This window comes from Echiichthys vipera (assembly GCF_963691815.1).
Source record: "Echiichthys vipera genome assembly, chromosome: 4".
In the NCBI taxonomy this organism is placed as follows: domain Eukaryota; kingdom Metazoa; phylum Chordata; class Actinopteri; order Perciformes; family Trachinidae; genus Echiichthys; species Echiichthys vipera.
In genome coordinates, this window is record NC_139829.1 from 1752896 (window position 1) to 1819290 (window position 66395).

General features: G+C 43.0%; 1 protein-coding gene across 1 annotated transcript; it reads right to left on the bottom strand.

The window, feature by feature from the left end:
• Positions 1-5068: 5068 nt before the first annotated feature.
• LOC310946196 (dual specificity testis-specific protein kinase 1) lies at positions 5069-60121 on the bottom strand. Its single transcript, XM_083912575.1, has 10 exons — positions 60021-60121; positions 58461-58533; positions 28243-28445; positions 26371-26492; positions 19173-19221; positions 17848-17997; positions 9494-9667; positions 9071-9154; positions 7409-7495; positions 5069-5544 (listed from the first exon to the last, which is right to left on the bottom strand). Exons 2-10 carry the CDS (start codon positions 58489-58491, stop codon positions 5461-5463), a joined length of 984 nt encoding a protein of 327 aa, XP_083768701.1. The 5' UTR covers positions 58492-58533; positions 60021-60121; the 3' UTR covers positions 5069-5460.
• Positions 60122-66395: the final 6274 nt, after the last annotated feature.

The window sequence follows — 66395 nt, forward strand, 5'->3', positions numbered from 1 at the left end:
CAGAAGGGCCCCAGCCGGGATTCAAACCAGGAAACCTCTTGCTGTGAGGCGACAGTGCTCATTAATAAAAGATTGAAACATTGAAGTACATAAATCATTACAGATGAAATTCATTACACATGTCTTTGGTTTTCACAGCTTTACAGTTGGTGCAGTACTTTAATTCAATTCAATTCAATTCAATTTTATTTATAGTGTCAAATCATAACCAAAGTTATCTCAGGACACTTTACAGAGTAGGTAAAGACCCAACAATTCCCCCATAGAGTACGGTGGCAACGAAAACCTTCCCTATAACAGGCAGGAACGTCGGACAGACCCAGCTCTGTGGAGGACGGTCATCTGTCTTGACCGGTTGGGGAGGAAGAAAAGGAGAGAGAAAGAGAGAAACACAAAGATAGACAAAAGACAGAGAGACTGACACACTTCCAGAGATGCAAGCAGCCAGCGAGTAACAGTAACTATAACAATATCTATAGTAATGTGAACATGACCCACATGTTATGGCAGTCTGCATAGCAGAACAGCAGGAACACGCACATCCAAGGTGACAGAACATGAAAATGAAAATAATTATGACAAAATGATGAGTAGGGGCAATAGCAGCTACGATACAGCAAGACATACCACTGATGGTGTTTTTATGGCTACAGATTTTATAATTTATAAAAGTAGTGACAGAATAAATGACTAATAGTTATTGAAGTAGCAGGAAGCGTCAGTAGGCACCACCACGATCAGCAGAGACCTGCACACAGGACCAGGGCAGCAGGCATCACCACCATCAGCAGGGACCAGCACACAGGACCACGGCAGCAAGCACCACCACGATCAGCAGAGACCAACAATCAGGTCCACAGCAGCAGGCACTAACACCATCGGCAGAGACCTTCATACAGGACCACAGGACCACAGCAACAGGCATCACCACCATCAGCCGAGACGTGCGCGCAGGAACAGGGCAGCAGGCAGCACCCCCATCAGCAGGAACCTGATACACAGGACCAAGGCAGCAGGCACTACCACTGTCAGCAGAGACCTACACACAGGACCAGGGCAGCAGGCACCACCAGCACCAGCAGAGACTAGCGCACAGGACCACGGCAGCAGGCACCACCCCCATCAGCAGGGGCCTGATATACAGGACCAAGGCAGCAGGCTCTACCAAAATCAGCAGTGACCCACAGGACTACGGCAGTAGGCACCACCACGATCAGCAGAGACCTCGGAGATGACAAAGCACAAACAACTCCGGGGAAGAAGTTGAATTAATAACATGCATTGATGAGACATGAATAACATAGAGAGGAGAGAATCTCAGAGTATTAGGAAAGGTAATATTTCCCCTTGCAGACTAGGCTTATAGCAGCATCATTAAACTGAACGGACGCAGCTTTAAGAATAACAACAGCAACACAGCTGAGAGCTCGTAAGCCCTAGCTGTAAGCTTTATCAAAAAGGAAAGTTTTAAGTTTACTCTTAAATATGGGGACAGTGTCTGCCTCCCGAATAACACTTGGGAGTTGGTTCCACAAGAGAGGAGCTTGGTAGCTGAAGGCTCTGCCTCCCCTTCTATTTTTGGAGACTCTAGGAACGACAAGTAGCCCTGCATCCTCAGAGCGCAGTGATCGAGTTGGGTGATACGGTACTATGAGCTCTTTAAGATACGACGGAGCCTGACCAATAAGAGCTTTGTACGTAAGGAGAAGGATTTTAAAGTCTATTCTAGATTTTACAGGTAGCCAGTGCTACCTGTAAAATCTAGTGTGTCCAGGTAGGAGTAAAAGTAAAACATGAAAACAATAAAATTAAGCTTCTGGTTTGCAAATGTGGTGGTGTGGTGGAATTTAGCTAATAATAAGAAAAGATTAAAAACCTACAACTTTTTAACAGGAAATATATTTTCAAAAATACCAACGAAAAAAAGAGAATCCATTTTGAGTTTGAGTCGTGTACCTTATTTCATGCCAGAGTGTCTGACTAAAAGAGCATTCCCTAAAAAGATGTTGTGTTGTTTCATCTGTCCCCTTTTCCCCTTTTCTATCAATCTTGAGCCTTCATGTTCAATAAAGGCAAAAATCCCACAAAGGTAGTTGTTTCTAGTTGCCACTTTGATGTAAGCTGTAACTGCAGGCGATCCTCTGGGACCTCATCTCCCAGAGTTCCTTTGGAAACCGATCAGTGTCGACTGTGTGATGTCAGTAGTTTGGCAGCTCTCACCGCCGTGGTGCAGCGCGGTGCAGCTGACCAGCTCCACCTGGCAGACCAACCCCATCAGTTAGCCTTACTTAGTGTATTGTTAAACCACACAGTGTGACTGAGGTGTATTACAGTGAAAGAGTGCGGGGAGGCATCTTCATTATGGTTTGTATTATTTTATTTCTGATGAGAAAGAAGACCATGCCACTTATCTGCCAGACATTATAAAGAGATACATAACAAACCTCCATCATAACTTTGCTCAAATTAGTGAAAGGACGGCTTTCTGTACACAAATACAGTGCATGCTGGGAAATAATATTTCTAAACAACTTCAGTTGATGATTGTATAAGTTGTGAAATACAACTGAAGAACACGTTATTATGAATCACAGAGATAGAAGCTATCAAGACTCAACCCAACCAACAGTTTGACTTTAATGCTGATCATTTATATTTCTAAGACTTTACTGCTTGTAGTACTTATTTATGCAAAATAATATACGTTGCTATTTTTACAGTGCTGAATTTACTGTGGCAGATGCTGATGACAAATGCACATTCTTTCATTTCCTAGAGCCCCTCTTCAGTGGCCCCCACAGCTTGCTTATTGATGTCAGTTAAGTGAATGAAGTCTCACAATAAATGACGCAGGTATTTATGTGAAATTGGACTAAAACTTTATTTTTCTTTTAAGGTGCAATGTGTAAAATTAGCCAGATTTTCTGTTGTGTGAAACATTCAAATAATGAACTAACCTAATTAACAGAGTGTGAAGAAGACTTGTGATGTAAAGTCAAAGACGTCTATATTGTGTTGCAGAGATATCTACTGAAATTAGCATGCTAATCAGCTAGCTGCGTACGATTTTGGCTTGTAAAACCACTTGAGAGTCACTGTAGTTTGCCAACATGAGAGGAAAAGGAAAATAAAGCTGCCCCGTACACCCAAACTGAGATCCTGGGTTTAAGTATTCTGGCTTACCAGATGTACAGTGCTGGGATAAAGCCTAACGGCTTAGTCTGGAATTGTTTCGTGCAGCCAGGTCTCCGCTAATTTTGGAACCCATGGGCTTCCTCTCAACAGCTAATATTCCAGGCTTTATGGTGTAGTCAGCGGATATAGATCTACGAATGTAGATAAATAACGACAGAAAGCAAATGAAAAGCTAAATCGTCATCATACAATTAGCCGGTGAGTTCTGTGAAAAGAGTGAGCATTTGTGAGAAAGACGCTGGGTACAGAAGTTTTATGTGGAGCTGCTCTTATGGTGGTGAAGCAGCAAATCCAGCATGGGCTGGTGGGCAGTGCTGAAAGCAGGTTACATTCAAAGGAATGACGTTTATTGGATAGACGGACTGCGAGTTGAGTAGAGTTGGGTTTTGGCTCGACTGTTTTCAACAAGTCACCTGGGCCACAAACTCTCCTTCTTACAGCGGGACACTAAAATATGACCCATTTAAGGTGAGAAAGAGACAATACAGTAACAGAATTTTGATTCATATTTGATCAGCACTGCCTAGTTTCACATCTGAATTTCATGACCCTTGCATTGCGATGCGTGGATCTCATTTGCGAGTGGGGGTGGGGTATATTTACTAACTGTTTTATCACACAGGATAAAACATTATCATCTCTTAATCCTGTGTTAACCACAGACCTTATTTAAGGCACCTAACCAAAAATCCATTCAAAAAACCAACTATGTTCGAGGATGAGAGAACCAGGAGTGCAAAAATGTTGACTCACTTCCAGGTTTTAGGACTCATCTCTGCAGTTTTAGAATGTGTTTAACTGTACACAATCTAGAACAGTCTCATCTAAATCATGTAATTCTTGCACAAGGTGAAATGCTGCCCTCCGTTTTGTTGGAGCATGTGGCCATAAACAACACAATGCACCTTTAAGGATGTTAAATTAAATTGGGTCCATCAGTTTCCATGAAGGAATGTGCAAAGTGAATAAATAATCATACTGAGCAGCTAATCTAACTTAAGTTGAGTAATTGGTAAATTAAGTTATAGCTTATTTTTATGTCTTCTCATTGGTGAGTCTGTTTCAGTTTTATTTCTGTATGGAAAAGCTTGCTCAAGTCTGTGTTTCACCTGAATTTCATTGTTCTATTTTGTATTTTTTCACTATTTTATGTCATATTTATGTTTATGTGCAATTAAACTAAACCTGCATCTCAGAACTTTGCGAACAAACTAAAATCAATTAAATAGGAAATAACCCAAATGGGACCAAAAAGGCTACACTGCCTGAAATATCCCTAAGAGGCACACAAACCAGAAAGTGGTAAATATTGGTAAACTTAAAGGAATGTGGACTCCCAAAATAGGTGACAGAATTAAAAAAGATGTGAACAAAAGAAAGAAAGCTTGAATATTTACATGCACATGTTCAAAGTAACTTCTAACTCTGAAAAACAACACCAAAATATGACAAAGCAAAAAGAGATGTAGACATTAAATTGTGCATATCGCTATAGAAAACAACCACTTTTTGTGTTTTCATTGTTGAGAAATGCAAAATCCACTGAATAACTCAAAAATTCCTCTGACTAAATGCCTGAAAGATGTTTTCTATTTTCCTGAAATGCTGGCACATTCAAGGTCTCCAGTATTATTCCATAGAAAAATAACTTTCTAGAAATAATAAATAGTTTAAAATGAGAGCAAGATTAAATATAACCATGAATATGAACAGTGAACATGAACACAAAGCAAATTTGACCTCAAAGTCGACTGTAAAAGACTACTTGAACTCTCTTCAACTGTCTAGTCATGTACTTCCTATGTCCCATATTATATGAAGTGATGTTTGTTACAGTCCCAGCAGAGAGGAGACGAGATGGACGGGTAGATAAGAGGCAGAAAACACATCATCAGATTGATCATCTGCGTTGCTGGTTACAAACACACCGCTCACACAGAACAGAAGGAACCAAGGAAGAGAGAGAAGATAAGAACTTTTAGTCCTATGAGTCAAACTACTATTCATCTGTTCATAAAATGTGTCAAAGCAAAGTGTCCATAAAAAGTCAGGAGTTTCCTCTACCCTCCCAAAAAACATGTATATCTGCACCATCTCAGTTAAGACAAGTTGAGCCACGGTCGTGTGCTGTGCAGTGGAGAGTGATGCCACAGAGGACTCAGGGTCAGTGCGGCTTCCTGTCCAGACAGTGACCAAAACTCGCAGACACTCGGGTTGGTAGGTTGGGGTTCCTAGACGGACGACTCAGCTTGTGGTCAGATCAGATTATGGTGGCGGCTCCAGACTCTCAGCGACTTCTCCCAACTCATCCAGCAATTCTGTGAACGCTGGCCGTCTGAAGGAGTCCATCTTAGATTAGAGGACAGGAAAGTGGCTCTGTATTCATCAGTATCAGTACAACTTTTCTGTTTTAACTTTTCATTATGAAGTAAATGTTGATTGCACAATGTTAGGCTATAGAATAATGATACCACCAGTGTTTAGATTGGTTCCCTATAAGCCTCCCTTTCCCTATTAACTCCTGTCTGCCACCAGCCATATTATTAGATTTTGACATTGTAATTGTCACCTGTGCTTTCCCTTACACAAAGACATTTATACCACAAAGCGTTGCATAAAATCCACCAAAAGAAGGGAAATTAAGTGTTTGGTGCTCCAAAATTTCGACCTATCGCCAACAGCCGAAAGCAGCTTACACAGTTAGGTGAAGGCATTATAATGTTTTTTTTAACCACTATTACTGCTCAAAATAACACCAAACCTCTGCAGTAGCATGAGAAGAGTCCCTGCACAGAAAACTAAGCACCAACAACGTAGTTAGAGAACCCAGAGTTTATTAAAAGAGTGTTTTGAAAGACTTACCTACTGGCCCTTGTACCAGCTCCTCTCATAGTAAAGTCCATTCAAGTGGATTACCAAAGTCAATCCCAAAGGAAAGAGCCCATTGGTGCTTTGTTTTCTGTAAAGGGACTCTTCTCATGCTACTGTAGAGGTTTGCTGTTATTTTCAGCAGTATTAGTGGTCAAAAAAGACGTTTGAATGCCTTCACTGTACTGCCCCGAGCTGATCAGTGCTAGCCACATTTGGCTGTTAGCAACTGCTAGCGACTCTCCGGAATATCTCCGTTAATAGTTTAAAATAGTAGTTAAAAGTTAAAAATTTGTCTCAATGGCTTTTTTGATGAGTGTATTTGCCGAAAAAGACCCTGGGGTGAATTTATGCCGTAATTTCACTTTATGGTAGTAACATAATAACACAAGGGTGCCCATGGTTTGAACCAAGACAGTCAACAATTTTTTGCCTTCCACATAGTCAGCAGCCCCACATTACAGCTTCACTACTTCCGTTATTACCTTTCACAATAGAAGCCCTAGACATATTACTCTGCATCACTGCTTGCGCGGCAACTCAACAAAATAGCTTACAGTAGCTATCATCACGTAGTGTGAATGGACCACCATCAATGCTCATGCACGTAAATGTGCAATCATGCCACTCTCTACTGGGCTGCGGTCGGGAAGCGTGCCCTAGATCCGAGTGTAAATGGGGGTTGGCTCGACGCTCATGTGTCAGCACTTGAGCGCAATCTGTGAAGTGTTCAAAAACATGAACCGAGATGCTCGGTTGTGCCTCGCAGACACAATCCATTTATCTAACAGGCTAAATATCTGGAGCTGTCAGGGACTCCAAGAGCCAATGAGAGCACAAGACATGAGCTGCGGGGACTATCAAACCGCCACAGCACATCAGGTTGGAGGAGAAGCCACTGCGGCCGGGTGCGTTGTCATGGCCCTAGGTGTTTGATACCAACGTACAAGGCACCTTTGAACGTCGGTTTCAGACGCACCAGATTTCCAACTGTAATCCAGATGTGGAGCTGCAGATGCATTAGTAAAACTATCCCTTGTTTTGGGAGATTTACTTCCAAAACACTGGAGAATAGGAGAGAGGATATTTCAGCCTCTGCTGCTTTAATTGATTTTGTCTCTCATAACTCCCAAGTGGTGAGAAAAAGTGCAGCTCACACAGTGTAGGTACAGATATATTGTAGTTCACTTATCATTACAAGATAAAACATGTATTAAACTACCTGCAAATACATTATTACTTCATGTCTTCACTTGTCTCCCAAAATGAATACTGGTCCTAACATTAGCTGTGTGCTGTTTTGTTTTTTTATTGTATTTTTCTGTCGGCTCTTGTATCTACCTACCATACAGCAGCTGGCTGCTGACTCTAGGAGACGCTGAGGACAGTCAGTCACCAGCTCCCTGAATGCATTTACATCCAGCCCATAGTCCTGAAACACATCAACACTAACAGTCACTGCAGCACGAGCACACAATATGCACATTTCACTAGACTTACTGAAGATGTGTCAAGACACATCCATGGATGGACACCATGGTTTTCACAGCTTGATGAGTTGATAACATATTAACACAACCTATGCTGCTATTCACACACTGTTTGGAAGAGGAACACTCTTTTGTGTTGGCTCAGATATGATACATAAAGAGGGGTTTGACTCATAGCTGTTTTTAGACCAGCACTTGAAAATAAAAACTGATAAGGGCTGATACTTTATAACAATACTGAAAATGTCCTTAAATCAAGTCAAAATCAGTTTTCATGCAACGGGTTGACATTTTGAGTGAGATGACGAGATCAATACCACTCTCATGTATGTGTTTTAATCAGAGTTTAAGCGGTGTGTTAAGTAATGTGTGGAGCTAAAACGAGGAAATTACTAAAACTAACAACTAACTAACTAACCAGCCAATGAGAGACGAGGTCCAACTACTGTTGTTCATGTCAACTGAGTCTGGTGGCTTTGAAGACAGCAGATAGCAGTTGTAGTTCCCCTGGTGTAAACTTGTGATGAAACCACTCTAAATATGAACACTTAAATACGTTTAGCTGCTTTCCCCGTCCACAGCAACACACTGCTTAGCTTCTGACCTCCTGCCTGTTTCTCCAAACTGGGGGCGAGCTGACCGGCATCTACTGCAGGTAACACAGACTCTGGATGAGTACATCATACAACCACATGTTAAAAACTCTCAACTATCTCTTTAACACATTCGACATGAAGTGCCCTCCCACGGTGCTGGTGGTAGGCATCTCACATAAACTGATTGAGGTGAAACACTGATGAATGTAGACTTCAGTACCTGTTTACAGACAGACAGAGAAATAAATCCTGATATTTTTTAATACAAAACAATGAACTGAATATAACCAGTATCATAACCTTAAAGGTTGAATATGTAGAATCTTTATTAAAAGCTATATTTAAAAAAGAATAAAAATACACCCACAGGGCATTTTTAAGGGGGGAAAAGAATAAAAGTATTGCTTTTCCATAGAAAATATAATTAGTCTGAATTAATATTTTTGACGATGACTTCCTGTCCCGTTCTGTTTCCATTGTAGCAGCCAATAGTGTTGGGCATTGCTGGTTGCCAGGATTGTCTGTTGTTGCTACAGAAACAAGAATCATGTTGAGTTGAGAGCTAGCTAATGGATTCCACAGCACTCAAAGAAAGACTTCAAGCTGAAGACTGGCTAACATTAAATACTGTTGTCAAATTAATTGATTAATCCAGATTAGTGGTTCCCCTGAATGATTAACCACTGACATGGAGCAGGCTGAATGAATCTGGCAACCCGAATGCTGGGATTATTTTTTGTTGTTGCGACTACGATCTTGAGACACAAGATGGTGCTGTTCTGCTCATTCTTCGTATTCAACCTTTAATATCAGGTAAATACATGGCCAACCATTGATATGACATCCTCTTCAAATTGCTGTGTGTGATTGTTGCTGATGTGAGGTCCTTGCTGTGACTAAGTGTTTCTAGTGTTGCTCTACCTGTGTTCTGGGTAGTATCTCTGGGTCGGCAGGGATCCTGGCCAGGATTTCACAGAGCACGATGCCGTAGGAGAAAACATCAACCTGGAACAAGAAAGCCATGATGACTGAGGTTAATACCAAACAGTTTTTTTGAAAGTCAACAAGTCATATATATTTTCATACCTAAAAAGACATTCAGTGTTCAGGTTAGAGATGGAACAATTAGTAGAATGACAGAAAACTACAAATTTTTCAGACATCATTCAAAAAAATGTTCAGTCCAGCTCCTCACCTTAGGAAATCTAAAGCTATTTCTCACTATTTTGTTACAATTAATAAACCAAATGATACATAGATCATGAAAATAATCTTTAATAAAATCATTAAAATTAAATAATCATTAATTAAAAAGAGTGTGTAGCACAAGCGAGACTTTGTTACCTTGCGGTCATATGGCTCTCCTCTGAGCATCTCGGGGGCCATCCAAAAGGCTGAGCCCACCAGCGAGAGCTTCCTGCCGGGGTCCTTCACGGGCAGCTCCACCACTTCTCTGGCCAGGCCGAAGTCAGTCACCAGGGCCTCCCGACCTCGAGACGTCACCCGGATCAGGCAGTTCTGTGGAAACGCAAACAGGATAAGAGAATAGAATAATACAGTTGTAATTAGCATTAGTTAATACAAGTGCAGTGTTTCATTTTGCCAACAGGGGACAGTGTAAGGTGGATGTATGAAAAAGCAGGCAGCATCAACTGTTCCTTTTGTCCATAGTTAAGTATTGATCTTTGAATGAGCTGTCATTGAGTTAGCATGTGTTCTGTGTAAAGTGAACATCCAGCTGCTCTCTAGTCTCTCCACTTATCAGCGGACTCAATAGAATCTGCTGGCAGCACCTTTGCAGGACACTAAATAATTCAGTGTTCGCAGATCCAGCGAGAAAGGCGCTAATTAAAAGGGGCCACAACTTTTACAGGAGCTTAAACTCTGATTCAAGTGAATGTGCAGAGTTACTGAGGCATATTCACAATTATTGCATAGGTTCAGAGGGCTTTGGAATGTAATTTTCCTTTTGGATGGCGTCAGGAGCTTCACATGTCCGGTCACTTAACTGGATTTGTAGCGGTTGGCTTAATCCCAGTTAAACTTTACAGTACCCAGAAGGTTCACCCAACGTTTAGGCTGGGATAATCTGCCATGGTCTTTAAAAGTATTCTGTGTGCCCCTTGTTTGATCGATAACTTTATTTGTTGCTGTACATAATTTGAGTAAAGGCTATGGTGTTACTGTGACACATTTATGGAGTCAGAATTAGGTCAATAATAATGACTCTCGAGTGATGTATGTGATTTCACACGCACACATATTAACCATGGCGTGCAGATTTTTAATCCCCTTGAGCTCAACAGGAGGGGTATTTCTGCGCTTGTGGTGCACATTATACACTCTCGGGAAAGGCAGCTTCCACTAACCCGTGGAGTGCTTTCTACGCGCAGGGAAAGATTTTGACACTTTGGGGGCGGAGCCACTGGACTTTGATTGACAGCCTGTAAAACACAGTCAAGCTTTAGACTTTGTAGGCAGGGCTCCAGACTGCGACTAAATAGTAAAAAAATTCTCACCATATCAATATGTAAGAGGCTAAACAGCAACAGAGTGGTAACACAAACCTGTAACACGTGAGCCCCGCAGCTTCTCTAACATCATCCCAAAACTCGGGTGTGAGTTGATCCACTTAATAAAATGGAAACAAGACAAGCGAGTGACACCGCTTCTTATCTCACGCAGTGCCTGTATGTTGTCAGACGCAGGGGTTATACTTTAGGCTAAACCACAGCTAACACAAGTACTATGCAAAGACACCTGCAGCACCACAGCTCTCTGCTAAAATCAACCCCCCTGTAAAGAAAATACTGACATCTTAAAATAGTGTTAAAAGCCTGGTAGGGCAGTAAAGCAATTGGATGATTTCCTCTTATTAATACAGCATACTTCCTTCAAGGATATTGAACCCTTGTAGGCCTAGCCTTTAGTATTAGGCTGTATGTTTTAAATGTAGGACAGTAATCCTTATAGCCCAGGATGTCCTGAAAGAATATTGTCTTTAAAGCTTGACTCTGTATTACAGGATTGATGTTACACAAGTGTTATTAGATAATAAATCCGGGATGGAAGCCGAGTCAGCAAAAAGATTGCTAGGTTTTATACCTACCTCCTCATACTTCATAAATGAAGTTTGGATAAGCCACACAACGTCAACACAAGGTAAAAAATACAACTTTAATGATAGAGCTTAGCTAATGTGACGTTAGCAACACTCTCCCACAAAATATTTGAAGCTTGCTGGCAATAATATGACTATAGCTTGATATAGTTACGGTATATGTTACATGCTATGTGCTGCAACATTACATTACTTAGAATAAGATCCAGTTAATATTAAGGTTGTATTGTTTACCCTGCTGGTGGAGGTTGTGTGGCTAAACTTATAATAAGCGTACTTGAGCTATACAGTGGCATGGACGTGATACAACAAAACATTTTAAGGTTACAACAACACAACGTTTAACACACTCATAAAGTCATTTGTATGATTGTTTTGACCAGGAATAACATAATTCGCCACATAACATAGTTACAGGTGGTAGTTAACTCATCTAATGGTAACAGTAGCAAGTTAGCTATCTAGGACCCCCCCCCCCCCCCCCCATCCCTCCCTGCTGTTATTTAGCTTTTGCTCGGATGAGAGCTGACGGCAGGACAGGCTAGCTAGTAAGCTAATTCCACGATGCCTTCAAGATTTGAGATACCTTGTTTCTAGCGGCTTCTGTGGCAGTAAGATGTAATTGCAGGCGACAATACACACACACACACACACACACTACACTTCTGTCCTTACTGCAAGCCTGACTCGGAAGTTGGAAGTTCCTGATTTTCGATAACAAGTGACCGCAGCATAACCGGTGACGATCTGGGCCGACAGACCAACCGCTGTCAGCAGAGTCACTAACATGGAGGCGCATTGTCTCCACAGACACACAGATGTGAAAACCCAGCAAAGAAGCAACAAGTGCTTTCATTAGAGGATCACATGATCAATCACCAATGTTTTAACTCACTCTGTGAAAGATAGGAAAGACAATTAACGAGATGAAAATCTTACTGAGTACAACTTTAATGCTATACTGGTTAGTTGGTAGTGTACAGTGGTTCATCTCACAGCTGCCTGCTGCAGCAAGAAACTAGGTAAATGGGAGCTGTGAGACTGTGAGAGAGAGAGTGAAGAAAACAGGAAACTAAAATGCTGAAACAATGTAAAAGGGGTCTTTAGGTCCTGGCCACACGATCGAAAACAACCTTTTTCCCCCCCTCCGTTCTTGAAAAGTTTTCCATCCACACGTACTCGGCTCAAGAAATATCTGTGTCCACATGAAACCAGTGAAACCAGCTGAAAACGCTTTAATACACATGCCGGACCACATGCTACTAGCAACCAATTTAGCTAGCGTCTTATTCAGACTATCAGGGAAAAGGGAGAAATCTGTGATTCATTCGCATCCATGTGGCTCAGAGTCCAGTTCAGTCTATGGGTCTGTCTCTCTCCTCTCACGCAGCAGCGCTGTTGTTATGTCACGCCGCGGGGGTTAGAGGTCTGAGGTGTGGAGATGACGGCATCGTTAACAAAGTATGTGTTTTTTGCCATCCAGACGACAACGCCACGGGGGGCATTCTCAAAAATTCCCACTCTTGGACCTGGTTACAGTAAATACCGTTTTCAGGCTCCGATAACGCCGGCTGCGTGTGGATGGTCGGCCTAACCGGTATTAAAAATGTGCGTTTATAGGGAAACACGTTCTCGTGTGGCTTGGCCCTTAATGTTGAACCTCCGGAGAATCATCAGTTGAATCTGCCGCTCTGTCTGTCACTTTCAGTCACAGCAGGATTTTCAGATTTTTCCACAGGTCTATCTGATTAGTGCAGCTTCAACTGTACCCAAAACAGGTTAATTGATTCATTTATCACCATTCACCATGGATGGACCAATCCAGTTTCTGTAGGATGAGTGTGACGTAAATCAATTATGGCTCCCGTGTCAATAAAGTGATTTGGGTCAGAGCCAAATGAGTTGCCTCAGGGTCACGTGCATGGTGGGAGGCCCCCATTCTCACACAAATCCACAGTTATGTGTGTAGCAACAGCACTTAGTTAGCAACTATGTATTAACATGACAATAGAGTGGCTGTCATGTTGTCTCTTTGCATTTCTGACTGTTCCTTCTGTGAAACCTGGCAACCAGGGGAGCCAGACAGCACCTACACAGAACACGCGCACACACACACACACACACACACACGCACACACACACGCACGCACGCACGCACGCACGCACGCATGATGAGGATCTCCATTCACTGCATGATATTTTGTCTTGATTGTTAAAGGGCCTGTTTTCACCTGGTTTTAACATCCGTCCTGAGTGATCATATCACAAGTGGACAGCTCTCACGTCACCTGGCAGCAGCATGAGTCCCCACATGACCACTTGTGATCTGATTCCATTTCTCCGCTCTGTATTAAAATCAACGCATACATCATTCCGTTTACACATAAATAGCCTACATGTTTGAATGAAAAATCATTTTTGCCATTTTGTAAATTTCAGTTATTACTCTAACATAAATCGTTATTACAAAAACGTGAGATGACTCACGAAAAATAGATTTCCTACAGTTTGTCTGTGTGCCGATGGATGCAAATTTTCTCTCTCACAAATGGTGGTTTGTGTGTAATATGTTTGGGAGACACACATTTTACTCCAAATCAGGTTGGAAACAAAGAACAATTTGGACAAAGATATATATATATATAAAAAAAAATAATTCAGTATACCAATTCATATCATTTAAATGAATTAAATTATTTGATTAACTTATTCAATATCTTTGGAGAAACTTTGAACTAACTATGAAAAAGAATAATAAAAAACATATTTAGCATTTTACCACAGGGACCAGATGAATAACCAAGATGGGAAGAACATCCGTTACAAATACATTAAACTGATCATATATATGAGATATGTGGAACAACAAACACAAGCAGGAAACAGTATTTTATCACACTGATTCAGCAAATGTAATGTATGTGGTGTAGAATGTTGGAAAGCATTAGAGAGGAGAGATATTGAAGGGGCTATAATAGATTTGTTTATTTATTTATTGCCCAAGGTAACTGCCATAGACAAGAAAAAAAAGACTGAGATCGTAACTTTAAATTATTTACCCCTATGTCATTTTGGACTTACTGGGTTTCTTAGGTCAAGATTGCTTTAAATTAAGTTAAGTACTTTTAAACTAGGCCTTTCTGCTTGACTGTTACTATATCTGCTGTCTAAGGTTTACTTGACTGCTTTGTCGTGCTGTTTTCTGACCTAAGACTGTGTCACTCAGGTGTTTAAGATAGCTAGTGCCGGTTAGAGTTAAGGTTGCTTTCGTGTTTTTGTTTAACTCAGCAAAGAGCTGGGTTTTATTTTTTGGTTTAGATGTCACACCTGTATCTTTTTAGATCAATTAAATCAAATGGATTATAAAAAGGCATGCCATAACAGCTGCTCTCTCCACTGCTTGGGAGGTGGGACAGGACTGCTCATCAACCCCAAATGGAGTTTCTCTCTTTACCCACTTTCACACTTTACTTGACAGTCATTTGAATTTCATGCTGTGACTGTAACTCATCCGGTACAATTAAACATCGTCATTCTCTACCTTCCACCAGGTCCATTGGGAGATTTTCTAAAGGAACTAGATGTCCTCCTTTCAAACATCCCAGAAAATGGCCCTCCACTTGTTCTTGTAGGCGACTTCAACATCCTTCTGTAACTTTCCTCTTTTTCTCACTCCCTCTCCACCTACTCACAAAGCTGGTAATCTCCTTGATCTCATATTTACCAGAAACTGCTCTACCTCTAACCCCACTGTAACTCCACTTCATGTCTCTGACCACTTCTTCATATCCTTCTCTCTTCCACTCTCCCAATCAGACAACCCGTTGTCATCAACAGATACAATACCTGTCCGTCGCAACATCTGATCCCTCTTTCCTTCCTCTTAGGCCCCATCTGTTCTTTCAGCCCTCCCTTCAACGAACCCTTTCTTACTCATGCATCCTAACTCTACCACAGACACTCTCCTCTCCATTCTGTCCTCTTCTCTCTATTCTCTCTGTCCCCTTACTTCACGGCGGGTTCGTAAGTCCTCCCCAGTCCTGTGGTTGTCTGAGAGTGCCACTGTTCTTTCTATCAGACTAAAATTCAATCCTCCTTCTCAAACCCCAGAAAACTGTTCTCCATCTTCTTTAACCTCCTTGACCCCCCCCCCCAGTCATCCTCCTCCATCTTCTCTTCTACCAAGCCTCTTTGTCAACTACTTCATAAAAAAGGTAGATGACATAAACTCTTCATTCTCCACCCCACCTCCTCATCTCACCCTTCCAACCAATCTCATCTTCATCCCCTTTGCTATCTTCTTTCATCCCCCCATCTCCTGATCAAGTTCTTACTCTTATAACCTCTGCCCGCCCAACCACCTGCCCCCCTTGACCCTATCCCCTCTCACCTTCTCCAATCTATTGCACATGACCTTCTTCCTTTTCTCACCCATCTTATTAACACATCTTTATCCACCGGCTGCATCCCTGACTCTCTTAAAGAGGCAAGACTGAACCCCCTCCTCAAAAAAACAACCCTTAACCCGGCTGAAGTAAACGGATGGGGTCTGCCATTGTGTCCGTGGAATTCCATCCTTCAACCAGGAGAACGCAGAACGGATAAAGCTTCATAAGTGCAGCATTCCATGTGTCAGGGTCTCGATCTGTTGGGTTTTTCCTGAGGTCAAGGGTCAGTCGGTGAAGAGGCTGATGTCCACTCAATCTCTGAGCAGTCCAGCAGCTCAGCAGGCTGAATGAAGTTGGAACTGATGTCCAGGCGTTTCACTGAGCCTGATGAGGATCCTGAGAACAGCTCTGACAGCACACGCACGTTCTTGGCTAGCCGATTCTGAGCCAGGCTGAGTGTTTGGAGAGAAGGCACTGTTTTCAGAGCATCCACCAGCTGCTGCACACTCTCCTCTTTGTCTCTCCATTTCTCAAGAAGACGGCAGTTATTAAACTGCAACTCTTCCAACTTGCAGTCTCTTAGTAGATTTAGGATCTCAGGGAGACAATCAGAAAGCTTCATGTCCTCCAATTTGAGAATCGCAAACTGGTGATTTGACTCTGAGAGAGTGGTGAGGAGTTGGCTTTGAGAGGAGCCAGTAGGTAACCTCAGTGTGGGACATGGCACATGTACGACAAGTTTTTTAGCCACCCCGTGGTCTACCAGGCGAGGAAGGACATACAACGCAGTTTGGGTCTTCCTCTTTGATGGATCAACACTCTCAATACGCTTCTCCAAAAGGTTCAGAAGAGGCCACTGCTCAGCTGTTAAACAATCAACTGGCATAGTGAGTAAAAAATGTTTTATACATTTAGCTGCAGCCCACAGGAAAGACGGGGTGTTTAAATATGTGATGTTTTTATTGATGAAAGGGTTTCTGAAGCCATAGAATATGCAAGGAAAAAGTATTCTCATAACTTCCCGTTTGGTCTCTTCTTCTGTGTTGAAGTCTGTTGTATGTTTAGGTCCAGACATCTCCTGTAGGACTGCATTCCATCCAGAGTAAGTTGATATCCCTCTCTGGTTTAGGGCAGGCTGGAGCTCATCTAGCTGACATACGGTCAGATTAGGAAGAAGATCCTTGATGAGAGGCGTTGGAAGATCAAAAACAGGCTGAACACCCAGAGCAGCGAAATGTTTCCTGGCAGCTTGGAAACAAATATCCTTTGAATTTCTTAGGGGTGTTTTGCTGGCAGTGTCACACATTGTTTCGCATTAACCAACGTCGTTAATTACGGTGCTAACAGACACGTTGACCACCTGCCAGGACACAGCAGCACTCTGTCCAACCGCTTCAGGTCAAGTGAGCTCTTCTTTTAATGGTGGTTAAAAAGAACTACAAAATGACACAGACACGATCTTCTTCTTCTTTTTCGAACTTTAACTATCTTCTAATGAAGAAGATATGTGTGGAGAAATGAATACAGAAATAAATACATAATTAATACATTTAAAATAATTAAAAATAAATGCAAAAATAAATGTATTTAAAAAATAATAAAAAATAAATAAATGTGAAAATTAAACAGGAAAGTAAATAAATAAATAGGGGATTCATATAATGGTAAATATGATAAAGCAGCTCATTCAAACAGAGATTGATGCCTAAATTTATTTTTTATATTATTTTTGGCACTCTAAATGGGGTACTAATTTATTCAAGTCATTTTTTTTTTTGGCAGATTTAGTTCTCCATATAAATGAATATGGATAAGTGAAATGTTATCTTTAATAAATGCTATGTATCTGATTATTTCATTTATTTTCAAAGTGAAATATGTTTTTTCCTATTCTCCTTTATTCTATTATTACTATACATACACTATGAATGTATTTTTATGGAGTTAAGTATAGTCTCTGATGGTGCACTTACTTCTTTGAATTCTAGCATTGTGAAGTTAGTCTAACCCTGTTGAGCTATGGCATACAGGTATCAAGTACAGTGCACCCCCTGTGAGGTCTCTTTGGTGGTAGTTGTGACAGCAGCCGATGAGGGATCGGCTGAAACTTTAATGAATCCTGTGGGGACACCGGACTGTTGCAGCAGCTAAGTAACAGGAAAGAGTGGTACAGAGGCTGGGTGTCTTACCTTTGAATTAAGATCTCTGTGGTAAATGTTCTTGTAATGCAGGTAGATCATTCCTCTGCTTATATCACAGGCCAGGTCCACCTTCTCTCTCCAGCCCAGGGGAACATCTTTCCTCGCCAGAAGCTCCTCCAGACAGCCACCATTCACATACTGCAACATTTACCAGGTTATACACAGTGTCAAAAAACACCTCGAACAACACTGGAAGACAACATGCTCCCTCTCATGGAGAGAATATAGTTGGAAGAACATAGCAAGATATTTAATTACACACAACCGAAATATCAGGATACAAGATGTTGGAGACTATGTGGAGAAAGTAAAGCCACTCATTTTCATATCTTTTGGGAATGCCCCTCTATCGTACCTTATTGACTCGAATTAAAGAAATGCATGGAAAAAATCTGAAAATAAACTTCCATTTACATTTCTCGATTTATACTTAGGGAAAGGGAACCAGAGAATAAGAAAAATTTAGGAGACAAATATTTATTCAGAGTGATGTTAGTGGCAGGTAAAAAAGCCCATTTCCATCGGCTGAAAATGGAGGTACCGAAAATGAAGGACTGGATAGAAGTAATGTATTACATTAAAAGGATGGAAAAGTTGACTTTATTAGTTAGACTAGAACCAGATACATGTAAGAATTTCCTGAGTGACTGGGTAGATTTTGTAACACCATTGGGAACAGACTTTATTTGGTAAAAACAATTTATCTTACAGATCCCCTTGGTTCTTGCTACAAATTTTGACTATTCAATTGTTCATAAGATTGTGTTTTCAACATTATCCTACACCAGGAGAGAAAGGTGTTAACCACAGGAGAATGAAAAGGTGGATTGAAGTGAAAAATGTACTAATATTGAGTCTACTGAGTTTTGTGTGAAATTATGAATGTTATTTTGGCATTTGATCCCTGCTGTGAAATATTTGTATGCTTTGTACAAAACATGTGTGTGAGATGTTAAATTCTAATGGAACAATGCTAAATGGAATTAATATAAAAGATATTTAAAAAAACAAAAAAACTCACCTCATCCAGTGGTCAAAGTACAGTACATAAATGACGGTATGACGATATGCAAGTTATTTGAATGTATCTGTGTATATGATGTCCTCTCATATCCATTCTGACATAATTTGAAACAATGAACCCAGGTCTGGCAACATAATAAACACCCTACTCAACTCACTCATTTCATTCTCACTATCAACTCATATTAGTGCAATCTGTTGTGTTTTTCCACACGCAGAACAAAGCCAGCCTGTGAACATGCAACGATGACTCACAAGGTGCAAAAAGAAAAAAAAGGTGTTGGACTCACCTCTAAGATTGGATAGAGTTTGTCCTCTTTGACGCAGATTCCCAGATATCTAGAAAGAGAAAAGTACTTGTTCATCTTTGAGTCGGCCTTTGTTGAGTTTCTAAAGGAAATCTATAATGTATTATCTTAGAATGCCAACATGCTTCACTAAGATAGATTTGTTTAGCAGTGGCATGTTAGCATTGTCAGTGTGAGCATGTTTGCATTTAGCACTGCTGTGTGTGAGTACGGCTTCACAGAGCTGCTAGCATTGAAGCAGACAGTTAGCCTGGTTTACTTTTGTTCCTGAAACCGTGTTTAACAGAGACCCCTAAACAAAGATCTAGAGCCGAAAGGGTATCGCATAGCAAAAATCACAGACTTTTTACAAATTAGAGGCCATTCAATGAGCCAAAGAAATGTCATAACTTAAACATTACAAGTAGATGAGGGTCGTAATTAAAGCTGCATCGAGTTGACTCGATTTCGAATGTTTACAACTCTCAGGCCCCTCCCCCTCTACCACTGAGCTCCACCACTCCCTCCCATCGAGTGCTATTCAGTGCGCATGCACCAGATTCCTGTGAACGCGCCCATGTCTTCTCTCAACAATAAACGGCATGGAGTACACGCTACATGGAGGTGGGCTGGCTAACTCATAGACAGCAACTGCTAACACCATTTAGTGTATGCCTAGCTTGAGGCGTGTGCCTGTGATATTGTAACATGCGCAAGGGGGGATGGAGGATGTGTGGGGTGTGCACGAACTGTGCCTGAGAGTCAGCTCTGTGCTAAGTGGACGGGATTATAGGGGCGCGGTGGATTTTTGCAAAACAAACAACAGGCTCTGTGCTGTGCACGTAGAGGCGCGTTTTTTTTTCTAAAACCGGATGATTTATGTTGTTCTATCGAAGCAGAGTGTCGGCTTCAGTGAATATGATTTAAAAAAAATCTTGCCGACTGCAACTTTAAAGAATATGTTTGACGATATTTTTTCATGGTGTCAACAAATCCCATAAAAAAAAAAAAAAACTGTTTGATAGTCTGTCTCATACTTGATGACTTCCCTACATTGTCTGTGGCTCTCAGCCCCAGCCCTCATTTCTACTGAAGACCTAAATCTTTAAAAACTGGGCTCAGTCATTTTGTTAAACAGCAGGTCACTGTAGTTTTTATCAAAGATTACTCAAACGGATAGATCTACAACCACTCACAGCAATGAAATGACATACTAATCAGTGACATTTAAGTTGAGGTGGTGCTTTGTGCGTTTTGAAACAAAAAAACAATGGGGGCCGGGTCCCAAACTTTCTCAAATAATAGCTAAACAGTACAATAAAATGGGTTCCTGAAAACATTTAAGGAGAGAAATATGCAGTACAGTAACAGAACCTTGATTCATATTTGATCAGTGCTGCCTATTTTCACAGTTTAATCTGAGTTTTAAGATCTGGTTGGCTGGAAATCTATCTGAATGGGAGAGAGGCCAGACATACCTGCCAGAGCAAGTAAAACATTAACTTGGCAGATACACAGATAGTACTTGTTATTTGGGTCTTTCTATGGAATATCTTTACAATTAGAAAAATATAGAATATCACTCATGTGTCAGTTAAGCTATTATGATTTAACAAGGACAACAGATACAAGATATAATTAGGAACTTGTAGTAGTTTTTAGAAAGTCTAAATGTATACAGAGATGATTGACCATTCCATTAGATCAGCCATTGTAAAGGTAGACCAGTTCTCAAGTCATTGTCTTCACAACCATGATTCAGCATATAAACTGATGTCTCCTATCCATCTACAACAGTGTATATAATAAATAACATGCATTCAAATATGTAAGTGAGGTTAAATATCAAGTTTAAAAACTTGTCACAGTGTATTATTAAAACTCCTGTTTAAAAGAAGGATTTAGCAGCAATATTGCGTACCTGGTACTAACAGCATGGACGCTGCTTTCATCACAGCCTCAGCAGATAAGCTGCACTCTGATAACCTAACCGCTGTGACCTTGCTTAATGGCTAAAATAAGATTGCTTAGGCAAACATTATGTCTGGCTGGCTTCACACCTTATGTAACTGCTGCAGATGACTGGACCCGTGTTAAACAGCACCAAGGCCTCATTACATTTGTGTTGACTGTCAGCTACAGCCAGGCTGTGCTTCAGTCATTTTACAACTGACCGCATACAGTAAGCAACATTGTACGTGCAAGATTTGAAAACCACTTTCCAATATATTATTTTTTTTAAAGATGTTAAATTAATACTTTTAAATAGGAGAGTTATAACCCATGGAGCATGTGTAGACGCGAAACCCTGTTTACATGCACGAATAATCGGGGTACTGAAGGAATTATCTAGGTTTGTTAACTGGGGTATGAGATTTTACCCGGGGTACGGTATTTACATGTTGTTTGAGATACTGGAGTATGCCCTTTACCCAAATATAATCAGGTTTTTAAACTGCATGGAAACGCACTGACTGTGGAGCATTTAGAAGCTATAGAGACAGATATTTCCTTCTGGAGTTGGATCACAGCTAAACACAAGCTGACAAACCAAGACGACAGTCTGCCATCAGTCAAAGTTGGGCATTTGTCGTCACAGTCAGTGCATGAGAAGAGAAATGGAAGCAAGAAGAGTCAACAAACAGCTAAAGTCAAGAGAACGTGAAACCGAAAACAAACTTCTTTAGCCATTGAACTCTTTAGCAGAATCGATATGTTATTGTTTGTATTGTTTGCTATGAGGTACGATTTGTTTTTTCAACATCGGGTTGTGTTGTTGTGCTAACTGGCTAACTAACGTCTTGAGCCGTCCTATCCAGTTTCCCCCAATGTGCTAGTTGTCCTTCAGCTGTTGTCTTTATGGTGCGTTCCCATACAACTTTTTGGGGAGACACAGATGATGTGAGGCGACGCACCAGTTCTTTGAAGTTGTCTTGATGTGTCCCTGCCTTAAAAGAGAGACCGTATTGGGGATGACGTTGATCAGGTGAACACAAACATGTTTCCAGATGAATGCTCATGTTGCTCTGTCTGGTTGTCAAAAATACACATACTTCAATGCTTTTCAATACCCTGTGTTTCAAAACGATGTGATATCCACATTAGATAATATTAGTGAAGCTATAAAAAAAAAGATGATCTACAGTCACATTTTTGACCCAATAGTGCATAGAAAGTGTACTGATTTATGTTCAGTGACTTTTTCTATAGATATAATTATAATACCTCTCCGGGAACAATCACCTTATCGGGGGTTGAGAGGATTGTGTATCCTTGTGAACCTGAGGGCTGTGTTGTCTGGAGCCTAGTGCTCCTGGTAGGGTCCCACATGGCAGAGTGGTCTCAGGCAAGGGGCCGGACTAAGAATGGTTCACAAAGACTCTATGGAAAAACAAGGAAGAGGAAGAGAGACCCTGCCCGGAGGAAGCCCGGGTCCCTCGCCTGGAGCCAGGCCCAGTCGGAAGGCTCGCCGGTGTGCGCCTGGTGGCAGGGTTTGCCACGGAGCCCAGCCTGGCACAGCCCAAAAAAGTGACGTGGCACCTCCCCCCCTCTCCATCCTGTGGGCCCACCACTCACAGGAGGGACCACTGGGGTCGGGTGCGCTGCTGCATGGGTGGCAGTGAAGGTGAGGGGCCTCGACGGACGGGCAGCAGAGGCTGGCTCTGGGGACGTGGAATGTCACCTCTCTGTGGGAGAAGGAGCCGGAGCTTGTGTGGGAGGTGGAGCGCTACAAGTTAGATCTGGTGGGGCTTACCTCCACACACAGTCTCGGTTCTGGAACCATATTCCTGGATAGGGGTTGGACCTTGTTCTTGTCTGGACTTGCCCAGGGTGTGAGGCGCCGGGCGGGTTTGGGGATACTCACAAACCCCCGGCTGAGCGCCGCGGTGTTGGAGTTTACCCCGGTGGACAAGAGGGTCGCCTCCGTATGCCTGCTGGTGGTAGGGGTGAAAACTCTGACTGTTGTTTGTGCAAAGGAGGAATGGCCTCCATGATCTAAATCCGAGCGGTCGTCTGTTATAAGACTTCTGTGCTAGTCAGGGATTGTCTATAACTAACACCATGTTCTAACATAAGGATGCTGTGTGCGTGGTACTAGAGCACCCTAGGCCAAAGGTCGATTGATTTTGTGATTGTATCATCTGATCTGAGGCCGTATATTTTTGACACTCGAGTGAAGAGAGGGGCAGAGCTGTCAACTGATCACCATCTGGTGATGAGTTTGGTCAGAGGATGGGGGAAGATTCTGGACAGACCAGGTAAGCCCAAACGAGTAGTTCGGGTGAACTGTGAACGTATGGAGGAGGCCCCTGTCCGAGAGATCTTCAACTCACATCTCCGGAGTGGAGAAGCTTTTCTGGCATCCCTGTGGAGGTTGGGGGCATTGAACCGGAGGGGGCAATGTTCAAAGCTTCCATTGCTGAAGCTGCAGCAGTGAGTTGTGGCCTCAAGGTCTTAGGTACCTCAAGGGGCGGTAACCCTCGAACACCGTGGTGGACACCGGTGATCAGGTAAGCTTTCCGACTGAAGAAGGAGGCCTTCTGGGATATGTTATGCCAGAAGACTCTGGAGGCAGTTGCAAGGTACCGACGGGCCAGAAGGGCTGCAGCCTCTACTGTGTCAGAAGCAAAGCAGTGGGTGTTGAAGGAGTTCAGAGAAGTCATGGAGAAGGGCGGCACCAAGGTGCTTCTGGAAAACCATTCACCTCAGGGGGGGTGGGGTGGGGAATCGTCTAAGCTGTTAACAGTAAGGGCGGGACGCTGGTGACTTCAGCTGATGAGGTAATCGAGCGGTGGAAGGAGCACTTTGAGGAACTCCTTAATCTGACTAACACGCCCTCTTTTGTAGAGGCAGAGCTGGATGCTGATGGTTAATCATTGTCAATATCTCTGGCAGAAGTCACTGAGGTAGTCAAACAACTCAACAGTGGCAAAGCCCCAGGGATTGATGAGATTCGTCCAGAAATGCTGAAAGTTTGGGATTTGGAGGGGCTGTCTTGGTTGACACGTCCCTTCAACATTGCGGGGAAGTCTGGGACAGTGCCAAGGGAGTGGCAGACCAGGGTGGTGGTTCCCCTATTTAAAAAGGGGGACCAGAGGGTGTATGCCATTTACAGGGGTATCACACTACTCAGCCTCCCTGGTAAAGTCTACTCCAAGGTGCTGGAAAGGAGGGTTCGTCCTATATTTGAACCTCAGATTGAAGAGGAACAATGCAGATTCCGTCCTGGACGTGCAACAACGGACCAGCTCTTCTTTCTCGCAAAAATCCTGGAGGGGGCCTGGGAGTATACCCATTCAGTCTACATGTGCTTTGTGGATCTGGAGCAGATCGGTCCCCCGGGAGATACTGTGGGAGGTGCTGCGGGAGTATGGGTTGAGGGGATCACTTCTGTGGGCCATCCAATCTCTATAAACCCAAAGCGAGAGTTGTATCCGGATCCTTGGCAGTAAGTTGGATTCGTTCCCGGTGGGGGTTGGCCTCCGCCAGGAGTGCACTTTGTCACCAATCCTGTTTGTGATTTTCATGGACAGAATATCGAGGCATAGTCGTGGTGGGGAGGGGTTGCAGTTCGGTGGGCTGAGGATCTCGTCTCTGCTTTTTGGCCGATGATGTGTTCCTGATGGCATCGTCGGTCAGTGACCTTCAGCACTCACTGGATCGGTTCACAGCCGAGTGTGAAATGGCTGGGATGAGGATCAGCACCTCTAAATCTGAGGCCATGGCTCTCAGCAGGAAACCGGTGGATTGCTTACTCCAGGTAGGAAATGAGTCCTTACCCCAAGTGAAGGAGTTCAAGTACCTCGGGATCTTGTTCACAAGTGAGGGAGCGTGAGTTTGGCCGGAGAATTGGAGCAGCGGGGGGCCGTATTGCAGTTGCTCTACCGCACCGTTGTGAAGAAAAGAGAGCTGAGCCGGAAGGCAAAGCTCTCGATCTACCAGTCAATCTTTGTTCCTCGACCTCACCTATGGTCATGAAAGCTGTGTCATGACCGAAAGAACGAGATCGCGGGCACAAGCGGCCGAAATGGGTTTTCTCAGTAGGGTGGCCGGAGTCTCCCTTAGAGATAGGGTGAGAAGTTCAGCCATCTGTGAGGAACTTGAAAGGAGCCAGTTGAGGTGGTTTCGGGCATCTAGTAAGGATGCCCCCTGGGCGCCTCCCTAGGGAGGTGTTCCAAGCACGTCCAGCTGGGAGGAGGCCTCGGGGAAGACCCAGGACTAGGTGGAGAGATTAAATCTCCACACTGGCCTGGGAACGCCTCGGGATCCCCCAGTTAGAGCTGGTTAATGTGGCCCGGGAAAGGGAAGTTTGGGGACCCCTGCTAGAGCTGCTGCCCCTGCAGCCCGACCCTGGATAAGTGGATAAGGTGAGATGAGATATATACTATCACTAGTTTTATAAACTATAAAATTTGTAGCCATAAAAACACCATCAGTAATATATCTCATTGTATAACAGCTGTTATTACCACTGCTCATCATTGATCATATTTACTGGAATAATTATTATCATTGTCATATTCTATCACCTTAGCTGTGCTTGTTTCTACTATTCTACTATATTAACTGCAATAACATATATGTCATATTCATATTACTATAGATATTATTATAGTTAGTTACTTTTGTGGATTTTTGCACCTCTGAGACTGTCTCTCTCTGTCTTTGTTTCTGTCTTTGTCTCTCTCTGTTCATCTGTCTGTCTTTTCTCTCTCTCTCTCCTTTTCTTCCTCCCCAACAGGTGCAGACAGATGTCCATCTTCCATAGAGTTGGGTCCTTTCCCCGTTCCTGCCTGTTAAAGGGAAGGTTTTCAATGCCAATGTGTACTCAACGGGGGAATTGTTGGGTCTCTGTAAATCATGAATAAGTCATAGTGTGTTCTTTACCTACTCCATATGTAAAGTGTTTTGAGATAACTTTTGTTATGAATTGGCACTGTAAATAAAATTTAATTCAATTGAATTGAATTATAAAGATATTTAAAAGGTTTTGGAATTATATTCAGGTGTAACAATGGTATTCATAAATACTGCTACGAAACTACAGATTGTGGAGGGGAAGAAGAGTGTGATGTGTGGGTGGGTGTAGAGCCTGTGGACAAGGAGAACAGAGACTGAACATGTTGGGGTTAATCATCAAGCTGTTTCTTTTGCTTGAGTAGAATTGAACTGACTGGACAGGACATTAGTGGACTGTTACCTGACTATGTTGGGGTGGGAGAGTTTCTGCAGTAGGCTGATCTCACGTACAATGCTGTCTTGGTCCACGTCGTTTTTGTAGATCTTCACCACCATCACCTTCCGACTAGTGCTGTGCATCACCTGAAGGACATTGATTTCCATTAAGCCCAGTTCAGACTCGATATTTGCAACCAGACAAGTTGAAACTTGCAACTACTTGCAATGTGCAGGTCTGCAACATTTTGAAACCTGCCAGTTCATACTAGAACGACTAGACGAGATGGTGTATCATCTCCATAGCAACAGCTATCTCTCTACTTTTGTAGCTGGATTTAATTGGCAGCATGTTAAATGAATGAATGAGGACAGGGACAGTGAGATACTTCTACAGCTGCATTTCTTGTAGTGATGAAAGTACCATTGCCAAAACTACCATTTTGACCAGCTGACAGTATGCAACTGACTTGACAAGCGGACTTTGCTATAAGTTAATTGGCTGTTGAAACAGATGAAGTGCCTTTAAATACGGGGTGGGAAAAAAAAAATTCTTAGATGCATCGTGATACGTACGTAGAAGATTCTGAATCAAGTCACAAATGTCAAAAATCGTTTATCTAAATGGTAATTGAAAAAGTATTGTTCACGGAACGCAAAAGGTGGAAGTCTGAAATGCTCCGGTATAATCTGTGGCATTGTACATAACAGAGACACAGTAAAAAAAACAAACAGTCAAACCGACACACCAGCACCCTGTGCATTAAGAGCTAATGCTTGGAAGCACTTCCACCCAACTCGGAAAAGGTGAAGCAAATTACAAACTCTGAGTGGCAGCTAGTGTCTCCCGTGCTCCTAATGAGAGCAGTGAATGAGAGCCACACGACTGCAAATATGGCTGAAGTGATTTGGATTCTTTATTATTTATTTGTCAAGGGCAGATTTTTATATTGTTCCGAATCTGCTGAAGTCTGTATTAATTTACTACAAGTATGCTGCTACAGACTTTACTTTTTCTGTAAGTTCTTTGTGTATCGAAGAAGAATGTATTCTACCCTTCGTTCCTTTTCAAGAAATTGATCTATGACCTTGTCGTACCAATTAGGCGTCTTTTCCAGGGACCAGTGTCCTCTCAATTGCCAGCAGAGCTAGGATGCTTAAACGGCCTTGGCCCAGCTGGAGCTGCTGCACCAGGCTACTGTGAAGTGTGACCGGGAGTGATCGTGACGGGGGGAGAAGCTCGATATTTGTTCTATAATCGTATCACAGCCCTGTAATTGTAATCGTATCGGGAGGGGGCTAGAGATTCCCACCCCTACCTTCGGTTCTAAAACCAACTGCTAGCGACTGACAATCTGAGTTGATGGCATCAACATTAGCCAGTTTGTTCAACTTTTCTCTGCAACATTGTAAAATGGTTTTGTCTCATTGCAAATCTTTGGTCTGAACTGGGCTTAGAAGCAGAGTAGTGAAAGTGGAAGCACTAGTTGATGTTGAGTAGTTGAGTAGTAATGAAGAGGCGAGTAGATTTACAGCAGAGACAGCAGTAAGATTCTGAAGGTGTTTATAGGAAATCTTTGACCAGTCCAAAATTCAAAGAGCAAAAACTTGCTTTCTCAATCTCAATCAATCCCACCCCCTCCCCTTGTCCAACCTGAGGCCTCTTTTTAGCTCATTTCATCGGGGACATGAAAATCAGATCTCCCTGTAGCTCAGCTCCAGCACTGGTGTCACATTAGGAGTTATGTAAGGGGTGTTACGCCCCCATGGTTTCCAAAGCTGGTGGGCCAATCACGGAATGGCAAGAATGTCCCAATTAGTGGCCGGAACAAAGCAAGCTCTGATGGCAGCTCACACGTAGGCAACAATACAAAATGGGAGAGGACAGATGGAATACCTTATAGACTTTAGAGAAGAAGCCACTCCCGATCAGCTCAGCTGTGAAGTTTTCCCAGAATTCCAGTTTGCGGACAGCAGTTCGGAGCTTCTGCCAGCGGTCCACATGGTAGTACTTGTCAGAAGACTCACCATACAGGGTGGGACTGGTGGGCTCTGGGGACACGTCCACATCACACATACTGGAGATGTCCACTGGGAAAGCTGAGACACATGAACACAGGTTAGGCTGACGCTGCAAAATGGTTACAGAAATGATTTAGTTAGTTCATTCTTATGACAAAGAAGATGCAAACTGTAGTACAGAATCGCTCAAGAAATCACAGGTAGAAACATGGAGCGTTTCACCTCATCCCTAGCTTCAGTTCATTTTGGCATATGTGAACACAGAAGTCGCACTCAGAGGCGGGGGAAAAACAACTGAGCAGATATCACCTTATCAGGGCAGTCTCAGCTTGCCTCCACTTAAACTCTGGAGCAGTTTGTTTTCAGTCAGAACACAATCGACCCTTCCATCCAAAACAACTAGGCAAAGAAAGATAATCCAATCAAGGCAAGGCAAGGCAGGCAAGGCAAGGCAGCTTTATTTGTATAGCACTTTTCATACACAAGGCAGACTCAAAGTGCTTCACAGCACAACATGTCATGAATTCAAATGCATTACAGGAAGACAAAGAGAATAAAAACATAGACAATAATCAAAACAGTGCGGACGTTAAAAGTGCGAAGATTTAGCAGAAAGCTAAGGTGAACATAAAAGTTTTCAGTCTAGTTTTAAAAGTGGTCAGAGTGGGTGAAAGTCTCAAATCTTCAGGAAGTTTATTCCAGCTGTTTGTTGCATAATGACTGAAAGATGCTTTCCCTTGATTTGAGTTTACTCTGCGAACCACTAACAGATTTGTCTCAGAGGATCTTAGTGATCTAGAAGGCTTATGTAGTGGGAGCATATCAGTGATATACCTCGGCCCTAGACCATGAAGTGATTTATATGTGAGCAGGAGGATTTTGAAATCAATTCTCTGACGTACAGGAAGCCAGTGCAATGATTTAAGAATTGGTGTAATGTGCTCACATTTTTTGGTCTTTGTTAGAACTCTAGCAGCAGCGTTCTGAACAAGCTGTAGCTGCCTGACAGTTTTTTTGGGAAGACCTGCAAGGAGACCGTTACAGTAGTCTAGTCTACTGGTTATAAAGGCATGGACAAGTTTTTCTAAGTCTTGAGCTGACATGAGCCCTCTAAGTCTTGTTACATTTTTAAGGTGATAGTAGGCCGATTTTGTTACTGATTTGATGTGACTCTCGAAATGTAAATCAGAATCAATAATAACCCCAAGATTTCTGGCTTTATTTGAGGTTTTCAGGGACAGTGATTGAAGGTGTTGGATGACTTTAGACCTTTCTTTCTTAGCACCAAAAACAATTATCTCAGTTTTATCCTCATTTAGTTGAAGGAAATTTTGGCACATCCAGTGTTTGACCTGCTCAATGCACTGGCACAGTAGATCTATGGGGCGATAGTCATTTGGTGATAGCGCTACATAGATTTGGGTGTCATCGGCATAGCAATGGTGGTCAATGTTATTATTTTGCATGATTTGTCCTAGTGGGAGCATATAGATATTAAATAAAGTCGGCCCCAAGATTGAACCTTGGGGGACTCCACACGTTACGTTGGTTTGTTCTGATACAAAGTCGCCAATGGAAACAAAATAGTTCCTATCTTGTAGATATGACTTGAACCAGTTTAGGACTGTGCCTGAGAGCCCCACCCAGTTTTCCAACCTGTCCAAAAGTATTGAGTGGTCGACAGTGTCAAATGCAGCACTGAGGTCCAATAGCATTAGTACTGAAGTTTTGCCAGAGTCTGTGTTAAGACGGATGTCATTTATAACTTTAATAAGGGCCGTCTCTGTGCTATGAAAAGGTCTAAATCCTGACTGGAGGTTGTTGTGGCAGCCAGTAGAAGCCAAGAAGTGAGTTAGTTGTTGGAGTACAACTTTCTCAATTATTTTACTTATGAATGGTAGATTTGAAATTGGTCTGTAGTTGTTGATAATAGAGGCATCTAGGCTCCGCTTTTTTAGAAGAGGTTTAATGACTGCAGTTTTGAAGGCCTTTGGGAAATTGCCCGATTGAATAGAGTTATTAACTATTTGCAATATGTCTGTTGATAGGCAGTCAAAAACATTCTTAAAGAAGTTGGTAGGTAAAGCATCGAGACAGCAGGTGGTTGGCTTTAGATCGGTCACTGTTTCCACTAGAGTTTTAGAGTCTATGGCATTAAAGCTTGCCATCATTGCTGTGTTATTTTGGCCTAAACGGGGTGGTGATCCAACTTTTTTGGTTGAGATATTGATGGCACGTCTGATGCCTTCAATTTTATCAGTATAAAAGAATGCAAACTCATTGCATTTCTGTGTGGAATGGAGTTCGGCTGGTATTTGTGTTGGGGGGTTGGTCAGTCTGTCGACAGTTGCAAATAGGGTTTTGGCCTTATTAGTGTTGCTGTTTATGATATTGGAGAAGAATGTTTCTCTAGCGCTTTTTAAGACTAAATTGTAGGCATGGAGCCTCTCTTTATAGATGTCATGGTGAATATGAAGTTTTGTATTTCGCCAGATTCGTTCAGCCTTCCTGCACTCTCTTCTCTGGGCTGTTACAACAGCAGCTTTTCTCCAGGGTGCCTTTTGCTTACCAGAAATCGTTTTAACTGTAACCGGTGCAATGACATCTAAGATATTCACAATTTTGGAATTAAAGTTGTTTACAAGATCATCAGCATGGCATGGGTTTAGAGGTGGTAGCGAGGAGATGGCATTTTTAAAGAGTACATTAGCATGTTCATTGATGTAGCGCTTTTTGACATTCTTTGATTCTGTTTGTGTCTCCGGAATTAAAGAAATATTATAGAAAACACAGAAGTGATCAGACAATGAAAGATCAGTCACAAGAACATCAGAAACATTGAGACCTTTTGTGATAATCAGGTCCAGGGTGTGTCCTTTACAATGAGTAGCCTCTTTCACATGTTGAGACAGGTCAAATGTATCTAAAATAGTAAAAAGTTCCTTTGCACCCTTGCCATTCGAATCGTCAATATGAAAATTAAAGTCACCAGTTATAACTAGGCAGTCAAAGTCAGTGGAGATACTAGACAATAATTCGGTAAAATCATCGAAAAAATTTGCTGAGTATTTAGGTGGCCTGTAAATAATTAACAGAAGAATTTTGGGAGAGCATTTCAACACAGCACACAGGTATTCGAATGATGTAAAATCACCAAGTGACATCTGTTTCCCCTGAAATATGTTTTTAAATATAGCAGCAACCCCTCCCCCCCTTTTCCCAGATCTACATACATCAATAAAGTTATAGTTGGGGGGTGATGTCTCGATCAGAATGCTTGCACTGTTATATTGCTCCAGCCATGTTTCAGTTAAAAACATAAAATCAAGTTTGGAAGTAGTAATAAAATCGTTGACTAAAAATGATTTGTTGTTGAGAGACCTAACATTGAGCAGACCCATCCTGATGGTGTTATTGACAGGCTTTGATGTTGACTTTGATTTGGAGAGGATAGGAATGAGATTGTTTAGGTTAGCAGGGTGTCTACGTTTCCCAATGTTCTCTCTCTTGGTAGTCACAACAGGAATGTAGAAGGTGCCAAGTTTTGACGTAGGCAGCCTTGGGCCCAGCTGATAATGTGGTCTACTGCTGAACCCTGTTTTGTATCAATAATATACAGGACTGCTGTCAGGGCGGGGCGGGGGTGGCCATGAGGGGGGGGGAGGAGGAGTGGGCAGCGTCAGAGCTGGAATGAACTACTGGAGGTGGACATTGAGGGAGTAGAGGGGGTTTACGTAAGAGGGGCGGAGTAGGGCTGAGGGTTTGTGAAGCACACTTTCGTGGAGGGGGGGGAGGAGGTGGGAGGGAGGTGCCACTGAGATGACGCTGAGGGGGGGATCGCTGAGGTCGGTCAAGGGGAGTAAAAATAGGAGTAGGGCGGGGAGTGGGTGGGGGTAGCTCCCGGAACTCCAAAGGGGATAAGGGGGGAGAAAGGCTTACTTGAGGAAGGGAGGAGGATGGAGACCTGGATTTAGGCTTGGGGGGTGTGGGGGAGGGATCTTCAAGCCCATTTGAATGAAAAGGGAGGTAGAGGGGGATGGACACGTCTCCTCTTTGCTCCGGTGTCTCTCATGGTCAGCGCTCTCCTTTTGCAATGGCGGTCCTCCTTCGACGTTCATGATAAGCTGTGTTGTGTCTGTCTTCTCCGTTGGTTCCTCTTGTCTGTTGTCCTTGGCAGTGATGATAGATGGATGACGCAGGAAGTAAGACATGTTGGTCATGAAAAGCTTTACTCCCAGCTTATTTAGACAAAGTCCGTCTGCCTTAAAAAGATGCCTGCGGTCCCAGAAAAAGCTAAAATTGTCAATAAAATGCATCGAACTAGCAAGAAAAATGCTGGAGAGCCACTCATTCAGCGAGTAAAGTCGACTGAAACTCTCAGCTCCTCTCCTGATCGGGGGTAGAGGACCACTGATAAACACCTCAGCATTCACAGCGCTAACTGTTTCAAAGAGTTTATTGAAGTGCTCTCTCAGCTCACTTGATTGTTGTTTTTCAATGTCATTAAAACCAATGTGCAGAATGATATTTTTCACATTTGGGTGTGCAGCCACAATATCCAGGATTCTTTTTTCCAAGTCAGACACCGTATCCTTCGGAAAGCAGAGTACTTTGGTGTTATTATTGCTTTTCATATCTTTTACAGAAAAGTCACCCACAATCAGATTTTCAGGCCCACTTGTTAGCTTTCTCGGTGGTTTTAAGTTAGCAGGTCTTACCCTTCTGCGTGGTGATGGTGGGTTATTCAGGCAATCAGAGGGGGATCCATTGTCCGACAACAGTGGAGCAAACCTGTTCTTTAGTTGAACACTTGCTTGCTGGGGAAGTTTCTTGGTACTTTTCCTCTTCTCAGCTGTCCGTTGCTATGTCCTCCGTGGCAGGGGAGTTGATGAAGCGCTATGCCTGGATAGAGATGGTAGCGCAGGCCAACCGGTCAGATCAGAGATATCGGGGCGCTGGGTCCTCCCGGTTATCCGTTCTCCCTTGTCGCAGGGAGGTGGTCTTCTCTTTGGCTTTGCCCCAAGTGTGTTCCAGGGAGGATTATCGCTGGTAGATTTATTACCCTGTACAGGGACCTCCCGTTTCCTCGTAGCTTCATCGTTGCTAGTTTGCTGGGCTCTGGCCTGCCCCTGTCCACTGTTTTCAGTCAGTGCTAGGGTGGTATTGTTGTCACAATATCCATTCACTTCTATAAATACTTCTAACTAATTCTAATTTTTGTTTCCAGCAGCAAAATCTTCTGTAGTAGTTTGTGGTAATCTTCCATAGAGAAGGGAGGCATCTTCTGGTGATTACCTTTAGCACTGTAGCACAGGCTCAGGCTTATCTTGAATGGTAGGCCTCCCTGCCTAGCGTTGAGGAAGTCGTAAAAATATTGAAAAATGCCTCTGTTATCTAAAAGAAATATAATCCCACTGGTTTTGTAAGTATCCAGGAGCTGTTGCTCTTTGTTTCTTATTGAGGAGAAGCAAATAGTAGCAGATAGTAGCAAAAAATGCAAGCAAAGGCGAGAGCAAGCAGAAAAGCGTCCGCACTGTAGCAAAGCATGAAGGGTTGCTGTTGGCTGAGTCACCGTTCAAGTTTACCTAGTTTTCCAATACCTATGGGATGAGTGTTTGGCGGTACATACCGCCATAAAGAAGGAAAAAAGCAACATTTCTGACCAGTGAGAGAACAGATTGCTTGTTTACAAACTTTTGGACCATTCTGGAATGTTGCCACCTGTACACCAACAAACAAAGGGGCAAATTCAACAATTGCAATGAATCAATCAATTTCCATTCGTCACATGAAATCATAAGGTAGAAGGTCTTGCTAGCTGGAGCTCATCTCCACATTTTCCTGTATGGTTACGCTGATGTTTACATTTGAAAACCATGACCACACACACATCCTCACAAGGTGAAACAATACTAGTGTTGCTGTCAAAGCTGGTTACACACCAAAATAATCAAAGATGCGACTGCAGTTCAAGACTGTATCCTTGTGGCATCTTTCACAGTCCACTAAATTTTAGCCATCTGTCTTCAGATGATGACGCTGTGCACTTGGTCTGGCACCAAAAACTACTGATAGGTGCTGCCAAACATATTACACTGATCTAATTGAAAAAAGTAAAGTTTGCTAGAAATGGCACTTACAATCACACAGTCTTAATGGGAATAACTTTCATCCGAGTTCATCAGAGTTTAAGCTCCTGCAAATCATAATGCTACAAAAAACAGGTTCTTCAGGATGAGAAAGCAAATGAATCAGCAGCTAGGTGCCAAACACTATATTCATATTCTATATCTACATGTATACCTGTGTGCTGGTATATATCAGCCCAACAATATTTAAAATCATTTCATTGCACACTGCTACTAAATTGAACACGTCAACACAAAAGACTATGACAACCAAAAGGGCAATTTATGCATTTACCGACCCTGGATGAAAGACAGGCTTACAAAAGGTCTAATTTCACTCTCCCACTTATTAGCTGCATGGGGGAGGGAAAGTGTTTCCACTTTAGTGAGAGAAACAAAGACGGCGTATAATGTGAGACTTAAAATAGAGGCAGGAGTGATGGAATAATAAGGCTGGTCGCTTAACACTGTCCAGAGCTGTTTGTTCTCAAGAGAAGGTATCATCTCACTTCTGAAAACGGATTATACAAAAACATATTTTGTATTTAGAATGACATAGAATGATATCAGAGTAAATATATCTTCATGTTGTCATAAGAGCTCATAGAAAAAGTAAGAGTGGCTCATAGATAACAAGCTTTCAATACATTTGGGTAAAACCAGTAAATCCTGTTTGCAACTAAGAAAAAGTTGTCATGTTGTTTATTGTAATGTACTGTTGCTGTAACTCTTATACTAAACAACAATATTGGGTCAGTCCCTCTTCTAGAAATCTATTGCTGCTAAAAATTTTATCCAAGTGTGGACTTTTCTTGACTTGGTACAGTGATTTGTCAGTAGAACAAACAGCAGGTGATGCCAAATATGTTCCCCTCAAACTCATGTTGGTAGTGTTGAATGTAAGGGAGGAATTAAAGGTTGAATATGTAGAATTAAAAGCTATATTTTTTGTTAAAAATAATACACCCATGGGGCATTTTGAGGGGTACAAAATGAAAGGGTTGCTTTTCCATAAAAAAATTTAGTCTGAATTAATATTTGAAATATTTAAAAAAAAAAATGGTTTGACAACGACTTCCTGTCCGTTTGTGTTTCCATTGTAGCAGCCAATAGCATTGGGTGTTGCTGGTTACCAGGGTTGTCTGTTGTTGGGTGCAGCTACTGTAGGCTGGCACTGGGTGAAATGGAGCTTGCCAATCCTGCAGCTGCTTCGGAGCCTCAGTGAAGGGGGCGTTATTTGTCCCAGCAGCTGAGTGACCGGAGACTGAGAGACTGGAGTTCCACGGCATTAAAACGCATGCCCAAATGGCTACGTTTCTCCTTGATCGCTAACATAAATTTCATCTTTACTTAGCTGGAACGGCTAACGCTTGCGGCTAACGCTTTCTGTCAGTCAAACTCCTCTAATCCTTGTTTTTATGGTGTGATTTGCCAGAGGGGATGGGTGCAAACAGGCTCAAACAGACTCTGTTCTCCTGTAGGCTACTGGACCAGGTCTGACCAACCTAACAACCTGAGAGCTGGAATTTTTTGTTGTTGTTGTGACTACGATCTTGAGACACTAGATGGCGGTGTTCTGCTCATTCTCCGTATTCAACCTTTAATTATCCCATTCCTTTACTACTTGTTTGTGAAATACAGTAGTGTGACTTGAACTATTGAACTAACTAGTTTAATTAACCAAAAGTACTTGACAGGCTGAATGTTTCAACCGAAAACCTGTAGGGAGGTAACTCAAGGCCTGATCCATACTCATCTCGTCATACCATGGCCAGTGTGTGTTCATGTAAAGTGCCTTGAGTGAATAATAACAGATTTATAATGGATTTTGCAATAACATTATTAGCTGTCCTTTTTTATGTGGGAGATTTTTATACCCTTAAATTGTTGTGTATCATTGTTGCAATCCAGGTTTATGCTTGTTGTAGTTGTCATGTGTGACCTGTGTGTGTGTGTGTGTGTGTGTGTGTGTGTGTGTGTGTGTGTGTGTGTGTGTGTGTGTGTGTGTGTGTGTGTATTATAAAAAAGAGGATTTATCCATATAAATATTGCAGCTGTTCAAATTATAGCAATTTTGGTCTTTTATCGCACAGCTATCTTGAGGGAACAGTCATTAAGAAAGTTAACCCTTTTAATTATCTGGGTATTTGAATTGATAACTCTCACTTTTAAACCACATGTTGAATGTCTTGTTAAAAAACTGAGGCTCGAGTCTTGTTTTTCTTTAAATGTTAAAAAGAGACTTGTTACCGCATTATTTTTGCCCATGTTGGATTATGGGGGTCTTTTATTTATTCATGCCCCATGCCAAGGCATTGCATCCTTGGCCTGCTCTCATTGTATCTATGTACATACATTCGTCAAAAGACAGATTGCCATTAATCCTTTTGGTTGCAAGCCTTTTATAGGCTGTCTGTGCCCAGTGTTCGTACAGAGAGTGGAAACGGGGCATTCCAGTACTCTGCCCCCTCACACTGGAACAGTTTACAGAATGCCCTAAAACTTCATGAACAGGTTTCCGTGAATGATTTTTAAAGATCTGGAATCAGAATTGTTCACTTGTCACTGCTTCTTAGATGATTTTATTCAGACTGCATCTTTTGTTTATGTTTGTTGTGATTGCTGTAATGTAATATATTTGTTTTTTCTGGCTGTGTGGTCTGGAAGTTTTACCTGTCATTGCTGCGTATCTTGGCAAGGTCTCCCTTAAAAACTAAATTCTTAATCTTAATGGGACTTAACCTGGTTAAATAAAAAATAAATGCAGTACACCAAGCTTTGTAGGAAGCGTTATCTCGACTGCCGCACACTGACTAAACACACTAAAAGAACCATATCATCTGCAGAGAGCAGAGACGCTCTCAGGCCCCCAAACCGGACGTTCTCCTCCCTCAAGCGTGTGCCTTGAGATCTTCCTCGAGGCCGCCAGAAAGTCCTTCTCCAAAGCATTCCCAAATTCCTCCACAGCCAAGTATTTGCTTTGGGGACTACTGCAACACTTCTGGCCAAACAATATCTGTCAGCTGCTTCAGGAGACTCCCTGGGTCAACCAAGCCTGAAGGCCTCCTTCTTCAACTTGAGGGCCTCCTTCACCACTTAGGTCACTGCAACGACAATCTTCCAACCACAACTCTCCGTTCAGCCGAATCTTTTGAAATGTCCATCGCGGGAACAGCTGATATATATAGAGCTCACGTGCGCATGCTCGTGCCCTTACACGTGCATCCGTTCTTTACAAAAGCCCACCTCTCTCAACCGGGCCGCGGCTGGCAAGTGTGCCTTGCCTGGGCGTGGTACAGTTGTACTCACACTGGTCAAACAAACTAGACTTTAGCCATGAAGCGTGCTTGGGCACGGTACGAATGGACAGTGTGAGTGTGCCTTTAGCAGTTGCTTCGACAAAGGAGGTTTTGAACATGGGCTCCTCGTATTCCATGACCCCAACCCACAGTGAGATGCACAAAAAATTCCTCCAGAGGTGGGAGTTGAAGACCATGCACAGTCTCAGCCAGACGTTCACAGTTCATCCTGACTACATGTTTGGATTTACCAGGTCTGTTCACCAAATGGTGATCAGTTGACAGCTCTGCTCCTTTTGTCACCCAAGTGTCCATGACATACGATCAAAGATCTGATGATATGATTGGGATGTTGTGGTACCAAGTACACTCATGAACCACCCTCAGGACAATGGTGTTTGTTATGGCCAATTAATGACTAGCACAGAAGTTCAATAACAAAGCACCACTCGATTCCAGATTAGGCTGTTCTTCCTAATCACCCCTCTCCAGGTCTCCCCAGTATTGTCCTAGTAAGCCCCAAAGCACTTCAGCAGAACTAAAGAGTTTCTCATCAGTATTCCTTCCAGGACACTGCCCAGAGTCTCCAAGAAGGCCAGGTACTCCAAGGTGTTGTTCAGTGCATAAGTAAAAACAGCCAGGGCGAGCCCCTCTTTCCCTGAGGAGAACTCCAGCCCAGCAGTGTTTGTGAGTATCCCTACACCTGCCTGTCGCCTCTAACCCAAGGAAAACTCTAACTCTGGAAAAGGCAAGAGTCCAGCCCCTCTCAAAGAGCTTGTTTCCAAAAACAGTGCTATGTGTAGAGGTGAGCCCATCTATATGTAGTTTTATATAGCACCTTTCAACAGCACACATCACAAAACGCTTCCCAACACAAGGAAAAATAGCGAGTAAAGACACAACAACACACATAAAATGCAGACATTAAGCTAAAAAAACTACAAAAAATATAAGTCTGTATGGAAGAATTTGGCATGCATGCACTCAAAAACATATCCTTTGCAGGGAGTCCCAAAGACAAAATGCAGCATCTTATAAACTTCACAGTGAGACCACTTCATTGCTCTCTATTTCTCATAAAGGGGGTAGTCCTGACCTCATTTCAGCCAGAGGACTGCTGTGACAACACTGAAGGTTAGAGTTTGTTTTTACCATGACAACAGCCTCTCTTGCCTTTACAATGATGCCTGTTGAAAGCGCACACTGACACGCTAGCACAATGGGCAGAGTTTTGTCAATCAAGCCGGGGGAATCAACCTGGCCTATTCATACCGCTTTTGTTCATTTGGCTTTAGACTGAACAGTATTAATCAGTACACTTTCAGAGAGAAATTTAGCTGTGCAGGCCGGTCATCTAGCTGTCAATGTCAATCTTGGCCTACTTTCTACCGTCTCAATCCTTCATCTCTCCTTCCGTTCTCTTTCTCAATAGGCCTATATACAGTATATTTTAAACATTTAAAATGCATTCTCAGCCAAAACTTTAAGTTCATAAAACCATGTTCTGTAGAGTTAAAGAGAACTGAAAAGTTGGATGTTAGCACAAAAGCATTGATTGACACAGCATTAATTCTTTTTTTAAAACAAGTTCAAAAATCTGAAATTGGGAATGACAACATTACTCCTAAATCTTGTGTAAATCAAATGTCTGTATCTCACATGTCCCACAATAATTTCACCACGGAATGTTTCATGTTCAGTTTTACATGTTCTGCAGTTTGCGTCTCTTCTAACTCTATTTCTCTATTCATTCATATCACATTGCTTTCCCCGCTTTTTTTTTTTTATTTCCCTCTCACTTTCCCATGTAAAGTTAGCTCCAACTAAACCTGCGTACAGAGACCATACTGACCACAAACTGTATAAAAACATGGATGTCCCATCTGTTATGTCATTCTGAACATTCTGAACATTTGGAAGCCTGCACTTTGGGTTTACCACTTGTCATGACACTCCTTTAGACAACATGATACAGATCTGGTCGCCAATACCAACAGCTCTACACTACTGTCAGGTTTTAAAAACAGTATGTACCATCGACCATGATTCATTTGGCTGTTATGTTGTCCGTTCTGACTCAGATATTTTGCACATGAGCCAAGGCGTGATCCTTCAACAGCTCAGGCTACTTCCCAACATGGGATGAGAAGGTTACACAAGCAGCATGCAGGAAATACGTTTGTCTGTAGTCAAGGGCCATTATCACAACCCACTGTGAGTTTGACCTGCGTCTGACCACAGGAATCAACAGGAATATCAGGGCTGGCCATCGCCACAATGACGTCCTCTCAGCTGATAAGAAATGCCACTCATGAAAGGCTCACATGAGTGGCACTTCTCACCAAAGCTAGATTTTTCCCCAGAGCTCTGTCTCTCAACCCAAGGATTTTCTCTGAGGATTGTCCAAAATGCCCGGCTTGGGAGCATATAAGTGTGTGTGTGTGTTTACACTCTGCTCAACTCGACTCCCTTTTTTTTTGGTTTTCCATTAGCAAAAAATGTGGATAGTACCTGTTTTTTAAAAATATATTTTAACATGTAAATACAACAAACCAGCACTTCACTTAATTCAATTCAATTCAATTTTATTTATAGTGTCAAATCATAACAAAAGTTATCTCAGGACACTTTACAGAGTAGGTAAAGACCACACTCAATGACTTATTTATGATTTACATAGACCCAACAATTCCTCTGTAGAGTACAGTGGCAACGAAAACCTTCCCTATAACAGGCAGGAACGTCAGACAGACCCAGCTCTGTGGAGGACGGCCATCTGTCTTGACCGGTTGGGGAGGAAGAAAAGGAGAGAGAAAGAGAGAAAAGACACACAGATGGACAGAGAGAGACAGACAGACACACTTCCAGAGATGCAAGCAAAGCCTAACAGTAACTATAATATTTATAGTAATGTGAATATAACGTATATGTTAAGGCAGTTAATACAACAGAATAGTAGAAACAAGCACAGCTAAGGTGACAGAATATGAAAATGATAATAATTATGGTGGCAAACATGATCAATGATGAGTAGTGGCAATAGCAGCTACGATACAGCTACAAATTTTATAGTTTATTAAACTAGTGATAGTATATATGAGTAACAGTGACAATAGCAGCAGGAAGCGTCATGTAGGACCATGGCAGCAAGCACCACCACGATCAGCAGAGACCTGCGAGACGACTTAATGATCAATGTTCCTTTTAAAGTTTTTGTTGTTCTCCCTTTTACCCCTAAACCAGAACAAAACGAGCTGAGCCGACACTAGAAGGTGCAGTGAAAAAACATAATTTTTTAATAGCCAAGCTATGAACAATCGCGACCATGATTTATTTACGCAACACAGTTTTGAAAAAAATGGCAGCCCTGTAAAACTATTATGAGCAGACATCCTACGTTTGGTTGCCGATGAAAGTATTCAGTTAGTGTCGCACTAAAGATGATGTCACAGCAGTTTTGCGTAGCACTGATACAGTGATCAGCTGAGAGTCCCACCTACACTGAGGGGTTAGTCTCCACAGTGGAACGCAAAATAGAGAGTTGTACCGGCACCAAAAGTGAGTTAAAGTGAAATCATAAAATCATCCTGTGGTCTTTTCTGACACTTGCACACATCAAAATGCTGATGCTGAGGATGTTTTATGAGTCTGTTGTGGCCAGTGTGATCTTGTCTTCTTCGCTGTCACATGCTGGGGCAGTGGGCTGAAGGGCGCAGACACCAACAGACTTAACAAACTGATCAAGAGGGCCGGTGATGTGGTGGGGGAGGAGCTGGACACCCTGGCGACCGTGGCAGAAAGGAGGATGCTGTCCAGGCTCCGGTCTATCCTGGACAATGTCTCCCACCCTCTCTACGACACACTGGCCCAGCAGAGGAGCACTTTCAACAGAAGACTCCTCGCACCCAGATGAACCACAGAGCGCCACAGGAAATCTTTCCTGCCTGTGGTCATTAAGCTATATAATGCATCCCTTTTTACATTTTTACGGTACTTTGCAAATTATTACAGTACTTTTGATCTGTATATATAACCATTGTAAACTTGATATTTTATATATATATAACTATATATTTTTTCTTTCTGTTTTTACAAATATATGCTATCTGTATAATACTGTTGTTGTTAAATATGTTTTTTGTGTAGCTGAAAATAATTTCCCCTGGGATTATTAAAGTATTTCGGATTCTGATTCTGATTTAACAGCCTCCAGTCATAATATTTTGGCTGCAGCCTCTTGCATTAAAGCCTTTTCACTTAAACTGGCCTCAGCCAAGCCACAGTAGCTCTTAATTGCTTCATGGATTTTCCAAGTGAAGTGACACTCATCTCAGTCCCACAGTAGCCCTGGAGCACTGCCTTCGCCCGCAGGTTTCTGAAAGCAAAGATGGCAGGGGGGAGCAGTGATATGTCGAACTGGCTGACATCGGATCAATAAGGGATGGCCAGAGCTAGACCACATATAGCTGTGGCTCCAAGCAATGAGGAGTTACGGCACTGTTGCGCGTGTACGAGCACGAGCACGACGCCTACGGCGGCTCTTATGTCATTTTATGTGCACCTGTTCGGACATAGAAAAAAAAAGACGGACCATGCACGGACATTTAACAACAACAACAATGGTGGCAACAGTTAAACGTATGATGGCGGCGCGTGAAGACGCAGCGCCCTCTCGCAGTCCCAACAATGCGGTGTTTTGTTCGTCAAACAAGTGTTTGTCTGTAAGTTTTTGTGATAACTCCACGTCGGAATACAAGTACAGTCGACAGGACCTCATAAACATTCGGAAAAGCAAGACTTTGGGATAGGATAGGAGACGGGAGAGGCGGAAGCGGTGCGCTAGGACGAGGAAGAGAGGTAGACGCGGAGGCATCAGAGCCAGGCTCACGGCTAACCCAGCTCGCCCAACCATACCATCAATCCTCCTAGCTAACGTACTATCACTGGACAATAAGATGGACCACATATGACTGATGAGTTCTTCGAACCGAAAAGTGAGTGACTGCTGTGTGCTGGTTTTCACTGAAACATGGCTAAATGATAACATCCCCGACTCTGCCATACAACTGGAGCAGCTAGCATGCTACCGAGTGGATAGGGCACTCATAGAAGGAGGTAAAACGAAAGGGGGGGGAGTCTGTGTTTACATCCGAGATGCATGGTGCCGAGACGCAACTGTAGTATGCAGTTGGAGTTTATGATCGTGAAGTGCCGGCCGTTCTATCTGCCAAGGGAGATAACAGCGATTCTGCTGGTCGCTGTTTATATACCCCCAACTAACAACAACAGTGATAGGAAGGCGGCGCTGAACGAGCTGTATCAGGCCATCAGCGAACAACAGACAGCACACCCAGATGGTTTCGTCATCCTCGCTGGAGATTTCAACCACGCAAACCTGAAGTCTGTTATGCCGAAATTTCATCAGCATGTTCACTTCCCAACAAGAGGAGATAACACCTTGGACGTTGTTTACACTTCTCACAAAGGTGCATACAAAGCCACCCCCCTCCCCCACATCGGCCTCTCTGACCACATCACTGTTATGCTAATGCCAGCATACAGACAGAGAGTCAAAGTCACCAAAGCAGTTCCAAAGCAGGTGAGAGTGTGGTGTGAAGATGCATCAGAAATGCTAATGGACTGCTTTGAATGCACAAACTGGGAAATATTCAAACAGGCAGCTACCTACAACAACCACACAGACATCGAAGAATACACCGATACAGTGACCTCCTATATCACCAAATGCATTGATGATGTGACCCACACAAAGAGCGTCATCACACGGGCTAACCAGAAGCCATTGCTGACAGGAGATGTCCACCGACTGCTGAGAGCCAGAGACAAGGCTTTCAAGGCAGGAGACGAACCTGGCCTGAAGACCACAAGAGCCAACCTGTCACGAGGCATCAAGAAAGCAAAACTAGACCACACACACAGGATAACCCACCACTTCATCGACAGCAAAGATGCAAGGAGCCTATGGCAGGGGATCCAGTCTATCACGGACTATAAGCCCACGCCACAGAGCTGCGAGAGCAACATCACTCTGCTCAACAACCTGAACAGCTTCTTTGCACGCTTTGAAGAACAAAACAATACACGCCCACAGAAGACCCCACCCCCTCCGCACGTCCAGACTCTGTGCCTGTCCGCATCCAGTGTGAAAAGAACACTTTCCACCATCAACACCAGGAAAGCAGCGGGTCCAGACAACATCCCTGGAAGGGTGCTGAGGGACTGTGCAGAGGAGCTGAAAGAGTGTTCACAGACATCTTCAACACCTCCCTGAGGCAAGCCACTGTCCCATCATGCTTCAAGACCACCACCATCATACCTGTGTCAAAGAAACCATCTCCATCCTACTTCAATGACTACCGCCCGGTAGCATTGACACCAATCATCACGAAGTGCTTTGAACGGCTAGTCATGGCACACATCAAATCCATCCTACCCCCCACCCTGGACCCCTTCCAGTTTGCATACAGAGCTTAAAGATCCACAGAGGATGCAATCTGCACTGCCCTCCACCCAGCCCTCACTCACCTGGACAAGAAAGACTCATATGTGAAAATGCTGTTCATAGACTTTAGTTCAGCATTCAATACCATAATACCACAACAACTCATCTGCAAACTCGACAAGCTGGGCCTCAACAGCTCCCTCTGCAACTGGCTACTGGACTTCCTCAGCCAGAGGCCACAAGCAGTGCGTGTCGGCAACAACACCTCTAGCAGAATCACTCTGAGCACAGGGGCCCCACAAGGCTGTGTGCTCAGTCCTCTGCTCTTCACACTGCTGACACATGACTGTGAACCAACCTACAGCTCAAACCACCTGGTGAAGTTTGCAGATGACACAACTCTGGTGGGGCTCATCACCAAGGGAAATGAGACGCAATACAGGAGAGAGGTAGACCTCCTGACCTAATGGTGCAAAAGCAACAACCTCCTGCTGAATGTCAGCAAGACAAAGGAGGTTGTTGTCAGCTTCCAGAGAGGTCAGACCCAACCCCCACCCACTGACCATGGTCGGTGCTGCTGTAGAGAGGGTGAGCAGCACCAAATTCCTGGGGGTGCAAATCAGCGAGGACCTCTCCTGGACCACCAACACCACAGCACTGGCGAAGAAAGCCCAGCAGCGCCTCTACTTCTTGCAGAAACTCAAGCGGGCAGGGGCCCCTCCACCCATCATGATAACATTCTACAGGGGCACAATTGAGAGCATTCTCACCAGCTGCATTACTGTGTGGGGTGGAAGCTGCACTGACTACAACAAAAAGTCACTCCAGCGCATAGCAAATGCAGCTGGAAAAATCATAGGGGAAACCCTCCCCTCCCTTCAGGACATCTACACAACCCGCCTCACCCGCAAGGCACTCACAATTGTGAGTGATGAAAATCACCCCTCACACAACCTGTTCAACCTCCTGCCCTCTGGTAGGAGGTACAGGAGCCTCCCCTCCCGCACAGCCAGACTCGCCAACAGCTTCAACCATCAGGCTGTGAGACTGCTGAACTCTCTCACTTCCTCAGCCTCAACCCCAGCCCCAGCCCCAGCCATCAGAAACCTCAGACTGGCCGGAGTCTAGAGATCTGACCCCCCCCCCCCACACACACACACACACACACACACCAAATGACTGTTTTTGCACTACAGAAATTGCACTGACAACAAAGCAAAGTATTCATATTACCTCTTATCCTGTTACTGTGTCTTGTTATTTTCTTGTTATTTTATTTATAATATGTGTACCCTGCCATTCTATGGAACAAGCCTTAAGCTCTCTGCAACTTATTGTATGTCTTTGCACTTTACTGTTGTCATGTCCTGTGTGCCCTGGTGTTGTCATGTTCTGTCTTGTCTGGATGTATGTCTACGCATGGGAGAGGGGGGAACGTAATTTTGATTCCTTTGTATGTATAACACGTGAAGTATTGACAATAAGAGCGTGCTCACACTGTCCTCCCGGACCACGACCCGGACTTTAGGGTACTTCTTCCCCCTCCCTCTCCCCCCCGCGCCCCAGCCCCGTTTGTACTCACACTGCCAGGGCCGGCCAATGCTTCTTGCTGTCCATACGCCATCACGCCGTAACACGTCACACGTCACACGCATTGATCGCGTGTGTGTGGCTTTGTTTACAAATCTTTCCACAGACGTCAGAGTTTTTGTGCATCTTGTCAACTGTTTTTGAATATTTTCATCCGCCCAAATCTGCAGTAAACACTCCACCTCCGCATCACACCAACGTGAACCTTTCACCGCCATTGTTGTTGTTGTTAAATGTCCGCGCATGGTCCGTCCTTCTATTTACATGTCCGAACAGGCGGACATAACGCTACTGCCGTAGGGCTCGTGCTCGTACACGTGCGCACGCTCGTGCTCGTACATGTGCAAACGGCTCTGCTGAAGCACACCTCTTTCAAGCGGGCCGTGTACGGTCCGCTGGCCGCAGTTGAGCGCGGAGCGGGTGCACTCACATGGCTTAAAGGTACTAGACTTTAGCTGAAAAAACGGTTTTGGCCGCGGCCAAAAGGACAATGTGAGCACGCTCTAAAACTGACTTGACTTGACTTGACTTGAAAGGTTCACGTTGGTGTGAGGTGGAGTGTTTACTGCAGATTTGGGCAGTTGAAAATATTCAAAAACAGTCGGACAAGACGCTCAAAAACTCAGAGGTCTATGGAAGGATTTGTAAACAAGGTGATGCATCGCGATGACGCCAATCAATGCGTGTGGCGTCTTACGGCGTGACGAAGTATGGACAGGCAAGAAGCATTTGCCGAGGCCCAGGCAGTGTGAGTACAAACAGGCTGGCCAGCGGGGGGAGAGGGGGGCAAGTACCCTAAAGCCCGGGGTGCGGTACGGGCAGACAGTGTGAGTGCGCCCTAGGAGTAGTTTGCACAATAGAGCAGTTTCTCATTGCCCCCAATGTTAAACAGGCTGATTTCACAACATCATTAAACCTATTTAGGACTTGTTTACAAAAAACCCTGTCTCGTCTGTATGTTTAGTTCATATCTCCATGACAACACTTAGGAGGGTGAATTTTATTGTACTAGGCTAGTTTTTATTTTATTGGAGGTTAAAGTTTATGCATAATTAGGGGCTCGGCCTCTTGAGTGACAGTTAGCCTCTGGCACTCACTTCTCCTCTGAGGCTAGTTGTCAGGATTAGCATGCCAACTCCGTCATCTGAATACAGCCGACTTGAATACAGCCGGCTATCTATTACACATACATTAGATGCTAATCTGGAGCACTGGGAGGATTCGGGCCGTGGGGGTCGGTGTTTTACAGTCTTTAAGCATGGTACTGTGTTGAATATGAGTTTAAATCCTAGATCAGATATGCTGCCTGCACTTTACTCCCGGAGCCAGTGTAATCTCCGCTACAGACACAGGACTCCCACTCCCGTTATCCAGTAACGTGTTCTGTTAGCCTAGCTCCCGGGTGGTGGAGCTAATGTGGCTAATTCTGTAAACGTCAGCCAGATGGACGTATCTCCCTCCCCCCAGCGTCGCATCAATGCCCGTTTTTGGTAAGAGGAAATGAGGAGGAGTCAAAGTCTGACAAGATGGCGGCTCCCGGAGGTGAATATGATTGGATCAAGTAGAGAGAACGGGCCCCGACGGAGATATGGAGCTATGTCCATTTTTTATACAGTTTATGGTTTTAATACTATCATACTTATAACACTGTTCCTCAGAAAGCAAACACATGCAACCTGATTCAACAAATAAAAAGAAATGTCCATACTCAAATATTTATTAAAACACTTCAGCTAAGGTGTTATTAGGCATTTCAAGCACGTCATTAAATTACATTAAAGGTCAAACAAATAAACAAACAGGACATAGCTTAGGTGATGGTAATAAGACAATAAAAGTTTGTATGAAAAGCAAAATGTGCAATAAAGGTTTCCATGAAAAGCAAAATGTGCTTAAAGCTGCAGCTGCCTTTTTATACATCCACCAGATGGAACAATTCTGGATTTGAAGTGTCCAAGGGAGGGTGTCAAGAGTGGGGAGGGGGATGGTCAGAGGGGTCAGGAGTTGAGGAGCTGGACAGCCCTGGGGATGAAGGTTGCTCTTCTCCTCTGTGTCCTGCAGTGGGACAGCGAAGACGGCGTCCTGAGGGGAGCCACTCAACAATGAGAAGAGAGCATGAGAGGGGTCCTGCATGATCCGACCAGCTAACCTGAGTGTCTGCTGCTCATGGATGGTCGACAGAGTTCTAACAGGAAGTCCAATGATCTTAGAGCAGACTGTGGCTATGCTCTGCAGGCGGTTTCTGTTCTGGAGGCTGGTGGAGTAGAACCAGCATGTGATGGAGAACGTGATGATGCTCTCGATGAAGGAGTAGTAAAAGGTCAGGAGGATGTTCTTGCTGACTCCAAAGGAATTGAGCTTCCTAAGGAGGTATTTCCGCTGCTGACATTTACTGAGAATCTCCTCTGTGTTGGAGGAGAATTTCACTAGGCTGTCGAAGATGGTGCCCAGGTACCTGTACTCCTCAACTGTTTCAACAGGCTTCCCGTGGATCACGGTGTTTGCTGATGCAGCCAGTTCCCATGTCTTTGGTTTTGTTGGTTTTGTTTGCCGCTGAACAGGTAAAGTACAGTGGCTATATCAACCACAACTACCACCTTGCGGCTGTATGCCACTGCCAAACAGTCGAGTTATGGGGCGTTCACACCAAACACAATAGACGTGAATTGAGCGACAACTCTACATGCGATGAGACGCGATTCAGGCGGCGCAAATAGAGTTACAAATATTGAACTTTTCAGGAGACATTGCGCCGCGACAGCCAATCAGCGTTGTGATTGCAGTAAGCGTAATCAAAGTTCTCCTGAGAAATCCAGGGGCTCACCAAAGCCACTATTGTTGCAGTCCTTGGGGGAAACCTGACTGTTCCTGTGGATAGAATATAATGGATATAACTATGAACTGTGGATGGCAGCGACGTGCCTTTAGGCATCTATTCTGCCAGAAATCCAGAAGAAGAAGAAAGATCAGTGCAGAGTGAAGCTGAGGAGGAGACCGGCAGCACCTGTACAGGTTCAGAGATTAAATCACTGACGGGCTGATCTCACTACAACACAACGGCTCTTTTAAGAGCCGCACACTTCATCTGAGAGCTAATTTCTGTTCTTTTTAAAAGCATTCAGATGCCTGGTTAGCACCCACTTCCATTTAGCACAACAGCAGAGTAGGCTGAGCCGGGGGTTAGCTTCAGTTAGCTAGCCGCCTTGGCTGCTACCTGCGATAGACGCGAACGAAGCGATGATCGAAAATGTGACAAATGTGAGCAAGCGACGCGGTACTCATGTCTGAAGCGCTTGTATTCGTGTCCTTCGAGTTTGGTGTGAACGCAACATTAGAGTTTATATCCAATTCATAAATATATAAATATATGGAGAGCTCTTTTCCAAAACGAGATAAAAGCCAAATTTAAAAAAAAATTAGTTTGTCATGCCACTTTGCTGTATACAGAACCTTTTCACTGCTTCATCAATGTTTCATGCCAAATGGCTATATTTCCTTGTTTAAAATGGTCCTCAAGATGCAGTTCCTTTCCAAACCGCGACCAGCGGCACACCTATTTTTAGCCTAAATGCGATACGTCCTCTCGACCAATCAGAATTCAGTGAGCGTTCTATGCGATCCAACATGGCGGCGCTCTGAAGCGGGAGAGTTTTTTGTTTTGTCCGTCCGTTCAACATGTTCAGACTGAGCCATAAACTATTTTGACAAGATCAATTGAATATTAACCAAATGTGTGGGTCTAGGTAAAAAATGTAATTTTCCTGAAAACTATTAAAATGGATTTATAGCGTTTTGGAAAAGAGCTCCTCATATCTTTTCATAGGCTCAGAGTTTTTGTGCGTCTTGTCCAACAGTTTTTGAATATTTTCATCTGACCAAATCTGCAGTAAACTTTCCACTTCCGATTCACACCAACGTGAACCTTTCGCCGCCATTGTTTTAAATGTCCGTGCATGGTCCGTCTTTCTTTTTTCTATGTCCGAACAGGCGCACATAAAATGACGTCAGAACCGCCTTAGGCCTCGTGCTCGTACACGTGCGCAGGCTCGTGCTCGTACATGTGCAAATGTGCTTTACAAGAGCCCACCTCTCCCAAACGGGCTGTGGTAGGTCATGTTCGTCTAATGTTACTTACACGTTTTAAGGTGGTAGGTCATGTTCGTCTAATGTTACTTACATGTTTAAGGTGGTAGGTCATGTTCGTCTAACGTTACTTCCATGTTTAGGGTGGTAGGTCATGTTCGTCTAATGTTACTTACATGTTTAAGGTGGTAGGTTATTTTCGTCTAATGTTACTTACATGTTTAAGGTGCGAGGTCATGTTCGGCTAACGTTACTTACATGTTTAAGGTGCGAGGTCATGTTCGTCTAACATAACTTACATGTTTAAGGCGGTAGGTCATGGTTGTCTAATGTTACTTACATGGTTAAGGTGGTAGGTCATGTTAGTCTAACGTTACTTACATGTTTAAGGTGGTAGGTCATGTTTGTCTAATGTTATTACCATGTTTAAGGTGGTAGGTCATGTTCGTCTAATGTTACTTCCATGTTTAAGGCGGTAGGTCATGGTTGTCTAATGTTACTAACATGGTTAAGGTGGTAGGTCATGTTAGTCTAACGTTACTTACATGTTTAAGGTGGTAGGTCATGTTAGTCTAACGTTACTTACATGTTTAAGGTGGTAGGTCATGTTTGTCTAATGTTATTACCATGTTTAAGGTGGTAGGTCATGTTCGTCTAATGTTACTTACATGTTTAAGGCGGTAGGTCATGGTTGTCTAATGTTACTTACATGGTTAAGGTGGTAGGTCATGTTAGTCTAACGTTACTTACATGTTTAAGGTGGTAGGTCATGTTTGTCTAATGTTATTACCATGTTTAAGGTGGTAGGTCATGTTCGTCTAATGTTACTTCCATGTTTAAGGTGGTAGGTCATGTGCGTCTAATGTTACTTCCATGTTTAAGGTGGTAGGTCATGTTTGTCTAATGTTACTTCCATGTTTATGGTGGTAGGTCATGTCCGTCTAAAGTTACTTACATGTTTAAGGTGGTAGGTCATGCGTTTGGAGTTTCTCGTATTATTTGGAATTCAGACTTCGGAGATGGATGGTGATTGTTTGCCTGATATCACACAGTACTGTCAAATAGTTACACTCTGTTTCCATGTTCAGTCTGACATTGCCTTCACTGATTTCCAAGGGGGAGGGGCATTCGATTTTCCCTAACCAATCACAGACTTCAGGTTGGGTCGGTTTAGTACTACGCGCTAACTTGAATGGGGATAAAGTAATTCAATCCTGTGGCTCTTCTAGACTTTCCAAATGTTATCAGACTGAATGAATCAGATTCTGATCATGAAAGACTTAATTTTTTGGAAGTTGCAAAATTTATTCACCGTTTTACAGCTGTAACGTTAGTGACCATAGGCTAAGGCGGAGCACGCCGGACCACGGTGGAGTCTATGACGCAATTTTAAATAACTTGTTTGTTTGTAATTGGCCAGTGAGTGCTGTCTATGTAAACATATAGCTTGACTACAGACTAATTCCAACCCATGGCGTTGAACGGCTAATCGTCATGACAATTAGTTATTAATAATTGTCTGTTTAACTGTTAATTGACTAGACGTGGGGGAAAAATAGATTCTTAGATGCATCATGATGCGGACTTGGAAGATTCTGAATTGATTCACAAATGTGCAAAAATAGATTATCTAAATGTTAATTGATAATGTATTGTTCACAGATCGCACAAGGCAGCCTCAACCCAAATCATTTTTTACATTCCCTAAAAACACAGTGATGATGGGCACAACTCTTTCAGGTAAACAGTACCAGCATCATTACAGGCTTTGGAATAGTCTAACATTACTGACATGTCCAATTTCTATCCAGTTTCCAATCTACAGATCTTGATAATGTGTACTGAAGTAAAATTAATTTTGCATTAACTGAAAAATAATCCAATATGCTTGATCCTCCCCTTCTGAATGATTAAATGATTTAAAATATATATCCTTTATATAAATAGCATATATCCACTGGGTTCAACTTGCACGTGTTTGTCTGTGAAGATAAATACTGATGAGAACAACATGGAACTTGTGGAGATGGGCAAATTAGCTGGAAACAGAGTTGGAGGTCATGCAAAATGTGTAATCAGCACAATGTATCTCTGTCCCTTTCTACTGCCCCTCACCACCACCACCACAACACTGAACTCATCCAGCCTTCCAGCCAACCCTCACTGTCAAATTCATGCTTTGGAGGAAAAATGTTGTGCTCCAAAAGACAACCAACATTCCTGAATACAGCCTTTGAAGCATGGCAAAGTCAACATCCATGACAGACAGTACAGGAGTAGCTGAAGCCGAGTATTATCCTGGGCCCACTAGTGTTGTAAATTAAGTAAATAAGTTAATTAATAAAAATTCTCAGTACATAAAGGTTACAACCCCAGTTTACAACCTATCCACAGATTCAGAGCAGAGCAAACTAACTAAGAAACAGTTTGAAAAATAGGCAAATGGCATTAATATTTATCTTCTGGTTTGTGAAGCAGAGGGTACTGCCCTATTGCAGCATATTGTCAACCAAAGCACCACTGAGGGTGAGGGGATGTTGTCTGTCAAGGGTTACACCCAGGAAAAAAACAGACAGTTCACGGTGAAATGTTAAGTCAACACGATCCATGTCTATTTCATGGTGACATTATTCTCAGGGTTAACCATCTGCGAGGTGAGGGTTTAGGTCTTAGAGGACACGACAAAGGTGATAATCAGTGTGATCCCCGGCCAGGCGGATCAAATCCGTGCATCAAAAGCAGAAGAAGTGGAGGAGGATTCATTAGGAATCCCTCTCAATCGCTTCCCTTCTCCATCCTTGGTGAGGGATGGAGGCAGACTACACAGATGGCTTGCTAAGTTTTCAAGGTTTACTACGCCCTACACAGCCAGTGCAAACATGAACCTCATAGCTTAGTAGCCTAGCTACCAAGGCATGTAACAGTAGTGTGAAGGTAAATAAAAGGTGGGTAAATTATGACCTCGAGCCGGTGCTCATTTCAATGTGAACAGCCACCACCAGAGATGCAAATCAGCCTCAAGTAATTTACACCGGTTCGATATTCCTATTACATATCCTGTGAATGTCCTTAATTTGACCCAGCTGGCTAGACAGTATGACCTGGACCAAGTCATGTTATAAATAAAAGCAGACAAGCCTGAGGTTAAGAAAAGATATTTCTAGAAAATGCATTCTCCAGTGTCCATTTATTACATTAACGTGGTTTTTCTGTATCAAATGGAAATTTTCAGATGCAGGTGTTTGCGTTGGCCTGGGATTAGCAGTATCACACCTTTTGTTCTACAGCTGTACGTAGAGCTGAAAATCAAACAGTGGATGAGAACAATCCCTGGAGCTCAAGAATCATCCATGCATATATCTGTCAATCCCCAGTGTCAGTGTTTAATATTACATACATTAATATCAAATAAGTAGTCATATGAATTAGTTTGCGTAAAATACATAAATGAAACATTTGTAAAATAATTTAAGAAATGATTCAAACTCAACTCATTGTAATACAATTATTCTTATTTTATACCTGTCATTTAGAATCTAAAGATGTTCCTCAGAGACAGACACACAACTCTGAGATAAATGACAGGCTGTCTCTTGTCAGTATTCTTCAATTCCTTGCGGGAGTCATCCCAAAGGATCAATAAAGAGAAGTCTAACATGAGCTAGCTGACATTAGGCGTTTTTCCACTAGCCCTATAGAGTGGCCACTCAGAAAGTTGCAGGGCACATCCTCTCAAATGGCCTTTCACTAGCCATGTTTCCATTACAAAAGACTCCGGAGGAAACGTATAACTCTGAATGGGTTTCGTTCAACGGTGATCAGCTGATCAATGTCAGTGTTTCCCACAGAGCAGGTATCAATGTGTGGTGCAGCGCCATACGGAGACATTTGAGGGGCAGGGGCTCTGACCTCTCCCCTGTACAGACTCTGACAACAGACATGTGAACTGCTTTTATCTAAATCATAATATGTAAATATACATAACTATATGTCTGTGGGTATATCAATAGATATGTCTTTTTAAAACTTCAATGTTTCTTGGAACTGAATAATCACAATAATCCCATTTGAAGTTTATAGCGTGATGGGGCTGACATTTATGTCATTAAGACATCTAATAGGCTATACCTGTACTGAGTTCACAATACGATGTTTTTAACAAAAAGTGATCAAATCTACAAACATATAGGCTATTCTCTTTTTCAAATAAAAAAAAATTATTTCTGAGGTATAAACTACAAAACAGTGCACAACTCTTTTCTTTGTAAAAGTTAAACTGAACAGATATATTTTTTTAAATAACAAAAGCAATAATTGAGTAAAAGAAGCAAGAAAGGTTTTGCCTGTGTTCCTACACTAGTTAGGAATTTACATGTTTTTTAGAGAATATCATATCTATATTTTCAGAAGCTGAGATCTCTGCCCATTCAGAGGCGCTGTTTACAGAAACAAACCGGCGTCAGGAAATATGAAAAATGTACTAAAACTTAACAACTTAACTGCTAATTTCTTCTCCGCTCCGACCATCAGCAGCTACAGCTTTCTGCTCTGAGTTCATCCTCCGTCTCTCTTCACCTGCACACATACAGACTAACCTCCGTAGATTACTAAGGCATTCCTGAAATGATCTACGTAATAACTTGCTCCGCCCCGCTGCCAGCCTGTGTCGCTGCCAGCCTGTGTCACTGCCAGCCTGTGTCACTGCCAGCCTGTGTCGCTGCCAGCCTGTGTCGCTGACAGCGCGTAGGACAGGAAATCATTGGATGAAGATACACAACTTCTTTCACTTCCGAAGGACGAAGTCGCACACACACCGCAGACTGCCAGCACACAAGCAGGCTGCAGTGAGGTGTGTGTGTGTGTGTGTGTGTGTGTGTGTGTGTGTGTATGTGTGTGTGTGTGTGTGTGTGTGAAACGAGAATGACAGGGAGAAATATGCGGAGATTAATTAACGGAACAATATCTATATTTCAAAATTGCTCTACTGCACCGTGTTGTTGTGCCGTCTGTACGACCACACGTCACATCCCGCTGAGAGCTACATCCAATCAGCAATCAGGTAAATCTCAGGGGACAAAAGAGGCCCTGCTTTCTTTCTACACGGTCAAATGGCCTCCTGAGCGACTCACATGCAAATTGTGGGCCGTTTGGGGAGGTACACTGTGTACATTATGTACGCACTTGTGTTCTGCATAAAGGGTAGTGTTTTTAAGGGTCAATTGCAAATGAGTGGAGAATTACCTCCACCTATTGTCGCCAACCAAAATATCTACTGGCCTGTTTTGTCACAATCTTACTGCAGAAAAGTGGTAGTTGGTGAATTAAATACATGTATAACTCAAATTTCTATAGTTCAGTGATCTCCGCTTCAAACAACCGCTGCAAATTCCTCATCCACAATTTTCGCCAGTTTGAAAATTTGTTGGTGCTTCCGTACGTAGGTTATGCTACGTAGCAAAGATAGTGACTGTCAGGAGTGAGAACTAGATACAGCATTGGAGATGGAGCCCCGTTCATTCTATGAAAGTTGCTCAATGGCGCATGACGCCAAAAAAGTTAAACTTCTAAGTCTAAAAATACCCGATGATTGGCACTACTTCCACACTGTGTGGCCCATTTAGCGCTCCGGCTAAATTGAATGGGGTTTAAATGGTTTAATCGTGCGGCTCTCTAGACTTTTGATATGTTATCAGACCAAAACAAAAAAAGTCTGATAGTGAAATTAGTCATTTTGTGGAGGTTGTGACGCTCAAAAAATGTATCCACTGATTCAGGTGACAGACGTTTGCATTGTCTTCGAATTGAGACTAAACATCACTCTTCACTTGACGCTGTATAATAATCTAGCTAACATCTGTCCTAGCTAGTTAGCTGGCTATGTAGACAGCATGTGCAGCCTTGTTGAATTCTTAAAAGCTAAAGAGATTTAATAACTGTCTCTGTGTAGTGTGTTTACTTACGGCAGCAGCCTCTAGACAGTTGATTCAGAATAGTGATGTTAGCATTGCTGTTGCGCTTGCTAACAGGAACTAGCTAAGAGATGCAGGGACTACGTGATTGGCTGGAATGTGAGGGAGCAGTAACACCACTGTCATGAATACATTATGAAATAAAACTTGACATGAAATTCAAGTGTCCAAGGGTCATTTGGAGAAATGCTAATATAAAAAAACAGACTTTTGAAATACAAAATACATCTATAATCAAATCAAAATCATATCAATGAAACCTTTTTTTGAAAATGAATGACAAAAGAGCATATCATAATAATGACTTGAGTTTTAATATGTTTAGTTTTAATCATTTATATACATTGGAGATCAAAATTAGAGAACAGTAACCATTGTGTCAGAAGAGAAGGTCTCTGTTCTGGCCATTTCATTGTTTCAATATTCTTAGCTTCAGTGAACTGCTTCACCTGTTTTACAGTGTGACAGGGGGCATTGTTTTATATGAAAATTGCAGCTGATTGGGAGACAGTTGCAGTCGAGGTATTGCATGTTGCTGAAGGAGGTTCACATAAACATTTGCATTCACCCTGCCATGTAGCGGCACAAGAGGGCTCCTCCTGCAGAAAACATCCCCCAAACCATGACATGACATTACTAAAGTTCAATTTATTTGGGTCTGATGGAAACATTATGTTCGGCGTCGGACTGGGGAAAGACTGAACCCAAAGTGTGTAAAGAAGTCTGTTATATTTAGAGGAGGAAGTGTCAGAGTCCAGATCTAAACCCCATAGAGAACCTCTGGAAAATCCTTGGCAACAAAGTAATGTCTAAGAAACCCACTCCAGTTAGTGAACTGTGGAAGAGACTGAGTCAGAATGGACCAAGATCAAACCAGAGCATTGTGAGAAACTAGTAATGTCCTGTGGGTTCAGATGTAGCCTCTACACTTCCTGTTCATTTTTGAATCCTATAGAGAAAACATTGTTGACATCGTCTCTTCTGACACAGTGGTTGAAATAAATGTTTGCGTTGATGTTTTTTCAATAATTTAATATTGAACACTTTGGGGTTTGGTATACCTGAAAATCAATCATAAAAAAAGAAAGAATCCTGTAGCATGGACAGGATGTGTGAGACATGGAGGGCAGGTTACAGGACACTTCTCTGACACACCATGTTTGAATACATTTAGAAAGGCAGGATGCTGAGCAAAGGTCTTTCTATTTCAGAACAATGCAGAGCTAAACACCATAACTGTTCAGCAGATTCACCTGCTTAAAGCCCTAGTTCATCTGACACACAGGAAACAACATTTACGCGCACACACACACACACACACACACACACACACACACACACACACACACACACACACACACACACACACACACACACACACACACACACACACACACACACACACACACACACACACACACACACACACACACACACACACACACACACACACACACACACACACACACACACACACACACACACACACACACACACACACACACACACACACACACACACACACACACACACGGGTTTGACAATGACTTTCTGTCCCGTTGTGTTTCCATGGTAACAGCCAATAGCGTTGGCCGTTGCTGGTTGCCAGGGTTGTCTGTTGTTGGGGGCAGCTACTGTAGGCTGGCACTGGGTGAAATAGAGTTTGCCAATCCTGTAGCTGCTTCGGAGCCTCAGGGCGCACTCACACTGTCTAAAGTCTTGTTCGTTTGACCAGTGTGTGTGCACATGTTGACCAGTGTGGCTTTTGTAAAGCCCATTTGCACATGTACGAGCACGAGCGTGCACACATGTACGAGCACGAGGCCTACGGCGGCTCTGACGTCATGTGCGCCTGTTCGGACATAGAAAAAAAAAGAAGGATGGACCATGCGCGGACATTTAAAACAATGGCGGGTTCACGTTGGTGTGATGCAGAGGTGGAGTGTTTACTGCCGATTTGGTCGGATGAAAATATTCAAAACAGTCGGACAAGACGCGAAAAACTCAGAGGTCTATGGAAAGATTTGTAAACAAATCAATCAATGCGTGTGACGTGTTGTGGCGTGATGATGTATAGACAGGCAAGAATCATTCGCCGAGGCCCAGGTAGTGTGAGTACAAACGGGCCTGGGCCACGGGGGGAGAGGGAGGGGGGGACAAGTACCCTAAAGCACGGGGCACGGTACGGATGGACAGTGTGAGTGCGCCCTCAGTGAAGGGGCCGTTATTTGTCCCAGCAGCTGAGTGAGCGGAGACAGGCAAAAACCAGAGTCAATGTAGGCCAAGCATTCACTCCATGGACTGAGAGAAAGGAGAGAAACGCTATTAAAACGCACGTCCAAATGGCTACGCTTCTCCTTGATCGCTAACATCACTTTCATCTTTACTTACTGGGTCTGACCAACCTGGCAACCTGACTGCTTTTTTTGTTGTTGGGACTTCGATCCTGAGACACAAGATGCCGGTGTTCTGCTCATTCTCCATATTCAACCTTTAATGTCAGTAATGTAAACAATATGAAGAAGAGATAAAAAAAAGTATTTGAATCTCTCAATACTTACTCCATTGATTTAATAAGCTATTCATGTGCATCTTGTGGATGGTGGAACAAACGCAGAAGTCTCTGTGCAGACACTGAGGAGGAACCAAATACATGCAGCAGCACATGAGCTAAAACACAAAGGACTCTGAACAAAAACAACAGAGGCTGTGAAGCAAGCAACAATGAAAACACTGACATGAAGACTAACTTAAAGTTCAGACAACAGACAAAGTTTCTTTCAAATGAGTCACAGATAAGTTGATTTCTTGGTCACCTGTTGGTTGGTTTCTACAGTCAAATGAAGTTCAAACACACAAATGGAGATTCACCTTTACACAATAAAATAACCCTAGAGGTTATACACACGTTTAACCCCGTGGCAGTGGTTCCCAAAAAAAGTGATTACTTCTCCGATTTTTAGAGTTCTGAAGACACTTCTTTTACAAGAAGAATTAGTTCACATGCACACACACACACACACACACACACACACACACACACACACACACACACACACACACACACACACACACACACACACACACACACACACACACACACACACACACACACACACACACACACACACACACACACACACACACACACACACACACACACACACACACACACACACACATAATAATGCTAAAAAAACAATATTTGGGGTGATTTAGAAATGGTGTCCTTCTGTAGTTTGTCCAGCAGAGTGTGGTCAGCACTTGACTGATACTGAGCATACAGTACTGATCTTTATTTAGTCATCTATTCTATTTTTATGTATTTATAGTTTTATACATATGCACACAGACAGTGTTGCTGCTGCAGCACTGCCTGCCTTTATACATCGAGTTTGCCTTTGATAATGGCCATGAATAATAAAATGTTCAATTTAAATGCAATTTCTGTTTGTTTTAAACAGGTTAAGCAACGCAATGCTTTTTTCCCAGTGCCCATGTTGACAGGCTGGAGCAGCCACACAGAAACACTTTCACTACAGTTCACTACAGTGTAGAGTGTGGAGAATATGCCACAGACATCAAAACAATATTAATATTTATATTTAACTTGTTTCATTAAATTAAAAAAACTTTTTGGTGATTCTGTGTACAGAATCTCAACCTTTTCTGTCTAAAACAAATATGATGTTTATATAAAAATGAAAAATTATATTATTTATGGCCATTTGCATAGGCATCAACTGAAATATTAAACTAGATTTGGACACAAGAGCTCTCTAAACTACAGGGTCTCAAAATGGGATAGAAATTCCGGAGTCACCTTTCAGCCTTTGATTTAGTAGGAGGCACATTCATAATTTAATAATTCAAAATTTATCAAATTACTGCAAAGGAATTGACACAAAGACTCCTTTGGGGGTCACAATCCTTACACTGGGAACCACTCCATGGTATCATGATATTAGTGCGGGTTGGGACTCATTCTAATAAGCTTCTGTTCCTCCTCTTATACCAATATTAATATCACGGAACACAATCTTCCTACACTTCTTGATAAAGCAGATTTACAGTTCTTTAACTTTCTACCAACACAGAAAACAATCAGACCGTTGACTTACACGGATTCAGTCCCACCGCGGTTCAGACGGCAGCTTCACAAACTCTTGTGCATCAAACACTGATCACAAACAGGCTGCACGACCGAGTGCAGGAAGGCTTCCTCTCCGGTGCATTCCGCGCAGGCTGCGGCTCACTGCTCTGTGGTTGTGGTTGTGGAGGTGAAACAAGCCCCGCTAATGCAAATGCATGTTTTATGGGTTGTCTTAGGAACCAGTGTGATCAGCACGTCGGTAGATGTAACTCCGCCCACGGGGGGAGGACAGGGGCAGACGGGAGCTGGGCAACAGGCAGGTGTTGTCAGGAGAACGCTGTGGACCACATGCTAATATTCAGATGTCCAAAGGCCTATTCTTGCTAAAAGGGTTGCAAAGAGATATCATCCATATCCTTAATCTTTTGGATGACGCGAGTAATATGTTACCTTATGACCGTTTTAAGTCTGTGCACGGTTCTCCTGTTCCCTCCAGAGCAATTCTATCTGTTACTCCTGCTACTCCAATAGAGTTCATTCAACTTAGAAAGAAACACTCGATTTCTACCCCACAGATATTGCATATCTAACAAGGCTAAAGAAGTACATTTTAAAATACTGCAGAATATATACCCAGCTAGTAGTATTATTGCAAAGTGTATAGTTGAGGATGATGCCTTTTTTCAAATGAATCCAGAAACAATGTCACATGTGTTTTTTTATTGTGATAGTTGTGAAGTTTTGGAGTGCTCTCATTTTTTTGGATGCTGCTAACTCTGTCTACTCTTTTACCCTTAACGATGTTATACAATGTTCATCTTGATCACTTGGTGAACTTGGTTCTCCAATACTCACAATTCTTTATTCACAAACAAAATTTTCAAAATTGGGAAAATAGTAATATATATAAATAAATGAATATATAAATATATTTTTGCTATCTATTTATTAAGTATGTCACCAGTGTGCTGTTTATTGCATACCTCCTATTTATGTACATTTAAATTGTTTAATAAAAAAATATTTGTCTTTTTTTGTTGATAGCCAATTTCATTCCTAAACAAATAACTTTATTACATAATATTTAATATGATTATATATTATTCAAATTATGAATATAATACAAACATGCAATATGAAATGTAAATAAATAAAAGTAAAATAAATAGCTAAATAATCATTATGTTCAAAATAGACACCATTTCTAAACCACTCTATAATGCATAATTTTCGGCATTATATTTACTTTAATTATTGGCGCATATCAGCAATTAACAAAGATACTGATATGTCTGTGATAGGCAAATATCAGCCAATAATATTGGCTGAGCGAAAATCGGTTGGCTCTAATTCATATCTAGATTAGATAAACCCTATGCAGGCCCTCAGACACACTTAACAAACAGCGCATAATAAACAGATCGCCTTATAATGACTCGCTGAAGTGAGGAACAGTCTCTTCTGGACGCTGTTTGTGCTGATCACAAGTATGTAGATACAGCACAGAGGTGGGGGTGTTGTGAACAATATGGAGCTGTGGCCCAGAGCATAAACTCCCACTCAGTCAGTGTGGGAAATGAATAGACTGGAACAGAAGGCACACAAATAACAGCCAAATGGGCATTCTGAATAGAGGAGAGCTTTACATGATGGGAGGGGGAACACAACAGCACAGGCTCATGTCGGCTGTAGAGCTGCAGCTTGATGTTCATTTACTATGTGAAGCCTTAAATACAGTCGGCCATGATGGAGCTGTCCATTACAGGTTAACACTTTTCTGGCTTGTGGCATCTTAAAGTAAAATGTCCACTAGTTGTGACCCCACATCATAAGTGGGTGGTTGTGAGCAATTTCACTAAAGACATGTTTTCATTCTCGTATTGTCTCATTCAAATGCTCTTTAAGAGGTATTTTACAAAGATTCTGTTAAATAAAACAAAGAGTTCTCTAATCTCTTATCTAGTCTTTTGGTAAGTAATGCCAGGGTTTTTGTCCTTGGTACAGCAGGACTGCTGACGTTCTCCAATATTATTATCTATCTATCAAAGACATATTTGTAATCGGTATCGGCATATACAGTATGTTGTCCGATATGCGGCAACATAAAAACATTTTTTACAGAACATATAATGCAGAAAACAATGCTTAGGGAAATGAGAAATGGTGTTACATTACTGTTTCTTTTATCTTTATTTAAATGGTCAGGAATTGATTGTACTGAACATACATGTCCGTTTAGCTATTTTTTTTTTTTAAATTTATTCTTTATTTTCTTAGGGGTCTACTCACACTTACCATCAGAACGGGGCCCAAACATGATTCACGGCTAAAGTCTAGTTCGTTTGACCAGTGTGAGTGCAACTGTACCGTGCTAGGCATTGGTTGAGCACTGTGGGGTTATATTTTTGCTACATTAGTGAAGGAGCAATGTGAGATTTTGAGCTCAGAAAAATATACTTTGCAAGCATATAAATTATATTTTGAATAGAAATGATACGTGAGCAAAACATAATTTCATTTGAACAAAAACATATTCTGCGCTCAATAACTGTATTTGCTATTTGCACATGCACTCTGAATCTCTCCCTTCTGAGTGCGCTCAACTTTGCCTTTACACTCGCTAAACTTGGCACAGCTTTACAAATGTGCCACAATATTAACCAATCAGAGACTTGGAGAAGCTCAATTCAGATTGGCTGTTTCGTTTCCAATAAGTTTGCTAGGTATTAACAGTGTACATCCAAAGCTATGGAAGGAGGAATGGACACCAATCAAAGATGGCGGTGTTTTGGGGATATGATGTGCAGGGGAACTGGGGCTGTGCTGTTCTCTTTCTATTGTAGTGTGCCACCTATTGAGCATGATGGCAATTACAGACAAGATTTTACTGCACGTGTCATACCCCAAAAGCACCGCCATCTTTGATTGGTGACTTAGCCTCTTTCTACTCGTATTGCATAAGAAACAATAAGAAAAATCAATAGACCAGAGTGGAGTTGTTCGACTACAGCTGGATTATTATTTTTTATTATTTACTATTGTGACCGTAGGTTATAGTCGCCTGTACTTAGGTAGAATAAGAAATAAAAGATACGGAGACTCCATTCACTGAACGGGACGGTGTAGCCTATTTTATTTCTTAGCTCCAAACCGGTGGCGTGCACAGACTTTTGAAGGGCAGGGGCGAAAGGAAATAAAAGGGCACATAGAGCACATCCTTGCCACTGAAGAGGGCACTTTAGACATGCTTTGGCCTCCATGAGGACACTTTAGCACATGCTTTGGCCCCCATGAGGGCACTTTAGCACGCGTCTCGGCCCCCATGAGGGCACTTTAGCACATGCTTTGGCCCCCATGAGGGCACTTTAGCACGTGTCTTGGCCCCCATGACGGCCCTTTAGCACGCATCTTGGCCCCCATGAGGGCACTTTAGCACACGTCTTGGCCCCCATGAGGGCACTTTAGCACGCGTCTTGGCCCGCATGAGGGCACTTTAGCACATGCTTTGGCCCCCATGACGGCCCATTAGCACGCATCTTGGCCCCCATGAGGGCACTTTAGCACACGTCTTGGCCCCCATGATGGCACTTTAGCGCGCGTCTTGGCCCCCATGACGGCCCTTTAGCACGCATCTTGGCCCCCATGAGGACACTTTAGCACACGTCTTGGCCCCCATGAGGGCACTTTAGCACGCGTCTTGGCCCCCATGAGGGCACTTTAGCACATGCTTTGGCCCCCATGAGGGCACTTTAGCACGTGTATTGGCCCCCATGACGGCCCTTTAGCACGCCTCTTGGCCCCCATGATGGCACTTTAACGTGCATTTTGGCTTCCAGGGGGGCACTTTAGCACGCATTTTTCAACAATTGGGCCCAATAGACAAGAGGAAACTAGGTTACACTATTAAAACAGTGTATTAAAGTGCTGTTGTGTCATGTTGTTTGCTAATTTGTATGCTGCTCTTTTAGTGCTGCTATTTTGTTATTGCTGTTTGTTAATTTTTTCTATGTGAATCACTTTCAAACTTTTTTTGAATAAATGCTTTATATTGTTAATAACACTGGCACAACATACATTATTCCTATGATCAACACAGTAATATGATTGGGTCACTGCCAGTCCAGAATGAGAAAACCCTTTAGCTGCGGTCTGGTTTCTGCAGAGCGTTGTGGAGCTGTGAGGATGCTCAGCCCCACTGGTGAATCATGAAGACGCAGCAGCCATGTTTTTCTCTACTGAAGGCATCAGCTAGCAGGTCAGTCAGCATCTAAAGCTCTTGCCATCATCCAGTCTTTTGATTTGATTTCACACAGTCAACTCAATAAATAAGGTTTTGATATACTGTATGCCAACAGTGTAGGACCAGTTAACTAAATGTCAGAGCTACTTTATATTACAACTTTCATTAACTATATATATATATTTTTTAAAAAGGTACATATTCTAATTTTTCTTACCCATTGTTATAAATTCCCTTAAGAGTATGCAAATACAGGTTAATAAGATGTTCATTTGTTGATTATAATCTGACTTAAGTGTTTGAATATTTAGTCAGGCATCTTTAAGTTAGCCCGTTATTGGGTCAGGCTGTATATGGGACAGCTACATCAGCTCTACAGGTTCAGTACAGCCCCCAGTTCCAGTATACACCACAGCAGGTGCCATACACCGCCCAGTTCCCCAGACAGCCAGTTCCAGTACCTGAACTGCCCAAGCTGGTAAATGACAGTGAGAGAGAGTTTGCTGACCTAAAAATGGCCCTGGACCATCTGCTCAATCCACACACTGAGCTTTCTGAACATTACAAATACTGCGTGCTTATGGAACATTTGGTCCTGGACGAAGCTAAGCTAATAGCTCAGTCATGCAGGCATTATGTGCAACCCTACACTGCCACCATCAAAGCTTTGCAGAGGCAGTATGGGCAGCCTCATCAGTTGGCACAAAGTGAAAGTGCAGCCATTCTGAACTCCCCTGATCTTAAGCCAGGAGACCCAAAAGCCTTCCAGAGCTTCACACTCAACGTTGATCTGCTAGTGGGAATGCTTACTTCATTGGAGGGGCCAAACGGGATGGAAGTGATGTCTACTGGCCATGTTGACCGGCTGCTTAGCAAACTCCCCAGACATATGAGGGACAACTTCGTAGAGCATCTACAGGTCCAAGGGCGCCTCAGCACCAGCAGCCTTAACCCATACAACTTCAGAGACCTGGCAGAGTGGCTCAAGGTAAAGGCAGAGGCTCAGAGACTGTCCGCAAAAATGGCACATCCTCACCGAGCAGAAGGAGCACAGCCTGCCAAGAGAGACAGACCCGTCCCTATTTCCCGACCTCAGACTCAGCCCGTCTCTGTGTACCACGGCGCTGACCAGGATGCCCCAGCCAGCAACTAAGCAGCAAAGGTTTAAAATGATGTGTCTTTTCTGCAAGAGTACAGAGCACTATTTGTCACAGTGTCCAGACATTATTCAACGCTCAACACAGGAGATTGAGAAGTGGATAGCAGATGGAAAACGCTGTTGCAACTGTGGCCGCACTAATCACGACCAAGAGAGCTGCACTTTAAAGAAACCATGGAGTGAATGTCAAGAGGTTCACCTGAGAGTGCTGCATGATGTCGCCAGGCCAGGCCCCCGTGTCTACCTTGTTATTCCAAAAGACTGCACCTCAGCCACTAACTCTATGCAAGGAGGGAGAGTATTCCTCAAGGTGGTGCCAATCGTCCTCAGTCATGGGACCAAATCACTGCAGACCTATGCAATCCTGGACGATGGGGCGGAGCGCACCATAATACTGCCAGCTGCAGTTTGTGACCTGGGGCTCAGAGGCAGAGCAGAGTCCCTCACCCTGCGGCCTGTTCGTCAGGATGTTGTCCACCTCACTGGAGCATCAGTTGACTTTCATGTAGCATCTCCAGCAATGCCATCAAAACAGTACTTGGTCGAGAGAGCCTACACAGCGCGTCGACTTACCCTGACCGAGCAGTCCTACCCAATAGCAGCGCTGCAGAGATGCTACCGGCACCTGAGAGGGTTACAACTGCAGAACTTTAATAAGGTGCAACCACTGCTGCTTATTGGTGCAGATTACACTCACCTGATCACTGCCACAGAACCTGTCAGATTTGGTCCAAAGGGAGGGCCTGTAGCCATCCATACAGCACTTGGTTGGACCCTCCAGGGTCCAGATGGTTCACAATCCCCTGCTGCTTCATGCTACTACACTGCCTTCACACCAACGCCAGATGACATCTACCACCATGTTGAGCGCCTCTGGCAGCTTGATGTGCTTCCATTCCGTAGTGAGCGGTTAGCAGTGCGGTCCCACCTGGACCAGGAGGCAGTGGGCATCCTGGAAGCACGCACCAGGAGAGTAAAGGTTGGTGACACTCATCGCTATGCTA

Excerpts from the sequence above, each read along its gene's own strand:
- LOC310946196 (XM_083912575.1), bottom strand. The coding sequence starts at position 58,491 with ATGCACATGAATAGCTTATTAAATCAATGGA. Across the intron at positions 9,155-9,493 it reads GAGAGCCATATGACCGCAAG|GTTGATGTTTTCTCCTACGG; the intron begins GTAACAAAGTCT and ends TTCTTGTTCCAG. Across the intron at positions 5,545-7,408 it reads CAGCAGCCAGCTGCTGTATG|ATGGACTCCTTCAGACGGCC; the intron begins GTAGGTAGATAC and ends CTCTAATCTAAG.